This window comes from Bubalus bubalis, chromosome 21, assembly GCF_019923935.1.
Source record: "Bubalus bubalis isolate 160015118507 breed Murrah chromosome 21, NDDB_SH_1, whole genome shotgun sequence".
Classification (NCBI taxonomy): Eukaryota; Metazoa; Chordata; class Mammalia; order Artiodactyla; family Bovidae; genus Bubalus; species Bubalus bubalis.
In genome coordinates, this window is record NC_059177.1 from 43,403,644 (window position 1) to 43,463,605 (window position 59,962).

General features: G+C 36.6%; 1 protein-coding gene across 2 annotated transcripts; it reads left to right on the forward strand.

Moving 5' to 3' along the window:
* The first annotated feature begins 6,842 nt into the window (after positions 1-6,842).
* DENND6A (DENN domain containing 6A) lies at positions 6,843-38,118 on the forward strand. Of its 2 annotated transcripts, none has more exons than XM_045163852.1 (19): positions 6,843-7,201; positions 7,298-7,340; positions 14,399-14,511; positions 16,718-16,798; positions 17,869-17,974; positions 18,627-18,706; positions 19,739-19,801; positions 20,595-20,650; positions 23,246-23,368; positions 23,876-23,971; positions 25,984-26,078; positions 30,597-30,662; positions 30,750-30,814; positions 31,399-31,476; positions 33,347-33,400; positions 33,506-33,615; positions 33,824-33,926; positions 35,283-35,357; positions 35,878-38,118. In XM_045163852.1, the coding sequence occupies exons 1-19, from the start codon at positions 7,103-7,105 to the stop codon at positions 36,007-36,009; spliced, it is 1,638 nt and encodes a 545-aa protein (XP_045019787.1). In that variant the 5' UTR covers positions 6,843-7,102; the 3' UTR covers positions 36,010-38,118. The 2 variants fall into 2 exon arrangements, with proteins under 2 accessions (XP_045019787.1, XP_045019786.1); XM_045163851.1 differs by having other exon boundaries at positions 6,846-7,201; positions 31,387-31,476.
* The last annotated feature ends 21,844 nt before the right edge of the window (positions 38,119-59,962 follow it).

The window sequence follows — 59,962 nt, forward strand, 5'->3', positions numbered from 1 at the left end:
TCTGTCACTGTTTCCATTGTTTCCTCATCTATTTGCCATGGAGTGATGGTACTAGATGCCATGATCTTAGTTTTTTGAATGTTGAGTTTTAGGCCAGCTTTTTCACTTTCCTCTTTCACCTTCATCAAGAGGCTCCTCAGTTCCTCTTTGCTTTCTGCCATAAAGGTGGTGTCATCTGCATATCTGAGGTTATTGATATTTCTCCTGGCAATCTTGATTCCAGCTTGAGCTTCATCCAGCCTGTTATCATATTTAGGCCTTAATAATTATATCAAATAAAACTTAATTTTCTCTTGGGTTATTAACTGACCACCTCTCTCTCCCCTTTTTGTTGTAACATGGGAGATCTTAACATATGTAACAAAACCAGACTGACATTAGTTGATTCTCTCTATCTCCCTTTGATGCCTCCTAGGAATGCCAGTGGCTGGGGGGACAGAGATACCTTTACTTGAGCTATGGAGTGAGAAAACTTCAAGTGAGAGGCATCTCCAGGTACTGGAGCCAATCTACAGTTGGTTAATTCCCATGTAGGTATCAGGAGCTAACTGACCAAACCAATAGTCATTGCCCAAACTTATATTTTCCTGGAGGAGGGCATGGCAACCCACTCCAGTATTCTTGCCTGGAGAATGCCCATGGACAGAGGAGCCTGGTGGACTACAGTCCATGGGGTCACAAAAGAGTCAGACACAACTGAGTGACTAAGCACAAACTTATTATTTAAGCTTTTTTTTAAAAAGCAAAATAAAGTATGTACGTAAAAAACAATTCTAGTAATGGTGGCAATTTGTGCACTTCTAAATACTTGGTGGTGGTTACTTTTCTTTCTTTTGTTTTTTAAATAGGGAGTTGAGGTTTTTAAAGTTAAGTATGAATTTTTCTGATCTTAAGTACAGTGTGGCCATTTATATTTATAGCATATAAATATGCATTGTTTCTTTTACAATATCATATTTGTTCCAAAATAAGACACTGAGTAATTCTAACAGAATACAGTAAAATGAAATTCTAGATACTATTTGACAGTCTAGTACAATCATAATTTTTAAAAGGTGGACTTTTTATTTATTTATTTATATTTTGCCCTTGCTGTGCGGCTTCTGGGATCCTACTTCCCTGATCAGGGGTTGAACCCAGGTCCCCTGAAGTGGAAGGGTGGAGTTCTAATACTGGGCCACCAGGGAATCCCATAAAAGGCAGACTTTGGTAGATTATGCAGTTTTCATATCTTTAAAAAAAGTTACTTATTAATAAATATATATAGCGTATATAAGCCCCTTAAATATATACATCCATACACATATATACATGTTTTATATATATATATTTAAGGTACTGCTATATGTGGGTAAAACATAGCAATATTGCTTTTTATATTATCATGCTAATATTTTGAAACTTAAGAAACCAAAATCCAAAGGAACCATGGTTGATGTCTTCATGTAATACCAAAAAATTTAACTTTGTATATTTGCTTTTCAATTGATGTTTTAATTTGAGGAAATAAAAATTTGAAGGGGAATCACATAAAAGTGATTTTAGAGCCTAAGATTGAGTTGTTACAGACCACTAAACTTGTCAATATGTTTTAGACCAGCAAACTCTAGTGTAATTTACATGTAATGAGATTTTCATAAATATGGCTAAATAGATTATAAGTTTGCCATTTTTCCTTTAAAGGTAACAAGGAAAATGATCTCAAGGTGAAGCAAGGGAGATCTATGTACACTTAAAGAAGACAACATTTTACTAAATACTGAGTTGTCAAATAGAACTAATGTGAGAGTATATCCACTGATTGGAGAAATCTTTCTTTAGTGTCTACTATGCACCAGAAACAGTTCTAGGTGTGAAGAGAGTTGAACAAAACAGACCAGTTTCTTACCTTCATGAGTTGTGGAGACAGAGGTTAAGTCAGCTTGGTCACAACATGGGATACAAAGCAAAACAGAGCAAATATTCAATTGGTGTCATTCTCTATTCCAGGAATAGAATGGGTGTTTTCATGTGACGTATCAGCTCTGTAGATCCACCCCATACCCCTGAATTGAGAAGGAGTGTATGTCACATCCTGGCTGTGGGGGAAGAGGGTTGCGATTGCATGTTAATGAGTGCCACTATGGGTGGGATGAGGAGTGGTGCCTTGTGTACTTTGATATCAGACAGACCTAAGTTCAAGGCCTGGCTCTGGCACCTACTAAATGAAAAAATTTTAGGAGAGTTATGTAACTAATGTGTACTTGTGCCCTTTTCTGTAAAAATGAGAAGAATTGACAGAGTTGTTATGAAAACTGCTGCTGCTGCTGCTAAGTCGCTTCAGTCGTGTCTGACTCTGTGCGACCCCATAGACGTCAGCCCACCAGGCTCCCCTGTCCCTGGGATTCTCCAGGCAAGAACACTGGAGTGGGTTGCCATTTCCTTCTCCAATGCATGAAAGTGAAAGGTGAAAGGGAAGTCGCTCAGTCGTGTCTGACTCTTAGCGACCCCATAGACTGCGGCCTACCAGGCTCCTCCGTCCATGGGATTTTCCAGGCAAGAGTACTGGAGTTGGATGCCATCGTCTCCGGTTATGAAAACTAGAAACTCTAAAAGATGCTCAGAAAAGGTTAATTCTCATCTGTTTATTTTACCTTAGTTTTCTTATATGTAAAATGGTGATACCATTTTACTAGCCTTGTCTATTATTGTGAGAACTAAATAAATGAAATAAATATGTAAAACCACTTTAATATGGTTTATCATGTGCTATCTTTCTCTCTCTTTCTGTAGTCGCTAAGTTATGTCTGACTCTTGCAACCCTATGGACTGTAGCCTGTTAGGCTTCTCTGTCCATGGGATTCTTCAGGCAAGAATACTGGAGTGGGTTGCCATTTCCTTCTCCAGGGGATCTTCCCAACCCAAGAATCGAACCTGGGTCTCCTATATTGCAGGCAGATTCTTTACTGGCTGAGCTATGACAGAAGCCCCATTATGTGCTATTACTATATGTTATTTCTAGAAATGTAAGATTTTCAGACTCTTGGACAACTGCGGAATAGAAGAACTCGTGGATTCTTCCAGAATTGAGAAGCCATGGATCTCCACATTAGCAAGCCAGTATTAAAACAGTTCAGCTACATTTTGTGTGATTTTTTTCACCTTTTGATTATCAGCCGCTAGCTAACCTGCTCCTCAGAGTACCCCTCTCTTCTTCACATTCCAGAGAATCTGTACTGGCCCAACTTGGGCACTGGTATTTGGGCAGAATTTTCATACCCAGCCACATCTGGGCAGTTGATTGATTGATGTATAGAGTGGGTGCCCTTAGGTCTGGTGTTTGCCAGTGCTTGTTGTAGCCTCATCTTGCTTCCTTTGTGGGGGCTCTGAGGCAGGAGTTTCCCTCAGAAGGTGGCTGTGGTCACTGCAGGCACTAAATGGAGCTGTCTAGGAAAGTGTTCTGATTATTTAAAGGGATTGGAGAAATTGGGATAGGCTTTATGGCAGGAAGATGGCCTCTGATATTTCTTAAACTGCAGGTAATTATTTTTTTCCTTTTTGTTTTACATTTAATAAGTAATGATTTGTATTTCTTGGAATCAATTGAAAATTATTTTATTTTATTTTTTTTTTTTTAATTTTATTTTATTTTTAAACTTTACAATATTGTATTGGTTTTGCCAAATATTCAAATGAATCCACCACGGGTATACATGTGCTCCCCATCCTGAACCCTCCTCCCTCCTCCCTCCCCATACCATCCCTCTGAGTCGTCCCAGTGCACCAGCCCCAAGCATCCAGTATCGTGCATCGAACCTGGACTGGTGACTCGTTTCATACATGATATTATACATGTTTCAATGTCATTCTCCCAGATCTTCCCACCCTCTCCCTCTCCCACAGAGTCCATAAGACTGTTCTATACATCAGTGTCTCTTTTGCTGTCTCGTATACAGGGTTATTGTTACCATCTTTCTAAATTCCATATATATGCATTAGTATACTGTATTGGTGTTTTTCTTTCTGGCTTACTTCACTCTGTATAATAGGCTCCAGTTTCGTCCACCTCATTAGAACTGATTCACATGTATTCTTTTTAATGGCTGAGTAATACTCCATTGTGTATATGTACCATAGCTTTCTTATCTATTCATCTGCTGATGGACATCTAGGTTGCTTCCATGTCCTGGCTATTATAAACAGTGCTGCGATGAACAATGGGGTACACGTGTCTCTTTCCCTTCTGGTTTCCTCAGTGTGTATGCCCAGCAGTGGGATTGCTGGATCATAAGGCAGTTCTATTTCCAGTTTTTTAAGGAATCTCCACACTGTTCTCCATAGTGGCTGTACTAGTTTGCATTCCCACCAACAGTGTATGAGGGTTCCCTTTTCTCCACACCCTCTCCAGCATTTATTGCTTGTAGACTCTTGGATCGCAGCCATTCTGACTGGCATGAAATGGTACCTCATTGTGGTTTTGATTTGCATTTCTCTGATAATGAGTGATGTTGAGCATCTTTCATGTGTTTGTTAGCCATCTGTATGTCTTCTTTGGAGAAATGTCTATTTAGTTCTTTGGCCCATTTTTTGATTGGGTCATTTATTTTTCTGGAATTGAGCTGTAGGAGTTGCTTGTATATTTTTGAGATTAGTTGTTTGTCAGTTGCTTCATTTGCTGTTATTTTCTCCCATTCTGAAGGCTGTCTTTTCACCTTGCTAATAGTTTCCTTTGTTGTGCAGAAGCTTTTAAGTTTAATTAGGTCCCATTTGTTTATTTTTGCTTTTATTTCCAATATTCTGGGCGGTGGGTCATAGAGGATCCTGCTGTGATGTATGTTGGAGAGTGTTTTGCCTATGTTCTCCTCTAGGAGTTTTATAGTTTCTGGTCTTATGTTTAGATTTTTAATCCATTTTGAGTTTATTTTTGTGTATGGTGTTAGAAAGTGTTCACAGGATATAAAATCAACACACAGAAATCCCTTGCATTCCTATACACTAATAATGAGAAAACAGAAAGAGAAATTAAGGAAACAATTCCATTCACCATTGCAACGGAAAGAATAAAATACTTAGGAATATATCTACCTAAAGAAACTAAAGACCTATATATAGAAAACTATAAAACACTGGTGAAAGAAATCAAAGAGGACACTAATAGATGGAGAAATATACCATGTTCATGGATTGGAAGAATCAATATAGTGAAAATGAGTATACTACCCAAAGCAATTTATAGATTCAATGCAATCCCTATCAAGCTACCAACGATATTCTTCACAGAGCTAGAACAAATAATTTCACAATTTGTATGGAAATACAAAAAACCTCGAATAGCCAAAGCTATCTTGAGAAAGAAGAATGGAACTGGAGGAATCAACCTACCTGACTTCAGGCTCTACTACAAAGCCACAGTCATCAAGACAGTATGGTACTGGCACAAAGACAGAAATATAGATCAATGGAACAAAATAGAAAGCCCAGAGATAAATCCACACTCACATGGACACCTTATCTTTGACAAAGGAGGCAAGAATATACAATGGATTAAAGACAATCTCTTTAACAAGTGGTGCTGGGAAAACTGGTCAACCACTTGTAAAAGAATGAAAATTATTTCTTGAAGTAGCTACCAGCTGGTAGATCAAGATCTCTTTAGATTTTAGGCTACAAAAAAAAAGACTTCATAAACTTTGAATTGCTGGCAATTCAATTGGTAAATTTTTTAAAACTTTTTACTGGAGTTTAGCTGACTTATAATGCTACGCTAGTTTAAGGTATACAGTAAAGTGAATCATATATCCACTCTTTTTTACATTTTTTTCTCATATAGGCCATTACAGAGAGCTGAGTAGAGTTTCCTATGCTGTTCCTTATTGAAAGTGAAAGTGAAGTGAAAGTTGCTCAGTTGTGTCCGACTCTTTGTGACCCCATGGACTATTCAATCCATGGAATTCTCCAGGCCAGAATACTGGAGTGGGTAGCCTTTCCCTTCTCCAGGGGATCTTCCCAACCCAGGGATGAAACCCAGGTCTCCTTCATTGCAAGCGGATTCTTTACCAGCTGAGCCACAAGGGAAGCCCAAGAATACTGGAGTAGGTAGCCTATCACTTCTCCAGAGGATCTTACTAACCCAGGAATCAAACCAAGGTCTCCTGCGTTGCAGGTGGATTCTTTACCAACTAAGCTATCAGGGTAATGATCAGGTAGATATGAAAAAGATGGAACAATTTTATATATATATTTATCAAAAATGCTGGAGTGGGTAGCTGTTCCCTTCCCCAGGGAATCTTCCCAACCCAAGTATTGAACCCAGATCTCTTACACTGTGGGCAGATTCTTGACCATCTGAGCTGCCAGGGAAGCCCATAGTCCTTATTAGTTAAATCTGTTTTACATGCAGTAGTGTGTATGTATCAGTCCCAATATCCCAGTTCATCCCTGCCCCCTGCCATTCCTGGTAAACATACATTTGTGTTCTTTATCTATGACTCTGCTTCTCTTTTGTAATATAAGTTCATTTGTACCTTTCTTTTTTACATTCCACATATAAGCAATGCCATTTGATATCTGCCTTTCTCAGTCTGACTTATTTAGTATGACAATCTCTAGATCTATCTGTTTTGCTGCAAAGGGCATTTTTTTAATGGCTGAGTAATATTCCTTTGTGTATACACACCACTTCTTTATCCATTCCTCTGTTAATGGACAGTTAAATTGCTTCCGTGTCCTGGCTATTATAAATAGTGCATTTGGATGCATGTATCTTTTCAAATTATGGTTTTCTCTGGGTGTATGCCCAGGAGTGGGATTGCTGGGTCATACGGTATTTCTATTTTTAATTTTTTAATGAATCTTCATGCTGTTCTCCATAGTGGCTGTTTGAATTTACATTCCCATCATCAGTGTAGAAGGGTTCCCTTTTCTCCACAGGTAAATTATTCTTGATAACTCAAAATTTCACCTACGTTTTAGAGATAACTTTGGTTTAAAACTTATTTTTTTTTTTGCCAAATGTAAACCCTACTCAATTCTCCCAGCTTCTCCCGTGTTTCATTGTTTTCACTGTGAACTGTTTCATAAAACGATTTGATAATAGCTGACTAGTATTTAGAAGTCCCTACTAATGTTTGTAATATATACTTCATATATTTGTCTAACAAAATTTACTCTCTTTTTCTTCCAGGTAATCTATCCTCAGCATTCCAGACTTACTGATAAAGAAGTAAGTGAATACATTGCTCTAGGTTGTTTACTGTTGTATTTCTGTTTTTATTGGTGTGTATGTGTCAGCATATATAGTTTTTGTTTTCTTTTTCAGAAAACCAATATTTGCTATTTGTCTTTTCCAGATTCAAATTCAGGTAACTATTTTTCATGTGGTGTTTCTGTTGAATTTTTATATTGAGAATACTGATTTTGTTCTTAATATGTGAAAATTAATTAAAATAGCATAGTAGAATGCAAAGTCATTTTCAGCCTAATGGATTAGTGATTTTGATACCTAGTTTATCATGTCTAGTCACATCTTATGTTGGTGTTAGTTGTTCAACTTTTAAAGTAACTATTGTCTTGTAATGAGGTAAAATAGCATGGAGCAATAAACTGTTGAAATAATAAGCCTGAAAATCAGCAACATTGTTATGTTTGAGGATTTATAGGAAGTAGTTTCTTTTAGTTCCAAGAACTCTGTAAAAGTAGGGATTTAAAAAATATCAGGGTGAACATGGTTATAAAGCCTGGCTATCAGTTATTTGCAAAAGTTTATATATAGTATATATATATAGTTATATATATTAGTATATATAAAGCATTCGGAATAGTGCTTGACTATAAGTATTTTATAAGTGTTTGCTATTATTAAACTTGATTTTGCTGGTCTCTTTCAAACTCTCTCTTTGTGTGACCCTAATTGTTGAAATTTTTCAGGTTGCCTTTTGTGTTTCACTTCAAAATAGTTTTTCAGGCTTAGAGTGACCAGAACACAACTTCTTAGACCACACAGTTAGAATACTGTGACTCAAAGGCACTTCAGATTCCTTTTCCTTTTGTGGTTACTTCTAATATCCTGTTAATTTAGTTTAGATAATCTGATTTGGGAGACTTGACATTTTAGTTTTTTAAAGCATTTTCTCTTTTCCTTATAAATGTTTCTAGAGATTTTCTCTATACATTTTGAACTCAGCTTTCATGAAATATGTAAGGAAAAAATAATTTAGTAAAAACAAGATGGCTTTGAGAAATCCCAGGAGGACTTTTGTTGTGGCCTGGATTAACAGACTCTTTTTGCATGTTTTGCCTGTTAATGAAAGGATGTTAAAGCGCACACATGTAGTTCTGATTTAGTGAGTGTTGGATTGGACTTCCATGACTCAAGGTCAGCTGAGTTGTATGGATTACAGGATAAACAGACTTTATGTGATTGGAATCCCAGTGGATTACACTGCACACTCTTCTCTTTCAGATCATGGCTGGTTTTCATGGCTCTCTTTCACCTCTCTACATGCGCATCAAAACTAAGAAGTTAATTGGATAGTCTTTTCTAGTTTTGTAGTCTCTATATGAGTCATTTTCTTATTGGAACGTAAACTCAAGTGTAAATCTGTGAAAATGAGAATTTGTTCAGGGAATTCTCTGGCGGTCCAGTGGTTAGGACTCCATGGGGCCAAAAAGAAGAATGTGTTCAGTATTTTAGGCATTTGAATGACCCACGTATGTTTTGTAATGCCTTTTTTATAGGCTGCACATCAAATGAAGTGTGCTTCTTTTTATTCAAAATATGGTTGGTGCTTAAAAGTAAAATCGACCTTGCCATCTTAACAGATGAATATTAATCTAGACAACAAGAGACTCTGCATTTTGTATATATTTGAGATCGCTATTCTCAATTGTGATTGTCCAAATAGTTTGTTTCACTTGTGCGTTCATTAAATGGAAATTGAAATCAGTACCATGCCAACTTTGGAATGGATTTGATTTTTCCCAAGATAGCTAGCTGTATTGTTGCAGAAGGTGGAGTAGAGCAATCTCTAGGGGAGAATCATAATCTAGCTTTAGTTTCCATGGTGCACACTTTAAAAAAAAGCAAAACAGCATTTAGAGTCTATGTTAAGTTATACAGATAAAGAAGAATTGGGGATTCTCAGTGGGAGGATTTGGCAGTCCACTTCCTTCCCCCACTACCAACACACACACCTAAGATACTGTGACTTTAGAAAAAAGTTTTGTTTTTTTTGTTTTTAGATTTCAGTCTTTTGTTCCATTTGAATGGCTTTTATCTTTAGGAACCTATGTTTAAAGGATGGTTTCTCTCTGATAAATATTTGTCAGCTATTTTTCTCATTATTTACTATAATATCATTTGGATATATGCATTCCTGATCCTTAGGCTGTGATGGATAGCCACGGACTATAATCACCATGTTCTAAACCTGACCAGAGGGAAAACTCAGCATTAGTAGAGAGTTTCAAGTAAAGATGAATCCAAGGGAAAGAGTAATCCTTATTGTGGATGGATTAGATGTACAGATAGTATTTGTCTCAACAGATTTTTTTTTTCCTCTGTAAACAGCTGGGATGTCATCATGTATTTTACACTTCTCAGTAGTGAAAACAGTGCTCCTCACATTCTCACACTCATCTGTGTTGAAGGACAGTTTGGATTTTTAAAAAATTTCCAATCTTTTGTGGACCAGTGCTTTTACAGAATGCTATGTACATGAACTTTTAGAACCATGAAAAGGGGAAAAACCAAATGAAAGTCTGGATTTGTCATGGGAATATCAAATTGCTGTAAGGGTTTCTAAATGTGTACTCTCAATTTGAGTTTTTATTTTGTCATGTATTGTAACAAGAGTCAGTCTGTGGACTACACTTTGAGAAGCTCTGCTCTAAACTCCTGTTTCTCAGCATGTCCAACTCTCATCACAGGGAGAGTAACTACATAGAGTTGGAGGCCAGGAATGGAGCTCATGCTTAAAGTCTCATGTTTTCTTTTATTAGTCTTACTCTGATCTGCTCTATAGCTGTTTTCTGCTGAAATAAAAATACTCTGAAGTTGTCTCTTCCCTTTAGAAAAAAATATGTAAGTTTTTTTCCCTCAAATCTCAAGTAATATTTTTGGTATGGGAAAGTGTCTTCTGTTTACCTGTAGCTTTGCAGGCTTGGTTTCATTGGCAGATGTAGAAGATAAAATCATCTGTGCCCTTGATCAATAGGAGGAGAGCTGTTTGTGGCATACCGCATGGCGTTTGTATGGGAGTTGCTGAAATTGACAGGACTGGCCCAGAAACCAGTGAGTTCAGCAACTCTTCAGTCAGAGGGGTACTTTTTAGAAGCATTTTTTGTTTTTTGAGAGGAGAAGAGAAACTTTTGATTTGCTTCAGTTGGCAGTGAAGTACCATAAAAAAAAGATTTATGAGATACAGTTCACTCTTATAAAATGTACAATTCAGTGATTTTTAGTACAGTCACAGAGTTGTGCAACTGTTATTACCTCAGTCAGTTTTAGAAAATATTTATCACCCGCTTCATGCTCCATTGTCCTTCTCTTCCCTTCCCCTCACCCAGCCCCAGGCAACCACCTGTCTGCTTTCTGTCTCAATGGATTTACCTGTTCTGGATATTTCACATTAGTGGAAGTGGTGTTTTGAGGTCCATTTTAACTTGAAAGAACCAGTATGATATAATAATGCTCAAGAGTATCAGCTCCAGATTCAGACTTCTCAGGTTCTTCTTACTCTACCATTTAGCAGATTTATTTCTTCGGATGATTATGTAATTTTTCTGTGCCTCGGATTCCTCCTCACAAACAGGACTAACAGTGGGAACTTACCTGAGAAACGTGAAGACCAGATGAGTTAATGTATCCAAAATGTTCCTGACAGTGCCTACCACAGAGGGAGCACTCATTGAAATGGGCACTCAATTCATGTATTGAGCTGGGGGTGGGTGGAACCACTTCTGAAGCAGACAAAATAACGACAAAGTTTTGACCTGGAATTCTGTTTGATTTCGCTCCTAACAACTTAGTTGTTTGGGAAAGGATGTTGGAGGAAGACTACAGGAACTTTCTTGGTGTAAAGAATGTCGGATTATTCATTCTGTTTTCGAGGCTAGTAAAGATTATGTTAGATTAATTAAAGTAGAATTTTCCTCAGGCTTTGGGGGTTTGCTGAGCAAATCTGCCATTTCCTTATTACCTGCTACTTTATCAAGGAAAGGGTTTTTGTTGTTCTTAATCAAGAAGCCATGTAAAGGTATATTTTCTTTGGAGAGCTGCCATTTAATCTTAAAATTTGTATAAATTCTTTATTCCTTGATTTTAATAAAGAAAAATAATTTCCGTTTACTTTTTCCCATTTTTTGTTAATAATCAGAAAGCTGTGGCACACATTGCACGACTTTTAGGTCTTTTTGGATCTTTATAGATCTTCCGTTTTCTTAGTATATTGGGTAAGATGCTTGGAATTCAGTAGAATCCTAGGTTGGTTGTAGAACTTTATTTTAGAATTATTGAACATAACTGCCAAAAGTGACTTTTGAGATCATGTTAGGATGCCTCTTACTTTTGTTGACAAGTCACTTAGGCTAAGTAACCTGTAGAAGGCTAGTTATTGATGGACCTGGGACTAGTTCCCATTGATCGTGACTCCTTTTTTCTCAGATTGTAACTTTTCCTTCATGTTCACAGTCATACTTAACCATCATTCATGTGTAATCATATTTCTTATGTAAGGGTTCACTCTATTATTAAAAATAGGCAAACTGGATGGGTCATACTAACAAGGTAGATTTATTTTTGATGAGGTTGTAGGGTATCAGGATTGCCCCACCCTCCACAGGTATCGTTTTCTTAAAGGCAAATATAAACAACCTGGTTGCCCATCCGTAATGCCTCTTTTCCTGCCCCATTAATAGTGAAGTTAAGATAGAGAGCAAAGGTCTACCCAGGTAAGAGGTTGATATTCCTTTAGTAACCTTTTGTGTGTGAAGGGACAGACTTCTGAAATATGAAATGGGAACCATTTACCTCAGTTCACAAAGACATTGGCTAAAGCCTTTGTGGCTAAAGCCTTTGTGACCTGGTGATCTAGCTTCCTGACCAGTTCTGTACAACTTGCAGGTAGAGCTGGTCACTGGAAAATTCTTACAGCATGCCCATGATTTGGAATGGAGCTGGGTGGGTAGGGATGAAGGCCTGTGGGAACTTAATTACTTTCTTTCCATAAAGCTCAGCATCCCTTCAGAACCTATACTTCTCTTTCTTAAAATCCATTGCATTTTCTCTGCTGTATCTTGCTAAGTGTCTCAGAGAAAATAGTGTGTACTTCTCAGTGGATCTTTCTGTCTTCTAAAGAGAAAAACTGAACCATCTGTGTATAAATCCGTTGGACTAAAACAATGCTAGGAGTATTTTCCATTATTTCTGGTCTCATGTGTTTTCCTTATTTTAAACCGTTAGCTGTAACAAGTAAAAAAAACTGAATTGACTCACTCTCCAGTCCTCTTTGTTTCTTCCCTTCTCCACCAAAGAAATACTAGTTTCTGTAATTGCATGTAGGTATATAAACTGAGTTGCTTTTTAAAAAACTTAAACGTAATATCAAGCTGGGCTTCCCTGATAGCTCAGCTGGTAAAGAATCTGCCTGCAATGCAGAGACCCTGGTTCGATTCCTAGGTTGGCAAGATCTGCTGGAGAAGGGATAGGCTACCCACTCCAGTATTCTTGAGCTTTCCTTGTAGCTCAGCTGGTAAAGAATCAGACTGCAATGCAGGAAACATGGGTTCGATCCCTGGGTTGGGAAGATCCCCTGGAGAAGGAAAGGCTAGTCACTCCAGTATTCTGGTCTGGAGAATTGCATGGACTTTATAGTCCATGGGGTTGCAATGAGTCGGACATGACTGAGCAGCTTTCACTTTCCCTTCTTTTTTGAGAACTTCATGTGCTAAAGAAATAGAAGTACTTCTGTGTGTAATACTAATATACTAATAATAGAAGTACTGCTGTGTGTAATAATAGTAAAAAACTCTTGAGCACATTCTGTATTTAATCTTATTAGTTCTAAATACAGTAACTAGGAAGAATCTGAGTGACAAACTGCTTATTGTGTCTTTTACTTTGTAGAGCATTTACAGTTTTTGTAATTATTGCCTGACAAAGTAATGTTTTAAGAGGTTTGCTAAAATGATTAAAGTTTTAAACCTTTATTTATAATTGAAATGATTAAAATGGGAAGTCTATTACTTGAGCTCTTCCTGAGTCTGCTATATCTTTTTTTTTTTAATTCTCATTGTGAAATATAAAACTCACACAAGATCAAGAAATCGAACTTTGCCAGTGCCACAAAAGTTGTCTCATGTCCCTTCCCAAACACTATTTCCTTCCCCCTCTCCTAAGGTAACCACTATCCTTGATTCTTTTTTCTTTTTATTAAAACATTGTAATGTAATTTTAATAATTTATACTCCATTTACAGTTATTGTAAAATATTGACTGTATTCCCTTTAATGTACAATAATCATTATAGCCTCTCTCACATCCAGTAGTTTATACCCCCCACCTTCCCACTCCCTCTATTCCCCCCACCCCTCACTGGTAACCAACCTTTAGTTCTCTGTATCTGCAAGTCTGCTTTATTTTGTTAGTTTTGTTTACAGTTTTTTTTATTTTTTTCCCTTCTACATAGAAATGATATCATACAGTGTATGTCTTTCTCTATCTGACTTATTTCACTTATCAGAAAGCCCTCGAAGTCCATCCATGTTGCTGCAAATGGAAAAAGCTCATTCTTTTATTCTGGCTAATATTCTATTGTGTATATGTGTGTGTGTGTGTTACATCATCTTTATCTGTTCATCTGTTGATGGACACTTAGATTGCTTCCATACCTTGGCAATTGTAAATAATGCTGCTGTGAACACTGGGATGCATGTAGCTTTGCAAATCACTATACTGATTCTTACAGTATTAAGTTTCTTGCTTTTCCTTACAGTTTTATCATCCAACTGTACATTCCTAAACACTATAGTTTGCCTGCTTTAAAAAAAAAAACTATATAAATGGATTTGAACAATTTGCGTTCTTTTGTATTTAGTTTCTTTTGCCCATTATTATGTTTGTGAATCAACATTACACGCACACAGTTTTCAAAAAGTTTTAATTACATGGAGAAAACGGAATAGGAAAAACAGTAGAGGGATATAAGATGTTTGTTTTACTAATGACTTTGCCTCTAACTAGAAAAGATGGCTTTGAGCAAGTCACCGAATCTGTCAGGGTCTCCTCCTTTTTCTTCTCTAAAACATGATAAAATGGGTTTCAATAATTGATAGGACCTCTTTAGCTCTAAAATATAGTGAAACTGGATAACTAATGTTATACTGTGCTGTCCTTAATTTCTTTCATTTTTGTTTTCATTAGGTTGTCTTGGAGATACCCAGTTTTGTTTTAGATTTCGACAGTCTTCTGGGAGGAGGGTGTCACTGCATTGTCTCCTGGATCAATTTGACAAAGATTTACCAGTTTACTTAAAGGTTGGAAAAGTAGTAATAGAATAATGTCCATGTGAGAGGAAACTTTAGGACCGAGTTACCTCTTATAGCATTCAGAAAAACTGTGCTTTTGTTTACTTACCATGTTATACTGCTGGATTTCCCAAGTGAGTCTGATTCATTAGGATTTAATATGTGAGTGAAAGAGACTTTTTAAAGTTATTATTCTTAAAACATATTATAATGCCATTGTGAATAATAGAAATTAGAATGTTGAGGTAATTTTCTTTCTTGTTAATAGCTCTTTGTTAAATGTGGAAGCAGGGTGAATATCACCCAGAGTTAAAGATTCCCTATGGTAATCCCTACCGGCTTTACAGTACAATTACTGTTGTCTCTTTGATTTTTAAATGAGCTTTGGTTTACAGTTTTGTCTGCTAAAAACAATGCTATAATTCAAATGGTTCCAGAATTTCTGTTTGGTACAGTAGTTCACACTAACTGCATGAAGAATCATTCTATCTGGATGTCCTACTAGCACAGCCAGTAAGAACTTGACATCTTTTCCCTCAAATAAGTATTTACAGCTTACCTTCCGTGATCTACCAATGACCCTAATCTTCCAGTAAGCAAAGCCTTTAAAAAAAGTCTTTAAAGTCCTTTAAAATGTCTCTTATAACCATCTCATCCTTTCCATGACCTTGGCTATCACTACTAACATATTCTTTCAGCTGCTAATAGCTTGTTTATGTTCTTGGCATTGTATCAATAAGCATATATTATCTTACTAATGAGATTTCTAGATGGCTCAGAGGTAAAGAATCCACCTGCCAATGCAGGAGATGTACGTTTGATCCTCAGGTCAGGAACATCTCCTAGGTGAGGAAATGGCAACCCACTCCAGTATTTTTGCTGGGACAATCCCATGTACCAAGGAGCAGGGGTTGCTGCAGTCCGTGGGGTCACAGAGTCAGAAGCGACTAAGCACACACATCTTATTAATCCTCCCTATATTGTTCTGAGAGAGTTCCTTTTGCAAACTTGAGGGCTACTGAGGATTACAAAATTCGCCCAAAGACACCCATCTCCTGTCTTTCTCAGTGCAATATATTTTATACAGTGTTCCTAGCTAAAGTGTACATAATATATTACATAAAACAAATCTAAAACGATTACCTATTGCTTAATGAATAAAGAGCTAATGATAGTACTGTTTCCTGGTTCTCACTTTTTAGGCCTTCCAAGATAAAACTTTACCTTTTGAATTTCTAGCTTAATCTTCTTTCTATACATGTGTCATATTTTAGCTAAATTGAACTATAGCTTTTCCCTGAGGTAGCTTGTATTTTTTTGTCTCTGCATGGTTTTGCTCAAACTCTTGACCCTCTAAACCTGAAATGTCTTTGTTTAAGTCATATCTATTCTTCAGTACCTAATTCAAAAACATCTGCCTCTGTGAAATCTTTACTGATCACCATAGACAGGTAATCTCTTCCCCCGTGGCAGAGGGGAAAAAATACTACTTTGTGCTTTTTTCATGGTACCTGCCCTCCTTTTACATAATAGTCATTTTTGTACTTTTCTTCTCTCTCTTAGTTTGTGATCTTCTTAAGGAACTATGTCTTACGCATCATTTTATCTTCTCTAACACAATGCGTTATTCAAAGTAGGTGGTCAATAAATATTTGTTTAAAGAATAACAAGGAACTGGGCCAGAGTTTATTCCATTAGGATGTAAAAATTTTGCAAGTTTTTTTGGAATGTAATTGCCTTTCAAATTGTATGTTGATAAACATTCCAGTGTTTCATTATTATTGGGTGAAAAATATAACAGTATATGTAGGACTCAGATTAACATTTAACTCCTTTTAATTTCTCTCTTGAAATTTTGTATTAGAATACCTCAAAAATTGTAGGCAGATTTTTAAAACATTAAGTGTACCATTGGGGAAAACAGAATTTGATTATTTTCAATTTCCGTTAACTACCACAGATATAAATAAAGAATAAAAACACTAAGTTATAGAAGGTTAGCTTTGTACATTAAGCTATAATTATTTCATCTTTGGGCAAGTTAGCAGGTTTCTATCTGGCAGTTATTATCATGATTGTTGTTTACATTGGTGGAAAAGTATAACTAGCTTTTTGTGTATACTTCATATCTCAGTTTGAGTTTATAAAGGAACTTACCATTAATAGTAAAGAGTTGATATATATGTACGTTTTTAATTTGTCACTTCTTTCATAGAAAGATCCTGCCTATTTTTATGGATATGTGTATTTTCGACAAGTTCGGGATAAAACTCTAAAAAGAGGCTATTTTCAGAAGGTAATTTTCATATACATTAGTGGAAACATTTTTACATCATGGTTAGAAGAATAGAAATTATTAGAATGAACAGTCTTTAAAGTTTCATATTTCATCTTTAAACCATACTGGAATTTATATTTTATCTTTTTTTTTTTTTTTTTAGATTGTAGACATCTGCCCTTAAATTTTTAACTGCTATTGAATTTTGCCTTTCTGCTATCTATGTGCTAGATTCCTGGCAGTAAGTTACAGTTACTGTATGAAACTTTCAAAACTCAGAACAATCTGTTTAATTTTCACATTTTAGAGTAAGGGAAAGAATGAACAGATTGTGATATAGTTACAATGAATAGAAGTCTGCAGTATGTTTTTTTGAAGAGCCACTAAATATGCTTGACCAACCTCTTAGGCATTACTGCTCCCACTCTAAATGTATAATTTTTTTGTTTCTAAATATATATATATAAGTTAGTTCCAGTTTGATCCCAGCTGACAGGGAGGGACACACTGGTCCCCACTGTGACTAGAACACACCCTGGCCGTGTATTGATGGAAAGGGGAAAAGTCGTTTTCAAGAAAAACAGATTTTTTTAAAAATCAGCATAATCTATATCTGAAGTGATCACAGACTATAAAGTGACAATTTTTAAGAATGTGGCTAAAGCCACTGAACCCTAAAATATAACAGCCATAGGTTTTAGTTTGAAAAAGCATCATCATTTGCATTTTCTTTATTAGGAAGAGTTTATCTGGCTAATTCCTAATATTGCTTTGCTGACAAAAATAGTAGCTAGGCTTTGAAATTATCCACGATACTTATTTGTTTATAGGAAATTCTTTTTCCTGGAGAGCAGGAAAATCTGTGACTATGTCTTTATGCTCTTAAAATGTAGTAATAAGGTTAAACTTCAGTGTTCTGCCATTCTAGTTTTATATTCCTTTTAACTATCTACTGTCAAAGCCTTTTCATTTTCAAATCCACACTTTTTGCTGAATTTGGCTTGTTAGTAATTGATATATAAGAAATGACAAACTTAAATTATAGTCATAAGGAAATTAAACACTGTTGTTTTTTTTTTCCCTTGCAGTCCTTGGTTTTAATCAGCAAGCTTCCTTATATTCATTTTTTTCACACTGTGCTCAAGCAGATAGCACCAGAATATTTTGAGAAGAATGAACCTTATTTGGAAGCAGGTAAGTTAAACATTGTATGAGTTATGTTCCTCTATAAAGGAGTTTTAAAATTTTTACTGGAAATAAGTGAAAAAAGATCAGTTAAGAATTTTGAGGGCTATCTGATGGAGAGATATCAAACTACGCTTCTGGCATATTTACCTACAAACAACACAGAACCTATCTTTTATTATCTCCTTTTGAAATACAGATGATGCTTATTTTTTGGATAATAATGAACAAATATTGAGTTGCCAGTTCTGATACTTAGAGTACTATTAAACAGAAATCCTATGTCACTTGATACAGAAAGAAGACTTCTGCTAGGTTGTGTGCTTTTGTAACTGATTTTAGTAGTAATAAATAAGAAAACTTCTTTTATTTTTTTTTTATTTATTTATTTTTTTAAATTTTATTTTATTTTTAAACGAAAACTTCTGTTAAAACCTATTCATTTCAAAGCATGTGTTAGCCAGTTTGTATCCTAGAACATTGGTGTGTATCTTGTGAAATAAAAGTTATTTCAGTTCTTTTGCCATTTATCTTCCATCCTTCCAAGTGTATTTTTTCTGCCATATAGAAAGCAAAAAGTGGAGTTCTAATTTCTAATGTTCCATTGTTAATATTTTAGTATTTCCATTTATACTAAAGATATATTTTACTATATTTTCAGCTTGTAATGATGTTGATCGATGGCCTGCACCAGTGCCAGGGAAAACATTATACCTGCCTATTATGGGGGTAGTAATGAAGGTAATGATAGCTTGTATTTCATTTGTCTCTTTTTTTAAAGAGCTGTAGGAAGTTCATGCACGCATTTTGCTTTTTAACTCCCTAATAACGTTCAGTCGCGTTGCTGCTTTCACTTCTTTGTCATTGGTGTAAGGAATTACAGAGGTACCACAAAACTATTTGTCACACAACTCCACAGGGCACCAGTCCTGTGTTCATCCTGTAGAGTGTGAGGATGGTGGTGTTATTCTTAAATAATACTTGTGAATGTGAATGCCACCTCCTAGAATTGTACAGCTTCATGGTCCACCAGGGATGGATGGTATTGCAGAGCACGTGTAGAATTGAGTATGAGTTAGTAAACTTTAAAAGAAATTAGGAAAGCCATTGATTCTCAGTCTTATGAAATCTTTTTAATAGCGTCTGGGTATTGTTCTCTATTAAGCTGTGTGGTTTTTGTTTTTAATATAATGAGTCAACATTTTGTTCTCAGGGTTTGTGTAAATTTGCTCTAAGTGCTTTTGCCATTCATTTTCAAGTTGGGCTTATTTTTGGCGATGTTCTCTCTTCAGATGTCCTCGTTTCTGTTCTGTTTTTCTCCCCCTCCTAAATAATCAAAAGTTGCTCTGGGTTAAGAGTTCTCATGGTTCCCTGTGAGATATATCCCGTAGTTTGGCAAGCCTGAGAGGGTGTGTTTGGGTGTGTGTATATTAATGAAGCAAAGACTGGAACAATAAGCAGGAACGGTATGTAGTTGATGTCCTTTTCTGGTTTTCAGCACGTTTGCTTCTCAGCGGGTTAGTGATTTCTCTGTGTGTGGGAATGTGGAAACCTCGATTCACTTACCTTCTGCTGTGACTGAAAATAAATACAACTTCTATTTAGAATCTTACAAAAGTGTTTTGCTTTCACGGCTTTTTAGGCATTGCTGAGTATACCTTTCAGCTTCAGGATAGACTGAGTGCTTCTGATCCTCCTTGTAGTGTCACTCACAAATTACTGTATTAAAAAAGGTCATTCTTTTGTAACCAGAGTTATTTTCTTCTCTTTCAGGTCCGGATTCCCACATGTCATGACAAGCCTGGCACAACTCAAATAGTGCAGTTAACTCAGCAGGTAGTATGGTGCTGTGGTAGAATAATCCAGCATATATAGTCTCTAGCAGAAAATTTCAACTAGCAAATTTAGAATTTCTTAGATTTATGTTACATTTCTGAATATCACTGAAATATCCCATTAACTAATTTTTAATGAATTGATAATAAACTTCCTAATGTTGCTCCATTTTTGTTGTTGTTGTTCTTTCTCTGGTAGACACTGGAGAACTCAGAATTTATACTGTAATTGTGAGGAAAAGGAAAAAGCTATCTTTTGAAAAAGATTAAACAAGGTTTGATTCTAACAAAACCTCTGATCTTAGAAGAATGGTCAACAGACTTCTGTTTGGGGAAACTTAATCCAAAGGATTCTGCAGTTATGATCGCCTTTCATTTTCCCCACAGTTACATTTGTTTGTGGGTGGGGATGAATTTTTCATTTGAAATTATTTAACTGGTGTATTAGCACTCCCTTGTTCTTTGAATTAAATAAAAATGGAGAGCAATAGGAAGACTAATTTTGCCTGTTGTATATCTCAACTAGTATTATGGAAGTATTTCATACAGTTGAGAATTAATCTGACATCTGACTACTGGATTAATGCTTTATCTGTGGAATCTGTGTCATCCTTGACCTTCTGCTGTGTTAGGGGAGACTGATAACACCCATTCTCTTTGTGGCTGCTTCTGGAGGAAGAGAATCCTAAAAGACAGAGAAGGCAACATGGCTTACTGATCATGAATTAGATTTTAAAAACCAGTTTCTGTACATTTCAATGACATCTTGTCTATTTGTCTTTTTTATCTCCTAGGGAGATGCTCATATATCTGTTATTTTACCTACTGTTCATGAAGTGGATCTTTTCAGGTAAAGAATAAAAAATTTTGTTAACTTCCTTGTCTCATTTGCTTTATGATATTGTTATTAATTTCTTTAGAAAATGAATGTTCCTATATCAAATGTGGGAAAAATTGGAAAAAAACAGTCATTATGTTTCACATGTTGTAAATCAATGATTCATTCCTGACTGCACATCATTTTCTTTGACTCCTAAGGAAATTTGTGTATGGAAAGAGTATTACATGGTAGAAACAAATTTTTTTTTGTTTGGTTGGGTGTGAGAACAGTAAATGATATTTTTTTTCCAGGGATGCCTTTTTTGGGGGACTTGCAGGTAGATTGGGAGCATAAAGCGTGATTCTCCAGAATGGGAATATGAAAGTGGTGCTAAAGAAAGTAGCATTTTAGACATTTAGCTCTGTCATTTCCCTACAAAGCCCTCATTGTAGTAATTAACACTGCAGTTAACTTACTGTGTACCACTGGTGTCTATTAAAGGTTTCCTGTCTTGAATATTTAATACTTATCTCCCTCTCAATAAAAACTACTTTGTATAACAGATATTACTAGTACAACACAGAGCTTTCATAGACTGCTTCATCTTGTAACTGTACTTCCTATCTGTTTGTGCCCTTACTAATAACATATTGAGGGCAGGAGGAGAAGGGGACGACAGAGGATGAGGTGGTTGGATGGCATCACCAACTCGATGGACATGGGTTTGGATGGACTCCGGGAGTTGGTGATGGACAGGGAGGCCTGGTGTGCTGCAGTTTATGGGGTCGCAAAGAGTTGGACACAACTGAGCGACTGAACTGAATAACATATTACTATACTTCAGAGAAAAACTAGTTTGCAACTTTGATGCCTTAAGGGCATCCTGCGATTAAAGTTAGTTGGTCAGATGTTTTTCATATAGGTCTTTTCCATTTTTCCTTTGCTTATTTTAAAATTTTATATATAAATTATTGTTTAAAAATTATATATATAATTATATACATTATATATTTAAAAATTATAAATTATATATATTCTACTTTTCTGTAAGCTCATGATTATTTCAAAATTTTATGTATTTACTTATATAAAATTTATGCATCTATATAAAATTTGGAAATAATCACAGATTTACAGGAAAGTGGTCAGTACAGTACAGAAGACTTTTTTTTCCTAGAACCAATTTATAGTCAGTTGGAGACCTGATGCCCCGATCATCCCTTAATACTTTAGTGTCTATTTTCTACAAATAAGGACTCAGTGCAGCCATAAACATTGGAAAATTAATAATGATAATACCATCTACTACTGAGATCACATTCAAATGTCGCCATTTGTCACAATAATATCTCGTTCAGAGTTGTCTGTTGCATTCAGTTGTCATGTGTTTTCAGTGTCTCTTAGTCTGGAACATTTCCTCAGTCTTCCTTTCATGCCCTGACATTCTTGTGGATTACAGGACAGTTATTTTACAGGAAATCCCTCAGCTTAGGTTTGTCTGGGGTTTACCTGTGATTAGATTCAGGCTCTCTGTCTTTGGTCGGGAGATAACCAAAACTTGCCTTCTTACTGATAATGCTCACTTTGATCATTTCATTAGTTTGGTGTTCCCCAGCCTTCTCCATCGATAAGTTATTCTTTTCCCTTTTGTATTGTTTTTATTTTTGTGGTTTTTTTTTTTTTTGCTCTTCCTTCACGTATCTTTTCTTGCCTTTGAGTAGTTAAAATTAACTTTCCCTAACTTCCAGCTCACAAATTTGTTTCATATTTTTATACTTAAGAGTTACTTGTGTGTTTTTTTTTTCTTTCTTTTTCTTTCTTGTGTGTATATGTTTTCAACTAGGTAGATCAGTTGTGATTTTTATAAATAGATAAATAGTTTTCCTCTAATCTACTAGGAAAAATTTTGACCTGGCTAGGAGGAGATGTAACTTAGGCTAGGTAATGTACCAGAGTTTTGTTCCTGTATGCTTCTGTCTAATTCCAGGGCTACTATAAAAATATGCAGCATTTCTGTAGGGAGAGGATCTTCCTAGGAAATCATTCTGTTGTTTGGCATGAGAACCCCACTCCATTGTGATTTCTTTTCATCCATCCTTTAATGATGAAAGCATTAACATTGAAATTAAGTACATCTAGTAAATATCCTTTAGAAAATTAATTTTTTCTTGTTTCCTTCAACATACTTAAGAAATTCAAATGTAACAAAGCAGTATTGATAAACTAGATGTACCGTCAGTTCAGTTCGTACCGTATGGTATAGTAATTTAATAATTATCTTGTATGCTTTTATTGTTAGCCATTCTGTGTGTCAGTATATTACATTAATATTGTAAATATTTACATTAAATTTTGTAAAATTAAATAAAATTTACATTAAATTTTACATTTAATTTACATTTAATTTTGTAAAAATTGGAATAAAATCACTATATATTTTATGTGGATAAAAGGAACTTATATCTCTATGCATCACCATATTCTGTGTAAATGGATTTGTATATCAGTTCAAGGTATATATAGCTATAAGAATTGTATCAATATGAAGTTTTTAGAATCACTATATAGGAACTTAAACCTTGAGTGGATAAGTAAGACTGTCTCTTCTGTGTAAACACCTTCCAGGTGTTTCTGCCCAGTTTTCCTTCATAGTCAGATGCTTTGGGAGCTGGTGCTGTTGGGAGAGCCCCTTGTGGTCATGGCACCGTCACCATCAGAGTCTTCAGAGACTGTATTGGCACTTGTGAAGTGAGTATATTTGGTTCCTGGTGGTAATAGTTACAACACTTTACCATCTGTGATTGTTTGCACACTCATTGCATCGATCTACACAATAACCCTGTGAGAAGGTAGTCCTCATTATAGCACCGTTTATTGATGAGAAAATTAATTCAGGCTCCATTAGGGCTGGAACCATGTTTTGTTTTTTTTCTGAATAATAGGCATGCTCATACACTCAGATAAAGTTGGCACCTGATAGATATCAGTAGTGCGAACAGTCAGTGTCTAGTAAAAGGCATGTAGTTAATGAATGACAGAGTCAGAGTTTCACTCAAACTTCTCTTAAATCCAGTGTGTTTTCTGTATTTTAGCCACTCGGTAATTACATATCGCCATTGTCCTGAAACAGTCTTACCATTTATTGAAACAGATAATGATCTCAGTGGGATAAATTCTGTGTATAGAGGTTTTATAGTTACTGTGTAGGGCCTTTAATTTCTGTCCTTTGTTTTACATGTGTTTCTTGCTCCACAGCTGTATTTCTCCATTAAAGTACTTCAGTGATTTCCGACCTTATTTCACTATTCATGATAGTGAATTCAAAGAATATACTACCCGTACTCAAGCCCCGTGAGTAAACAAAATAACTTTTATTGACTAAATATTAACCTTTATAACCAAAGCATTTAGAATTATTTTTGGTAATAATTTAAAAGTTTAAAATTTGAACTTATTGCAAGATTGATTTTGTAAAGGTACTTTTGAGGAGCAGCTGGTAATAATTTCACATTTCAAGAGTCAGTATCTTATTTTCTGTAAATGATCTGCTTTACTGGTGGAAGCCATAATTGTTATTAATGGCTAGCTACCCAACTGTAGTTTTAGTTGTATCTTTGTTCTTTACTTCACGACCTCTTACAGTATCAGTTATCTTTTCTTGCTCTGTAACTTCCTTTTCCTTCCCCTTCCTCATTGAATCACCATACAAACATATAAAAATTCTTCTCAGTCTATAAAAGGGGAAAAAAAATATCTTGCCTTTCCCTCTTAGCTCTTGCTTTATTGCTCACCTTTTTTTCATAGCCTAGTTTCTAGAATAACAATAAAAATTTCCATTTACTATCTCCACTTCTTGGTTTCCTAGCTCAATTCATTGCAAGTTGATTTCTTCATCTCTGCTGAAGTTGTTTTTGCTGAAGTTAAGAAGACCCTTCTCACTGCCTTGAACCTGTGGATACATTATTGCCCTGTTTTTTCCTGCCTTCCCTTTTCTCATGGCATTGAATCCATTGACCTTGAAAACACTTTAATCTTTGATGCCATCTCACCTGACTCTCTGGTGGTGCACTCAGTCTTCTCTGCAGACTTCTCTTCCTCTGCCAACCCCTTAAATGCTGGTGTTCTCCAGTATTGTGTTCTGGGTTCTGATTTCAGACCGATAATTCTTTCTGAACAGTCTTATCTGTACCCACGGTCTCTGTTAACACCTACATAATGATGACTGAAGTTTGTCTTCCTAGTTCAAATCTTTGCAAGGTCTCGACCTCTATCCAAGTTTTTGTTTTTGTTGTTTTTTACTCTGTTGCCACCTGGATGTCTTAATGGCACCCAAAACTAAACATGATCAAACTGATTTCTTTTTTGTCTCCTCATTTTTTCCCCTAGTTCCATGCCTCTTCCTATTTTCAGGAATGGTAATTCTTTTTACTTAGTTATCAAAAACCTGAATTGTCATAAATTTCTCCTTTTTAATATGCTCCACATAAAGTTTACCCAAATTCTGCCAGTTCAACATCCTAAAATATCTCTCATAAATTTGTTATCTTTTTCCAAAGCTCTTTTCCTAGCCTTACTATTTCTAGTCTGTTTCATATCTGCTGTTTCTTTTCCCCAAACTTCTTCCCCTTTTTATAGAGCATCTTCCAAATCCCCCACCCAAGTGATCTTTCTAGTAAGTACATTTTTATTTATGTAACATTCTTCTACTTGGTTCTCTAGTAGCTTCTGTTTGCCTGTAAGATAACATCTAAATTTCCTAGCATGTAAAGTTGGTACTTGGTGATCTGGCTAGCATCTGCCCATCTGCTTTCATTTCAGACTGTTCACGCTTCCAGCTTTGTGCTTTAAGAGTGCTGAACTATATGTAGTTTTACAAGTAGACCATGATCTCACTTCATGTCTTTGCACATACTATTCATTCTCATGTATCACTTTTTTTTTATACCCTTGACAAAAAATTCCTGTCATAACTTATATACTATTATATATCAATTATACTTCAAAACAAAACTCCTATTCATCTTTCATATCTCTGTACACATGTCATTGTTTCAGTGAATCTGTCCTTTAGTTCGCTGGCAGACATAGTTTCTCCTTTGTAATTCTTGTACATTTTATATCACCTTCACTATATTCTAATTTCTGATATTATAATTGGGTATGTATACCCTTTTTCCTGTGTGGTTTAAGAAAGACCGTGTCTTTTCATCTTTATATACCTCATGCCAAAAATAGTGCCTGGCATGTAGTTGGTACGTAGTACCAGTGAAGGAAAAGATTATCTATTGTTCACTCAAAATAAATTGTAAACTGATGGGACATGTGTTTTTTGGTGACTTTGGTTTTGTTCTGTTTTTATGTAGGCCCTCAGTCATATTAGGAGTAACCAACCCTTTTTTTGCAAAAACACTCCAGCACTGGCCACACATTATTCGAATAGGAGACCTTAAACCTGCAGGTAAAGTTCTTGGTGTTCTTGTTTTAGTGTGTAGTGTGGATGAGCAGGTTTGTTTCTTCCTGTTTGTTTTCATTGCTTGGTTACTTTTTAGTTATGTTGGTGGTAAACTTCTTTGAGGCAACTGGAATAAAGCCTTTGAAGGAGAGCATGACTTCCAGTTAAAATATACAGGTTCTTAAATGTGTAAGCCATCATGTCCTCCTACCAAAAATGCACCTACAGTGTTATATGAATTAATTATAACAAACTGAAACCTCAAAAATTTGAGCTACTTTTTATATATATATTAATATAAGCCCAATTAAACAAGATTTTCCCAACACTGCTTGAATAAAACCTTAAAGAAAGTTCAAGTTACTCAGTTTAACACAAAATTCTCAACTATGAATTGAAAACACGAATTAAACATTTTTCTGGTACTGATACTGATTAAAGAAGTGGCCACAGGCTGTGCTTTCACTGAAAAAAAAAAAGACATGTAGTACCTTTCTGTGGGCTTCGCTTATAGCTCCATCAATAAAGAATCTGCCTGCAATGCAGGAGACCGGGATTTGATTCCTGGGTCGGGAAGATCCCCTGGTGAAGCCAATGGCAACCCACTCCAGCATTCTTGCCTGGAGAATCCCATGGACAGAGGAGCCTGGCGGGCTACAGTCCACGGGGTAGCAAGAGTCGGACACGACTGAGCAGCTAAACCACCACCACCTTTCCATGGTGCCTTTCCATTCATGTTTAATGAATGTTTATTAAATGAGTAAATAAATTCTAACCATTGGCAATTTTGTTAACCTAAATAACAGTTTAGTGGTACCTCTGACATTTTCTCACTGGACATTCTTGAATTTTCTATGCAAATAATTGAGATGTGAACTGTCCAAAATATTCTTTTAATGATTTTATGATATGTTACTTATAAAGACTTTTCTTTTGGTATTCATGGGTATTATATTTAATACATTATTTATTTATTTTATAAAATATCCTTCCTGGAATATAAATAAATCTGATAGACATATTAGAGTCAGGAAATAACATTTTAAATCCTGTTATTTACAAATATTAGACTCAATCTTAGACTGAAATCCTTAGAAGCCTTAAGAAATAGGGGAAAGGGCAAAGGACTTTACCTTGACAGTCAGTTCTGTGTGAGCTTTAAACCTTGGATTCTTTGTCTGCTGGGAGAATTAAACACAGTACTTAATTCATGGCACTCTGGAAATGTCAGTGTCATGATCCTTTGACATTTCATTAGTGTTCTGCCTGATAATTCAGAGCACAGCAGTGACCAGAGTCTTATCTATGAGAAGATATATAAAGTTGGTTTTTATCATAATTTAATCTTGATATTTACTTTATTATTTTAGTCCTATTAATCTATACCATTTGATTAATTGTAACATAGTAGACTACTGTTTTGGAGAAGGCAATGGCACTCCAGTACTCTTGCCTGGAAAATCCCATGGATGGAGGAGCCTGGTGGGCTGCAGTCCATGGGGTCTCAGAGAGCTGGACACGACTGAGCGACTTCACTTTCACTTTACACTTTCATGCATTGGAGAAGGAAATGGCAGTCCACTCCAGTGTTCTTGCCTGGAGAATCCCAGGGACGGGGGAGCCTGGTGGGCTGCTGTCTATGGGGTCACACAGAGTCGGACACGACTGAAGTGACTTAGCAGCAGTAGCAGACTACTGTTTATTGTCCTTTTTCAATGAGAAAAGGCTATCTGTTGGGGATGTAAGTATTATTATTAGAAGCTTTTGAAAAGATCATTGGTAAAGTGGCATGAACTGATGAGCCTGCTTAACTTTTTAAGAAAATGCCAAACTGTTTTCTGCGGTGGCCCACCATTTTACATTCTTAACCAACAGTGTATGAGGGTTTCTGTCTCTTCATGTCACATCCCTGCCAACATTTGATATTATCTCTTCTGTTTTTTCTTTCTAGTGGGTTTGAAATGATGGCTTTAATTTGCTTTTTCCTAGTGACTACTGATGTTGAGTATCTTTCCATCTACTTATTAGTCATCTGTATATCTTATTTGTGAAATGTTGATTTAAATCTTTTGTCCATTTAAAAATTAGGTTCTTTGTCTTCTTTAGTTGTAAGAGGTCTTTATGTATTTTGGACACAGGTTTTTCTCAGATACATGATTTGCAGATGTTTTCTCACAGTATTTGACTTCTTGTTTTGTTTTCTCAAAGATGTCTTTGGAAGTGCAAAAGTACTTAATTTTGATGAAGTCTAGTTTATCAGTTTTCTTTATTTCTTTTATGAATTGACCTTTGATGTTTATCTAAGGACTTATCTAAGAACTTGTGCCTAGCCTAAAATCACAAAGATTTTCTTCTATGTTTTCTTCTAAAAATGGTATTGTTAGCGCTTGTATTTAGGAACCACTCCAAGTTAATTTTTGTGTATGATGTGGGGTTCAGGGTATAACATCATCTTTTTTTTGCACATTGATATCAAGTTGTCTTAGCATCATTTGTTGAAAAGACTGTTCTTTATCCATTGAATTGCATTGATACCTCTTTTTGAAAATTGATTGGCCATAAACATAAGGTTTATTTCTGGGATCCTGTTTCTGTTTCATTGATCTTATTTTTATACCAGTATGTCTTGATTACTGTAATTTTATAGTAAGTTTTGACATCAGGAGATATAAATCTTCCACCTTTCCTATTCTTTCTCAAAATAGTTTTGTCTCTTCTGGGTCTATTTTGGCTATTTACATTTCCATATACATTTTAGGATAACCTTGTCAATTTCTGCACATTGGGCAGAAAACAAAAAAGGTAACTGGAATTTTGATAGGAATATATTTGGTTACAATGGGGAATATGTAATCAACTTGAGGGAGAAGTGCCATCTTAAAGATACTGAGTTTTTCAGTCCAGAAACTTAGACTGTCTCTCTGTTGTTTAGATATTCTCTAATTTTTCTCAGCAACATTTTGTAGTTTTCAATATACAGGTGTAATTATGATGTTAGGTGTAGGTTTTTCATAGATGTCCTTCATCAAGTTGAGGAAGTGCCCTTCTGTTCCTACTCTGTTGAGAATGAGTATAATGAATTGGTGTTAAATGTTAAATGCTTTTCTATATCTGTGGAGATCATCATGTGGTTTTTGTCCTTTTAATAAAGTATATTGAATTAATTGATTTTTTTAATGTGAAACTAACCTTACGTTCCTTAAATAAATCCCATTTGGTATATAGTCCTTTATTATTATTATTATTATTATTATTGATACAAAGAAAAGTAAATACATTTTCCTGTTCTGTGGGTTGTCTTTTCACTCTCTTGATAGTATCCTTTGATGCACAAAACCTTTTAAACTGTGATGAAGTCCAGCTTGTCAATATTTTCCTTCATTGTCTTTGGTTTTGATATCACATTCATGAAAATTCCATTTATCTTTTAATTTATGAGTATTGGGTATATTTCTTGGGATATTTTTCCTTTCTGCCCATTGATCTTGAGACCAAGACCACTGCAAATTTCTCCATAAGTTATAAAGCTTAACAGGTCTGCTTGGAATCCTGACTTTGAAAATTCAAGACTATCTAAGTGGATCAGTAAAACTGCAGAAAAAGTATGTTCTGTCCAGTTAGCTGGGAGGGCATAGTGAAACTGAGATTTTGCTCTCCTGGGCCCAGAAGCTTGTAGGTTTATCAGAAATGTGTGTGTGTGTGTGTGTATAGTTTTAATCCTGCAGAAAAATCATTCCTCCTGTTATAAAGGGATTACTCCTTATGGATTGTACCTAGTGTTAATTCACCCAAATCCTATTAAATGAAGAAACATAATGCTAGGATAATGGTACTTAACAGGAATTCCTCAAAGAGAAAGTAATTCTACTACTGAATATTGGATCAAATTATAAACTGAATTTCTAACTAGAAATTGGGTTTGAGGATTTCATGAAAGGTAAAACATTTCACCTCAATGTAGAAGAGTCCACTTGTGGCTCAGGTTTGTGGTTGTGCCTTCCACTGTTGCCACCTGGCGGCAGTGTTTCTACACTGCAAAAGCAGAATTGGGGGCCGTACCAGGAAAAAAAAAACAAAACTTTGAATACTACAACTGCATATTAATTTAGGAGTTGCTTTCAATTCTGTTTACTCTTAAATGGTATTATATTTGACATCATATTCAAAATGCTATTTTAGTCATGTTCCATATACTTAGCACAAAAGATTTTAAAGCTTGAGTGATGAAAAGGGAAATTTTAAAGTAATGATCAGTATTAATGAAATCAAATATCCATTTTATATAATTTACACAGATTGCTTCTGTAATGTTGTTATAACCCAGTGTTGCTTTTATCCAGTTTCAAAGTACTAGGAATAAACTCTTACATATCAATCGATGTTAACAAGAACACCTTAGCTGCAACATCCCTGACTAATAAGTGTTAAATAACAGCCAGTGGATTATATCAGTCTTAGAACATTCCAGTTTTGTGATATGCGAAATTCAAATAACTACAAGAATCTTTATGATGTTTCCTTCAGGTGAAATACCTAAGCAGGTTAAAGTGAAAAAACTGAAGAACCTAAAGACTCTGGATTCTAAACCTGGTATTGACTTTTACTAATTTTTAAATATATACTATATGGGTAAATGGGTCCTACTGCTTACCTTCTTTTCTTTTCTTTACTTCTTAGGAGTTTATACTTCTTATAAGCCATATCTAAATAGAGACGAAGATATCATAAAACAATTACAGAAGGTGATTACTTGCTCATGTATTAATTTAAATGTTCTTACTCAGGTATGCAATATCCAGTAAGGCAATATGTGCTTTATGTGCAATCACGTGAAAAGAGGTCTCTCTTCTGAATGAATGCCTCATAAAAATCAGGAGACTAATGTAGCACCAATTATGGGCTAGAAATATGGGGGCTTCAGCTACCAACTAGTGCCAGTCTTCCTGAAAACTTAGGAATTATAGTGAAAAAGTTATGGACTGTACTATGAGGTAGCTTAGTACCTCATAACTGGGGTAGTTAGCATTTTTTTGGAAAATACATAGTATTAATACAGCAGGTATGAAATAAAGATAGTCATTGTGAGCTAATATTTTAAAGGATGGAATGAATATCTTATATTCTGTTCTAAGGATTTTTTAATAGGATATTGCATAGTGAGTTTCACATTAAATTACTTCAAGATGAAGTTCTAGGTTTTTTTCATATCAAATAAAAGTCCATAAATTTTTATATCAGCTAAGCTTCTATAATCATTCATTATTTTCTATTCTCTGACACTAGAGTCTAGGTTCTCATTTTTCCCTCTCTTAAGGGTGTTCAACAGAAGCGTCCTTCTGAAGCTCAAAGTGTTATCCTCCGACGCTATTTTTTGGAACTGACACAAAGTTTCATCATTCCATTAGTAAGTTAGCATATGTATTTGCTTAATTTAATGACTTGTTGAAGAGCACATGATGTTTTTTCCATCCACCAAAACCTTATCTTAAATTGTTTTGGTTGCTTATGTGTGTAGTGGTTAAAATAGAATTCTTTGCAAGACACCCAGACTCTTGGTTCTGGTAATTAATTGTGTAATTTTGGTGAGTCACTTCCTCTCCTTGACTCTCAATTTCTTGATGTGTAAAATGTGACTAATTATACTTTTGCTAAATACTTCTCAGGGTTGTGAATCTTAAAAGATAATCATTATGAAATGTTATATAATTATTGCATTTTGCAGATTAAAATGTTCTACTGGAACTTCTTTCTCTGATATTATTTTCTTGAGCATAATTTGATATATCTGTTAGCATGTAGTTCTATAATATAGTTCCTTATGTGTCCTGTTCATTATCTTTTCCTCAGTCTGTCATATAGTAGCACTCATTCAATAAATATTTATGAAATAAATGACTAGGTGATATGGTTATTCAGTGAAATTCAATGGAGCATCATGTTAAATTACTAAAAGATGCCTCACAGTATAAAGTAATAACATGATGTGGTCCTGATCCGGAGACTGCATCAGAGAGAGACTCATATAGTTGCTAATGTAATCTATCTAAGAATATTGTAGAAGGGAAACCTGGAAATCTTTGCTATTATACTTTGGGAAGAAATGTTCTCTCTTGGTCTACAGATGTCAGGTTATATTTTTCTATTTCAATCTGCTTATTTAGGCAAGTGAACTTGACTGTAATGCTTAATTAAGAGCATGGGCTAAAATCAAGTAGACCTGAATTCAAGTTCAATTTGTATGAACTTGGGCAGGTTATTTAGCCTTTCAATGCTCAGTTTCCCAGTAATACCTACCATAAGGGATGGTTGCAAATATTAAGAGAGATCATGCATGTAAAATGCTGAGTAAACTTCCTGGCACACAGTTACTTGATAAGGTTAATTATTATCATTAAAAATAGATATTTCTGGGACTTCCCTGGGGGTCCACTGTAGTATAAGCCTTCACCTTCCAGTGCAGGGGGTACAGGTTCAGTCCCTGATCCGGCAGCTAATACCCCACATGCCTCTTGGCCAAAAAGCTAAAACATAAAATAGAAGCAATATTGTAACAAGTTCAATTAAGACTTAAAAAAAAAAGATAATAATAAGTAGTTCCTTGGATTATCTTAGATTTAGTTAAATTTTTATTAAAAGTCTGACTTCTCAAATGAGTCTAAAGTTAGTGTATCTATTGAGAGGAGTGATGGTGTTGTTGATCTCCATTGAAAGAGCATATGATAAAAAACTAGGAAGCGTCCACTTTTTTTTTTTTCCTTCGGTCTTCCCTGGTGGTCCAGTGGTTAAAAATCCACCTTGCAATGCAGAGGACACTGGGTTCAATTTCTGGTCTGGGAAGATCCTACATGCTGCAGGGCTGCTAAGCCCATGCTCTGGAGCCTGAGAACCACAACTGCTGAAGCCCATGTGCTCTAGAGCTTGTGCTCTGCAACAAGAGAAACCACCACAATGAAGAGCCTGCACATCACAGCTGGAGAAAGTCCACAAACAGCAACGAAGCCAAAATTAAATAAAATGTTAAAAATACTCATTTGTTTATTTGGCAGGGTCTTAGTTGCATTCAGGATCTTTAGTTGCAGTGTGTGGGATCTAGTTCCCTGATTAGGTTAGGGATTGAACCCGGGTCCCCTGCACTGGGAGTACAGAGTCTTAGCCACTGGACCACCATGGAAGTCCCATGCCCACTTTTTTTAAGCAGGTCAGTTTAAACATTTTTTAAAACATCTCTGGGCAAGAAAAGCTAACCTTGACTAACTTTTTTTCCTTGGAATTAGGAAAGATATGTGGCGAGCTTGATGCCTTTGCAGAAAAGCATTTCTCCATGGAAGGTATAACTATATTCCATTAAATTCTATATCAGTTCTCTAACTACAATTAACTTCTGTGACTATATCCATTTTTAATTTTTAAATTCAGTATGTCCTGTTTTCTAGAGTCCACCCCAATTAAGACAGTTTCTTCCAGAAGAATTTATGAAAACACTTGAGAAAACAGGACCTCAGCTGACCTCTAGAATAAAAGGCGACTGGATTGGACTTTACCGGTTAGTCCCCTTTTTTTTTTTTTTTTTTCTATTTCATCCATCTCTAGAGCTTTATTTAAAAATGAAACAAAAAACTGGACTTAAGTATATTCTTTAAAAAAGAATTCATTGTTTCATATAGTTTTCCTAGCTATAGGTAGAAAAGGTATTGAGGAAAGGAAGTTAAGTCATATCAAACTTTGGTTTTTTTTTTAATTTATTTTTATAGGCATTTTCTAAAATCTCCAAATTTTGATGGTTGGTTCAAGACCCGGAGGAAGGAAATGACCCAGAAACTGGAGGCACTCCATCTAGAAGCTCTTTGTGAAGAGGTTAGAAAACAGCGTGTTTGTGTGATGATTAACAGCTATTGAAGATAACTCCATAGGGACTGGAATGTTCTATTTTTATCCACTACTTTATAAATAGTAATAGCTAACTGTTCTAGATCATGTGTGATGTGCCGGGACTGTGCAGATGCTCTAAGTGGATAAAGTCTTTTACTCTTCACAGTTCACTGAAGTTGGTATGTTATGATCTGCTTTAGGGTACATTTGAGGATTACAAATTAAGTGATTTGCTTCAGATCACATCACTGCTAAGTAGTGAAACCAGCAGTGTGCTCGAGCCCACTTGCACTGGCTCACAAGAGCTACTTGTGTGCATCTCTTCCTAGTTCCGTATTCAGGGATCTCAGAATGGTAGCTTGAAATCAGCTACAGAGGAACACTTACACCACAGAAACTGGCAAAGCTACAACCTAAGAGACTTTTCCTGGAGAACCGGTTGTTAAATAGCATACCACTGGAAGAAGTTAGGATTCAAATCCAAGCAGTCTAACTTGATATCTTTTCCACCATGCCTTATTCACCTTTCCCAGTTATTATTAATACATTTTCCCTGTATTTGGACTTTTCCACATTCTATAAATTGTCAGAAGACTATTTTAAGTTAAGCTACTTTTAAAAATATAAAGGATAGGGACTTCCCAGATGGTCCAGTAGTTAAAAATTCGCCTTGCAGTGCAGGAGACATGGGTTTGATTCCTGGTCATGGAACTAAGATCCCACATGCTGCAGAGCAACTGAGCCTATGCTCCACAAGTGCCCTGCAATAAAAGATCCTACAGACAAATAAAATAAATTTTTGTTAAATATACAAAGGATAGTCTCAAAGTGTGTTTAGCTTGAGGTAGGTTAACCTCAGTTTTAACTTTCTAATCATAAACTCCCAGTGACTTTCAGAAAAAGAATACCATGAAGATAACCACAGATAAGCCCAGGAAGAGATTATTTGAAGATACGAAGTTTATATCCAGGAATATATTCACAATTATCTTGATGTTAGTTCATGTTCCTTATAAATTACTCACTACTTACGGGTGGGGGTTAGTATTGTATCTTAAGTTCCAAATTTGTTTTTCTTGATTGATCTAAAAGGAGCACTTCAGAAAGGAATTTCTTACATTACATTTCTTACATAATATTTACTTCCAGTCATTCTGGCTAACATCAAAAAGTATCTGATTCTCACTGTCTCATGTACAGAATTATTCTTAAACTGTAACGCTGTGTCTGGGTTAAAACCCTCTTCTTGTCCTTCCTTTCCAGTAGTTTTGCCTATTAAAAGAGCATGATTTCAATATTATTTTGAGTATTTATTCATTTGGGATTTGTTTATTCTTCTAGGACTTACTTCTCTGGACCCAGAAACACACAGAAGTAGAAACAGTGGACCTTGTATTGAAGCTAAAAAATAAGCTGGTATGTAGCCAAAACGGCCAAAGATCCGTGAGGTTATTTTGCTCTCATTTGAGGTGGTAGTCTGTGATGTATCACAGAAGTAAATTTTTAAATGAGAGGACCTATGATTGGTTGGTTGATGGTCACTGGACTGAAAATACTTGTCACTCAAGCAGATCATAATGAAGCTATATATATATATATATATATATATATATATATATATATATTTAGTTATTTACATGGAATCTAATGAGCTTTACAGAAAACATTCTGACATATTTAATACCACATGGTCTGTGCTGGTATTATCTATGTTAGTATTACATAGAAGTTTTTTTTTTTTAACTCAACAATTGTACTGTTAATGTGTCATGTTCTTTGCTTTTTTTAAGAATAGCTTCAGTTCATTCTGGTCTCAGTCTGAAGTTTTCAAATCTTTGACCATTAATCAAATCTTTGACTGTTTATTTAGAGAATATACTGTGTTAATCCAGACACAAAAGATAACTTAAATGCTTCCCAAATGTTCCTTATATAGTTACAGGCTGACCGAGAGCATTTACCTGTGAAACCTGACACTATGGAAAAGTTACGGACACACATAGATGCAATTATCTTAGCATTGCCAGAGGACCTGCAAGGCATATTGCTCAAAACAAGCATGACATGATATTTGCCAAGATTTTCCAGCCAAAAGGATTGTACACCATGAAGCATACTGACATTTCAACCAGATGCCCAAGCTGTCTCGGAGTGGAAAATAGCGGTGAATGCTCGCTACAGGGTTGAAAGACTATACTGTATAAACAGACATTTTTAGTGCATTATTTTTAAAAACAGATACCTGTGGTGGTTCCACTTTAATACTGAAACACCGAAAGGCATTTCTATATTTTTAATCATGTTCTAAAGTGCTCTTATAAGAGACCTGTGGGGCCATCAGTTTAAGTGATTCCAAACTGCAGTGCTGGCATTGCAGGTATTTTTTAAATTGGTGCTTCTTTGCCCAATCATGTTAAAACTCAGGGGGATATAAAAATAACATTCACACTGGCTGTCTTCTTAAGAAGAAGGAAAAGACTGAACTGTCAGACTGTAGTTAGAGGTGATTAATGCTTTTGTAGTGCCTTCCGTGGTCCTACATGTTTCACAGAAGCCCAGCTGCTAGTCTTGAAGCTTTTTCTTAACTTTATTATAATATGTAGTTTTTTATAAGGCATTTTTTGAGTAATCATTGCTTAAAAATATATTTTTTGCCTCCTATTGTGTTTATTATTAGTGGCATTGGTGTTTTTTTAAACTGTCAGATAGGTTTCATTTCATTATTTTCTATACCATTTTCAAATTTAATCTTAGTTTCACTGAAGAGAAGAAGGCATCTAATATTAATTATGGAAAAGTTTATTTCTCTTACCCTTTACTAATTGAGCCTGAGTTAATTGGCTTGGATGTCTTTCAAAGACATTCTAATTACAAACCTCATAATCAGCTATTTTTATAAACTGAACTGTTCCTTTTTTAAAGGCATTTTTATACCTTTTGTGTGATAGTCATTTGAGTGATTCTAAGATTGATTTTTAGCATTATTTGGTAGGGTTTCCCCGCCCCCCCAAATTAATATTTCTCAGATTACCTTCCCTGCTGTTGACATGGGAACTTTTGCCTGAATCACTGTTGTATCTAAGCTAGTTTTGTTGTTGTTTTTGTTTGCTTCTGTTTTGTTTACAGTGTACTACCTTGCCAAAAATAGATGATTGTGGTTTGGTAGAATAAGGTTCTTTCCGTTGGTGTTTGAACAGGAGTGTCCTGAAGAAGCCACTATTTAAAATAGGCATCCATGACATAGCACATATGTGAATTACCCTTTACATATCCAAATTTGGTTGTAGGTTGTAGAAGAAATGGCTTCAGGAGCTATCTCTTAGTCTCTATTAATATAACTCTTAAGGGCAGTCCCAGCCTAAGAATGGGTCCTTGGTGTATGTAACTGTGGTCTTCTATCCAAATGTGCCGTTTTCTCATGGATGTAGGTCTCTTGAAGCATACCTCAAAGTCATGGAAAGAATACTGCATTTGAAAGAAGTCATTTGCCTTGGATCACATGAGTTATTTTGTGAAGCAACAGTTGTCCTCATGGAAAAGGGGCAGCAACTTTTATATACTAAAGTATTTAATATCTTCCTGGGAAACCTTATTTAGATATAAATGGTCATCTTATTATTTTTCAAAAAGGCGTATTTTAATAATCCTACAATTTATATGCAGTTTGTGACCAGAGTTTGAAAGTGGTTAGTGTCATATCAAGGATCTTTTAAATTATACCACTACAGGATGTATCATTTCAAGTTTATTTTGCACAGCTAAAGAGTAGCAAAGGATGCCAGTGAGCATAATAATTGTATCTACATATTTACTATACTTAACAGAAAACCTAACACATACTGAAAACCATATCTTACTTACTGGGTTTATCTATTAATTTCAAATTATGTACTTGTAAAAATAACTTAAAACTGCATTGGGAACCTGACAAAGACTGAGTGATAACTTAATTTTTTGTGTGATTTTTAAAGTTGTCTTTTTTTTTTTTTCTGAAGAGACCTTGTTAAGATCTAGAACCTGCCATTTAATGTTTATCTTCACCTCACCAGCGTCGGAAGGAATCACTGCTTTCGGGGTGTTGTGTAATGCCTGTTGCCTTCTGCTTTCAGTGAAAGGGGTTTTGAGAAGGCATTTATGGTCATTACTGAAAACCTAATTAAAGGCCTTGGATTTTAAAGCCGTTGGATATTTTGTATTATTTTTGAGTAAGATTGGAGTGCTTGAAAAAAATGCAGGGTAAATGGAACTTTTGCATTATGGGATTCCTTTTACTTTCTAACTTATTTTTCTGAATTCAAATGAAAACCTTTTTCTGCTTACTTTATTATGAACAGGTGAATGCTCCATTTTATTAACAGATCACAGAATTAAGTGATTTCATATCTTTCCTACTAGTGTATTGATTTTTGTGAAGTGTTCTGATAAAAAAAAATTTTAGCTTAATAATCTAGGTATTGTTAGATTCTCCATTTGCTGCCTTTTCTTTTTTAACCTTACATCTCAAATTTCATTTCTTCCTCTTTTTTGCAAGTAGCTAGTAGATAATACTATTCTTTGGATTTTATTTTTTAATAAAATATATTAGATGTTCCTCCTTCTTGAAGTTACTAGGTAACATCCTTCAAAGTAGACTAAAATATGTTGGTATATTTAAAAGAAATGCCCGTTGAAATGTGTCCTTTTTTTCTCATTTGCTCATAACTTACCTCACTTGTTTTTATACACCTGAATTTTACTTTCTTCAAGCATAACTTTAGGGGAAAAAATTTAACTTTCTAATATTAGTCATTTAAAAACAGATAGTTCAAGAAGAAAAACCATGTTAATTCATAGTAATGACTAAATTATCACAAATAATTTAGCTCTTCACATATGCCACCTACAACTTGGTTGAATTATGGTATTTATTATAATATCAATAGAAATTAGCATTTGTTAATAGAGCTCCAAGAATTTTTTTTCCAATTATTCTTTTTGTTTGTTTGAAATAGAGTTTGACACAAGATACAGAATCATGATTCCTAAAATTTATCCTGCATCTAACTAGTTTTTAGTAAGATGAGCTTAAGGTTGATGGTTGACTAAATGAAATAAGTTTATGACTTTTATTTTGCAGTTATAATACTGCCTGTCTAATGAGGCACAAATAAGAAAAAAAAAAGATGGCAGTAGAATTCTGCTATGTCCTAGTCTTTCGTGTTATTTCTGGACTTTTGAACACCAGCCTTTCTCTTACCCATTAGTTGAATACCATGCTGCTATGCCGTTCTTCAAATAAGATTAATGTTGTCTAATTATCTTAGATCTCATTCCATTTTGCTAATGTCATCACTAGGCTTGGGTTCTTTTGTGTATTTTTTTAAATTACTTTTTATTGGAGTGTAGTTGATTTACAGTATTGTGTTAGTTTCTGCTGTACAGCAAAGTGTATTAGTTATACATATATACATATCCACTCTTTTACAGATTGCTTTCCTATATAGGGCATTACAGAATATTGAGTAGCGTTCCCTGTGCTGTACAGTAGGTTCTTATTGGTTATCTGTTTTATATATAGTATTGTGTATATTCAATCCCAGTCTCCCAATTCATCCCTCCCCTCCCCTTTCTCCTTTAGTAACCACAAGTTTGTTTCTTATATCTGTGACTCTATTTCTGTTTTGTAAATAAGTTCATTTGTACCATCTTTTTTTAGATTCCACATGTAAGTGATACCATATGATATTTGTCTTTCTCTAACTTCACTCAGTATGACAGTTTCTAGGTCCATCCATGTTGCTGCAAATGGCATTATATCATTCGTTTTTATGGCTGAGTAATATTCCAGTAATCTTTGAAAGAAGGTATGTCCCACATCTTCTTTATGCATTCATCCATCAGTGGACATTTAGGTTGCTTCCATATCCTGGCTATTTTAAATAGTGCTGTAATGACTCTTGGGGTCCATGTATCTTTCAGAATTATAGTTCTCTCTGGGTATATGCCCAGGCATTGTATTGCAGGATCATATGGTAGCTGTATTTCTAGTGTAAGAAAGCTCCATACTGTTCTCCATAGTGGTTGTACCAATTTACATTCTACCAACCGTGTAAGAGAGTTCCCTTTTCTCCACACCCTCTTCAGAATTTATTGTTTGTAGACTTTTTGATGATAGCCATTCTGACCAGTGTGAAGTGATAGCTCATTGTAATTTTGATTTGCATTTCTCTAATAATTAGTGATGTTGAACATCTTTTCATGTGCTTTTTGGGCCATCTCTATGTCTTTGGACAAATGTCTACTTAGGTCATCTACCGATTTTTTGATTCGGTTGTTTGCTTTTTTGATAGTGAGCTGTGTGAGCCGTTTGTGTATTTTGGAGATTAATCCCTTGTCAGTTGCTTCTTTGCAAATATTTTCTCCCATTCTGTGGGTTGTCTTTTCATTTTGTTTATGATTTCCTTTGCTGTACAAAAGCTCTTAAATTTAATTAAGTCTCATTTATTTATTTTTTTAATCTTCATTACTGTAGGAGGTGGATTAAAAAAAATCTTGCTGTGATTTACATCAGATATTTTCCTCTAAGAGTTTAAAGTATCTGGTCTTATATCTTTAATCCATTATGAGTTTATTTTTGTGTGTGATGTTAGAGAATGTTCTAATTTCATTCTTTCACATGTAACTGTCTGGTTTCCCCAGCACCACTTACTGAAGAAGACTGTCTTTTCTTCATTGTATGTTCTTGTCTTAGTCATCATACCATTTCTGCTTAGCCATTAGAAAGCTAAACTTCATGAGTCCCTTATCTTTTTTACTGTTTCTTATATTTTTCCATATCCACCAGGATGAATACTTTGTAGTATAAATTGCTTCTATATTGAGATGCTTTTGAAAAATAGTAACTTTATATTCTGGAGTTACCATATTTCTATTAAGTGAGTGAAGGAAGCTATTGAAATGATTGATTTTTTTGGTATTAGTTTTTATTGGAGTATGGTGCTTTACAATGTTGTCAGTTTCTACTGTACAGCATAGTGAATCAGCTGTACATATACAAACATCCTCTTTTTTGGGTTTCCTTCCCATTTAGGTCACAGCATAGTATTAAGTAGAGTTTCCTGTGCTATATGGTAGATTCTCATTAGTTACCTATGAAATGATTGATTTTGATTGAACGAAATGGGTAAATATTTTACAGCCAAAGGCTCTGGTGATAGAACCCAGAAAAAAATTTTTTAAACAGCTTTATTGAGGTATAATTGATGTACAGTAAACTAAACACAGTGTACAATTTGATGTTTTGACATTTGAATACACCCATAGAACCATCAGCACAATGATGATGGGAACATATCTGTTCACCCCCACCTCAGATTTCCTTATGCTTCTTTGCACTCCATCCTGTCTCCCTTCCCAAACAATCACTGATCTGTGCTCTGTCACTGTAGATTGGTGTGTGTTTTCTAGCGTTTTACACATGGTCTATACCTCTTTTTTTGATCTGGCTTTTTTTTTTCCCTAACATCTTAAGATACTATTTATTTGTCTCCCCTCTGTTAAACCCTGAATCAGCCCCTTTCCCCAGGCTCACTGGGGATGTGTAGGAAAAGGATTATACAGGTCAGATTAGACATGGGAGAAAGAGAGGACTCCTTAGCATGTCCAAGAAGATGGAAAAGACTGTCACCAGGAAAAAGAAGTCCCATGGCCTCCCAGAATAGCATAGAAGAAGAGCTATTGCATCAGGGAAGAGTTCCTGGAATAACCAATGATGAGGCTCCCAAACAAAGTCCTAATCCCAGCCACCCCAACTGTGGCAGCCCCAGCCCCAGTAAATTTGCCTGCTGTGTGAATGTCCCTGAACTGGCACTTCTTTGGAAGTTATGCCTAGGGATAAGTAAGGTCAAGGGCCCCGAGGCTGCCAAGCTGCTGAGGCTCTGATCTATCAGCATCTTCAGCTGTTTCATCACTACTGCAGACAGTGATCCACTCACAGGCCCTCCTGACAAGGGAGGGGAGTGAGCGGCTGTGGCAGGAAAAGTGGCTCGCAGTGCGCAGAGTGATCTCACTTCCCTCTCTCATCATAATTGAGATTCACTCATATTACATGTTTCAATCGGTGATTGTTTTGTTTTTATTGTTAAGTAGTATTCCATTTTATGACTGTAATACAAAATTCTTATCCACTCAGCTATTGGTGGACATTTGGGTCCTTTCTAGTTTTTATCTCTGACAAGTTAAACTCCTGTGAACACTCAAAGACAAGTCTTTGTATGGACATATATATCCTTTTCTCTTGGGTAAATACCTTGGAAGCTGAATCAATCGTGGGTGCATGTTTAACTTTTCAAGAAATTGCCAAACTGTTTTCTAGAGTGGTTGTACTAATTTGTTTCCACCAATTGTATATAAGAGTTCCAGTTTTTGCACATCCTACTCAACACCTGGTATGCCCAGCACTTTTAGATTTAGCAATTCTAATGACTTATACTGTTGTTTTATTGGGATTGTAAGTTTCATTTCCCTAAAGACCTGTGCTGTTGAACATCTTTCCATGTGCTTTCCATTAGTCATCTATATCTGTTCTTCGATAAAGTATCTGTTAAGAATCTTTGCTCTTTTTGAAGACTGAGTTGTTTAATTTCTAGTGGTTGAATTTTGAGTTCTCTCAAAATTCTTGATAGAAGTTACTTTTCATATATGTGGCCTATAAAATTTTTCTACAGCTTTTGACTTTTTTTTCATTTTCACAACAGTGTCTTTTGAAGAAGCAGAAATTTATGAATTTCTACACAAATTCCTGCTGGAATTTTGATAGGGATTGTATTAAATCTCTGGGTAAATTCTTAATGTCCTCTGATCTATGGACAAAATACATGTCTCCATTTATTTGTGTCTTCTCTAATTTCTTAGCAATGTTTTGTTGTTTTCAAGGTACAAATCTTTCACATCTCCTGTCAGACTTAACCATAAGCCTGTTGTATTTTTGATATTGTTGTAAATGATGTCATTTTATAAAATTCAATTTTTAACCTTTCCCTAAAAAGTCCCAGCTCAGAATTCTAACATATACTTGTATATTGATGTTATATCTCACAACCTTACTAAACTCATTAATTCTAGTAGCTTTATTTTGGCATGGTCCATCATATTCTTTCTTCAAATTTTTATTTATTTTTGGTTGTGCTGGGTCTTCATTGCTGCACAGGCTTTTCTCTGGTTGCTGCTAGTGGGAGCTGCTATCTAGGTGTGGTGTGTGGGCTTGCTGCGGTGGTTTCTCGTTGCAGAGCGTGGGCTCTGGGATGCGTGGGCTCGGTAGTTGCAGCTACCAGGCTTTAGAGCACCGGCCCAATAGCTGTGGCACATGGGCTTAGTTGCTCTGAGGCATGTGGTATCTTCCCGGATCAGGGATCAAACCCGTATCTCCAGCATTAGCAGGTGGATTCTTTATCATTGAACCACCATGGAAGCCCTCCATCATATTCTTAACATAGGAGATCATGCTGTCTGTGAATAAAGAATGTTTTACTTCCCCTTTCCCATCTGAATGGCTTCTGTTTAGTATTCTTGCCTGACACACTGACTGGAACCTCCAGTAGAATGTTGAGTAATGTTTATGAGACTAGACATCTTTCTTATTCCTAATCTCAAAAGAAAGCATTCAGACTTTTATTATTAGGTGTGATATTAGCTGTAGGTTTTTTGTAGATGTCCTTTATGAAGTTGATGAAGTCTTCTGTTCCTAGTTTGCTGAATTTTTATCAGGAATGGACTTTATATTTTGTTAAATGTTTTTTCTGAACTATCAAGGTGATCATATCATTTCACTTGGGTTTTGTCTTCAGTTTGTGAATATGATTTATATGTTAACACAGAATGACTTTTGAATGTTAAACCAACTGTATTTCTGGGATTCAGCCCCAATTGGCCTTGATATGTTATCCTCTTAATACAGTTTTGGATTTGATTTGCTAAATTTTTCTTTAAAGTTTTTGCATCTGTGTTCATGATGGGTATTGGATTATAGTCTTCTTGTAATGTCTGTCTGGTTTTGGTATCATGCCTTAGAATGAGTTGAGTTTGTGTCAAGATGGTATCATTTCTTCATTAAAGGATGGTTTGTGAGAGGGTGTTTACAGTTTAAATTTTTAAAAAATAGATACAAAGCTATTAACATTATCTATTTCTTGAGTATGCACTGGTTTTCTGTGTCTTTCAAGAGCTGCGTCCTTTTCATCTAAGTGGTGGTATTTATGGGTGTAAAATTGTTCATAGTATTTCCTTGTTAGTCTTTTAATATCTGTAGAAACTGTAATGATGTAAACTTTCTCATTCCTGATATTGGAGGCTTATTAATTTTATTCATCTTCTTTAAAAGTCGATTTTGGTTATATTGATTTTCTCTGTTTTTCTGTTTTCCATTTCATTGATTCTTACTTTTGTCTTTCCTTTCTTCTTCTCACTTTGGTTTTAATTTGCTCTTCTTTTTTTCAGTTTCTCAAAGTAGAAGCTGAGGTCACTGATCTGAGACCTTTTCTCTAACATAGGTTTTTAGTGCTATACATTTTCCCCTAAGTACTGCTTTAATGGCATCCCATAAATTCTGGTTATGTTCTGTATTTATGTTCATTCAGTTCAAAATACCTTATAATTTCCTTTAGGACTTCCATGGGTTATTTAGAAGCATTATTATAGTTCCTTTTTTAAAGAACTATTTATTTGGCTGTGCCAGGTCTTAGTTCTAGCACACAGAATCTTTTTTAGTTGTGACGTGTAAGTTCTTAGATGCGTCGTGTGGGATTTAGTTCCATTACCAGGGATGATGGAACCTGGGCCCCCTGCATTCGGAGTATGGAGTCTCAGCAACTGGACCATCAGGGAAGGCCTATTTGTGTTATTTCCTTCATTTACATATTTATAAATCTTTTGAAAATCTCTTTCTTCTTCGTTTCAGATGTCATTTAATGTGGTCTGAGAATATACTTGGTATGATATGAAAATTTAAGGTTTGTTTTATGGCCCAGAATACAGTTTATCTTTGTAAATGTTCCAGGTACACTTGAGAACAATGTGTATGTTGCTGTTCTTGGGTGGAGTGTTATATAAATGTCAGTTAGGTCAAGTTTGTTGATAGTGTAGTTCATGTTGTTGATTTTCTGCCTTCTTGTTCTGTCAATTATTAAGAGAAGGCTATAGAAAGATCTTGATCATAATTGTTAGATTTGTGTATACTCTGCTCACATGTCTAGTCTGATATTAATAGAATTCCAGGTTTCCTATGACTAATGTTAGCATGATATATCTTTTCCATACTTTTAACCTACCTGTGTTTTTATATTTAAAATACTTTTGTAGGTAAATATAGCTCTTGGTTTTTTTTTTTCCTGGCCATGTTGCACACCTTGTGGAATCTTAGTTACCTGACCAGGGATTAAACCTGGGGCAACTGTAGTGAAAGCACCAGGTCCTAAACCCTGGACTGCCAGAGAATTCCCTAGTTCTTGCTGTTTCATCCAATTTCACAAATTTTATTTTTTTAGTTGGTATAATTATAGCATTTATAATTATCAATTATTGCTATGGTTACATTTGAATCTATTATCTTGCTATTTGTTTTCTATTTGTCTTATCTGCTCTTGTTCTCCTTTTTTTCTTCTTTTGAATTACAGAGAAGGCAATGGCACCCCACTCCAGTACTTTTGCCTGGAAAGTCCCGTGGACGGAGGAGCCTGGTGGGCTGCAGTCCATGGGGTCGCTAGAGTCGGACACGACTGAGCGACTTCACTTTCACTTTTCACTTTCATGCATTGGAGAAGGAAATGGCTTTTGAATTAATGGACTACTTATTACCTCATTTTATCTTTTTTGTGGGATTATTAGATATAACTCTTTTTATTTTTATTTCAGTGTAGTTGCTTTAAGATTTATACTATTGGGGCTTCCCTGGTGGTCCAGTGGTCAAGAATGTGCCTGCCAATGCAGAGGTAATGGGTTTAATCTGTGGTCAGGGAAGATCCCACCTGTCTTGAAGCAACTAACCCCATGTGCCATAACTAATGAGCCTGTGCTTTAGAGCCCACGAGTCACAACTCCTGAGCCTGCAAGCTGCAACTGCTGAAGCCCGTGAGTCCTATAGCCCATGCTCTGCAACAAGAGAAGCCTCCACAACGAGAAGCTCCCACAACACAATGAAAAGGGGTCTGTACTCGCAGCAACTAGAGAAACCCTGAGCGCAGCAACAAAGATCCTGCAAAGCCAAAAAAAAATGTTTACAGTATGCATTTGTAACTTATGAGTCTCCCCTCAAGTGATATTACGCTACGTCACATATAGGATAAGACTATTGTAATAGTATACTTCTGTTTGGCTCTTTCCAGCCTTTGTGATATTACTCTTCATGAATTTTATTTTTGTACATGTTACAAATATCCCAATGCCTTATTGTTATTTTTTTTTAAATAGTTCTTTTTTTTTTTAAGTGTTAATAGTAAGACAAAACGTTCTTATGTATATGCTGTTACACTTAACCTTTTCTGGTGCTCTTTATGCCTTGTGTAGATATTTATGGTATATATTTGTGTAGGCCTTTTTTTGTAGATATTTATGGTATCATTTTCCTTTTGCCTGAAGAACTTTCTTTAACATTCCTTGTAGTGCAGATTTATATCTGAAAATATATTTATTTTACCATCTTTTGTAATGATTTTTTTTTTTTTTTGCTCGATACAGATTTCTAGGTTGTCCTTTTTTCCCTTCCATTATTTTAAAATGTTTCTCTACTGTCTTCCTGCTTGCATTATCTCCAGTGAGAAATATGTCATCTTTTAAATTTTTTTAATTAATTAAAAAATTTTGTCTGCACCGTGTAGAATGTGGGATCTTAGTTCCCTGACCAGAAATCAAATCCCCACTCTCTACATTGGAAGCTCAGTCTTTTTCATTTATTTATTTATTTGGCTGCATCGGGTCTTCGTTGCTTTGTGTGGGCTTTCTCTTGTTGTGGTAAGTGTGGGCTACTCTTTATTGCTGTGCACAGGCTTCTCATTGTGTTGGCTTTTCTTGTGGAGCACAGGCTCTAGGCACTCAGGCTTCAGTAGTTGCAGCTCACAAGCTCAGTAGCATAATTATTCCATAGCATATATAATCTTCTCAGACCAGGTATTGAACCCATGTCCCTGCATTGGCAGGCAGCTTCTTATCTACTGTACCACTAGAGAAGTCCTGGAAGCTCAGAGTCTTAATCAGTGGACTGCCAAGGATGTCCTGAGAAATATATCATCTTTATCTTTGTTTCTATGTAGTTAATAAGTCTTTTTCCTTGGCTGCTTTTGCTTTGATGTAGTTTTATTCAGACTTCTTATGCAGGATCAATGGAACTTCCTGAATATGTGGTTTTATTTGTTGTTGTTCAGTCACTAAGCTGTGTCGGACTATTTTCAATCCCATGAACTGTAGTACGTCAGGCTTCTCTTTCCTTCACTGTCTGCTAGAGTTTGCTCAAATTCATGTCCATTGAGCAGTGATGCCATTCAATTGTCTCATCCTCTGTCGCCCCCTTTTCTTGCGCTCAGTCTTTCCCAGCATCAGAGTCTTTTTCCAGAGAGTTGGCTCTTCACATCAGGTGTCCAAAGTATTGGAGCGTCAGCTTCAGCATCAGTCCTTCCAGTGAATATTTAGGGTTGATTTCCTTTAGCATTGACTGGTTGGATCTCCTTGCTGTCCAAGGGATTCTCAAGTCTTTTCCAGCACTACAAGTCAAAAACATCAATTCTTTGGTGCTCAGTCTTCTCTGTTGTCCAGCTATCATATCTGTGCATGACTACTGGAAAAAGCATAGCTTTGACTAGACAGACCTTTGTCAGCAAAGTGATGTCTCTGCTTTTTAATATGCTGTCTAGGTTTGTCATAGCTTTCCCTCCAAGGAGCAAGTGTCTTTTAATTTCTTGGCTGCAGTCACTATCCACAGTGATTTTGGAGCACAATAAAATAAAATCTGTTACTGTTACTGTTTCCATTTTCCCCCCATCTGTTTGTTGAATGGTTTGCCTTGGAAGCAAACTGAGATCATTCTGTTGTTTTGAGATTGCATCCAAGTACTGCATTTCGGACTCTTGTTGACTCTGAGGGCTACTCCATTTCTTCTAAGGGACTCTTGCCCACAGTACTAGATATAATGGTCATCTGAATTAAATTTGCCCATTTCTGTCCATTTTAGTTCATTGATTGCTATGAACTAAGATGTTGATGTTCACTTTTGCCATCTCCTGCTTGACCACATCCAATTTATCTTGATCCATGGACCTAACATTCCAGGTTCCTATGCAGTATTATTCTTTACAGCATTGGACTTTACTTTCACCAGTAGACGTATCCACAACCAAGAGTCATTTCTACTTTGGACCAGCCTCTTCCTTCTTTCTGGAGCTATTTCTCCACTCTTCCCTAGTAGCCTACTGGACACCTACCGACCTGGGGGGCTCATCTTATGGTGTCATCTTTTTGCCTTTTCATATTGTTCATGGGATTCTCGAGGCAAGAATACTGAAGTGGTTTGCCATTTCCTTCTCCAGTGGACCACATATTGTCAGAACTCTCCACCATGATCTGTCCATCTTGGGTGGCCCTACATAGCATGGCTCATGTGGTTTTATAGTTGTAATCAAATGTGGAAAACTTTTGGCCACTATTTCTTCAAGTATTTTTTCTGTCCCTTCCCATCTTTCAGGAACTTCAGTTATTCATGTATTAGTCTGTTTGAGGTTATCATAGTTCACTGATGCTTATGTTTTGTTTTACTCTTCTTTCTCTGTGTTTCATTTTGGATACTTTCATATTTCTATGCCTTTAAGTTAGTTTTCTCTTTTATATTGTCTGGCATCCGGGCCCATCACTTCATGGTAAATAGATGGGGAAACAGTGGAAACAGTGGCTGACTTTATTTTTCTGGGCTCCAAAATCATTGCAGATGCTGACTGCAGCCATGAAATTAAAAGACGCTTACTCCTTGGAAGGAAAGTTATGACCAACCTCGACAGCATATTAAAAAGCAGAGACATTACTTTGTCAACAAAGGTCTGTCTAGTCAAGGCTATGGTTTTTCCAGTGGTCATGTATGGATGTGAGAGTTGAGCACAGAAGAATTGATGCTTTTGAACTGTGGTGTTGGAGAAGACTCTTGAGAGTCCCTTGGACTGCAAGGAGATCCAACCAGTCCATTCTAAAGGAGATCAGTCCTGGGTGTTCATTGGAAGGACTGATGCTGAGGCTGAAACTCCAATACTTTGGCCACCTGATGCAAAGAGCTGACTCATTTGAAAAGACCCTGATGCTGGTAAAGATTGAGGGCAGGAGGAGAAGGGGACGACAGAGGATGAGATGGTTGGATGGCATCACGACTCAATGGACATGGGTTTGGGTGGACTCTGGGAGTTGGTGATGGACAGGGAGGCCTGGCGTGCTTCAGTTCAAGGGGTTGCAAAGAGTCAGACACGACTGAGCGACTGAACTGAACTGAAAACCTGCTGTTAACTCTATCTAGTATATTTTTCATCTCGGATGTTGTAGTTTTGATTTCTGGAAGCTTGATTTATGTCTTTCTTTTGTCTTCTGTTTCTGTACTTAAGATAACATCTCTGTTAGTTGAGTTCATTCTGATGAACTGCCTCATTATTATGGGTCATGTTTCTCTGCTTTTTTGTATGCTGAATAATCTTAGGTTAGATGCCAGAATTTTACTTTGTTGGATGTCGATATTTTTGTGTTCTTATGAATTTTTTGAGCTTTGCTCTAGGATGCAGTTAAGCTTCCCAGGTGGCTCAGTAGTGAAAAATCCATCTATCAATGCAGGAGATACAGGAGACGCAGATTCGATCCCTGGGTCGGGAAGATCCTCGAGTAGGAAATACCAATTCACCCCAGTATTCTTGCCTGGAAAACCCCAGGGACAGAGCCTGGTGGGCTATGGTCCATGGTATCAGAGTCAGATTCAACTGAGTACACATGCAGTTAAGCTATTTGGAAACAATTGGTCCTTTCAGGTCTTTTATGACTTGTTAGGTAGGTTTGAAGTAGTGTTCAGTATAGAACTAATTCTTCTTCACTACTGAGAGACCTTGAGTGCTCTACTCACCATCCCATGAATTGTGTGTGTGTTTTTTAATCTGGCTGATGGGAACAGGGAGTGTTTTCTTAAATCATTTGATGAGTCACCTCTTTGGCTTTGGGTATTTGGCTTATATGCATATGAGTTCTTTGGGGAGCCCTCTGCAGATCTCTTTGTGTACAAGGTTTTTTTCTGTGCTCTTTCCTCTCTGCCTTAAAGTTTGGTTTCCTCAGACTTTTAGCTTCAGGAGTTTACCAGCCTACTCCTCTGTTCCCCTTTCTGTGCTGTGTGTGGCCCGGAAACACTCAACAAGGCAGTAAACTGGGGCAGTCTCAGATTCAGACTTTGTTTTCTGTCTTTCAGGAATTATTTTCCTTTCGTTGTTCGGTGTCCAGTATCTTGAAAATCCTTGTTTCATAAATGTTGTCTTTTTTGTTTTAGGTGAGAGAGTAAATCTGGTCTTTGTTACTTGATCTTGATTACAAGTGAGAGTTCCAACAGTCTGGTTTTAACCGTCCTTCCGGTGAATCCTGATGCATGTTAACATTTAAGAACCATGCATATATTTGAATTTAATGTTAGATAATTAATTCACTATCAACCATCATTTACCATGAAGATAGAATTACATGAGTCAGTAAATCTAATATTTGGAAGAAAAATCTTTTTGAGTAAATTAATTTCTGTTTTGTAGCATGTAATTGCAATACATTTGGAATATTTATACAATCAGGATAGACGGAGCTGAAGGTTTTGTGAAATAAAAAATGATCTTCATGATATTATGGTACATAGCAGTCTTAGACATTCAGCTTTCATGTCTTTGTGCTGTGCTGTGCTTGGTCACTTCAGTTGTTTCCAGCTCTTTGCAACCCTATGGACTGTAGCTCGCCAGGCTCCTCTGTCCATGGGATTCTGCAGGCAAGAATACTGGAATGGTTTGCCATGCCCTCCTCCAGGGGATCTTCCCGAACCAGGGATCAAACCCGCATCAAACCCACATCTCTTGTGTCTCTTGCATTACAGGCAGATTCTTTAGCCACTCAGCCACATGGGAAGTCCCTTCACGTCTTTAACTATTGTTAAACAAAACATCATTCCTGAGAGAAGTTGAAACAACAATTAAGTCCTGGTTTGCTGTAGTGGGTAAGGGGAAGCAGATGACTCCATTTTGTGTTTGCTTCTTTAACAATTACCCCCTTTTGATCATACTCTCAGAATAACTGAGATGTGATTAAAAAAAAAAAAAATTAAGGTGTTAGTGCACCTCTCAGCCACTGCTCTGCATCCATGGGTCATGACATTTTTGCTTAAGCCCTGTGACATTTCACAGGTCATGGTTCATAATGCTTGGACTTTTCCTGGTGGCTCAGATGGTAAAGCGTCTGTCTACAATGTGGGAGACCTGGGTTAGATCCCTGGGTGGGAAGATTGCCTGGAGAAGGAAATGGCAACCCACTCCAGTACTCTTGCCTGGAAAATCCCATGGACGGAGGAGCTTGGTGCAGGCTACTGTCCATGGGGTTGCAGAGAGTCAGGCATGACTGAGCGACTTCACTTTCACTTTTCATAATCCTTAAATTGGTTACTGTCTTTGCTTCTTTTCTGTTGTTGTCATCTCAGGGAGATATTTCACATGGCGGTTAGTAGCTGCAAATATGCATTAAAACTTTTGAGAGGATACAAAGCACCAGTGGGGATTATTATCATTATGGTAAGTAGGACAATTTCCAGTGTTTGGAGTGCACTTTGAAGCTATGGTCTCTAAGACCCAAACCAATCAAAGAAAGACCCCATTCAGAGTAATTTTAAACCAGGTGGCTTGTTTAATGATATGTCACTTAATTTCAACTCCGTTGGAAGTGTTAATTCACGTACAAGAGGTGGTGTTGGCCACAGCGCAAATGCATCCTAACTTGGCAAGAGGATAATTTAGGGCTACTCTATTATTGAGAACAACTTCCACCAGAGTCCAAAGATCTTTACTGGGAAGCTACTGCTTAGCAGTGGATTTCTTGCAGTACTTTCAAAAGTTAAGGAGAGGTTCCTGCTCATAGCCTCATTTGTATTTATTCCTAACCAGGGAAGTAGAGACCTGCCAAAGGAAGCAAATCCTGAATCATAAGTGCCTCCTGTTAGGCCCTTTCAAGAACAGTTAGAGTCATAGTTAGATTACTAAGTGTCACTTCCCAGCTGTGCACCAGCCACCTAGGCCTTCATAGCCCAAGGAGATGATAATCACCCAAAAAATAAATCCTGTCACCAAGGTGGCATTGTAAATAGATTCATCTGCAAGAGTTGTTTCATTTGCCTTTTTAAAGCCAGGAGTCAATTAATTTTCCCCCCCCTAGCCTGAAATAAAAAGGTTTTATAAATTCTAAAGATTACCTTCCTTAGCAATGGCCCAGAAGTTGTGGCTGATGGAATTATCTTTCCAAGTCATTGCCAGGATAAAGGAACGAGAAGAAAGGTTTTGAGTTCAGCTGAAATGGGAAGTCTTGCTCAGTCTGGCATCTTGGATGGAAGCAGTCTACACTGATGTTCACTTGTCATCGATGTCCACTTGTCACCACGATGTCATCCTTGTCAACCTGATTTGGAGGTCTTCAGGGATTGTATAGGACCAGAAGTCAGTTGGAGCCTCCTTTAGCCATATGATATAGATATACAAGGTTCACTGCCTTCTAGTTTTGCAGCAGAGTGGCCGGCCAGAAGCACTTGATAAGTTCGCTTTCAATGGGACTTGAGGGCGGTTTTCTTCTGATGATGTCTCCAGAATTTTTCCGGTCACTGGTTTCCAGACCATGACCAGTAAGGTTTCCCTAAATCGGAAATCAGGGAGCGCTTCTTTAACCTGTTGGTAATAGGCTCCAGAGTCACACAATAGCTGGTCATACTAGTGGGAGACTACAAACAATCAGCAGCAGGTGGTATACCATTAGACATTGGTCTGACCTTGATTATCTCATGTGGAGTGAGTTTGTGTTTCCCAAAGATGGTGTTATGAACAGTCAGCAAGACCATAGGCAATACTATAGGCCAGGGGAGTCCAGTCTATAGCTGTATAACACCTCAAAGACTGTTAGCAAAATCAGAGTCTCCTGTCTATAAAGGAACAAACATAATTTTTCTCTCTATAATTACCCCCATTTTTTACTATAGGTAATTACAGTAAAGCTAAATTTATATTAACCTCAGCCTGATTATTTATACACGTGCAGCAAGAAACAGTGTTTGACCATGTAAGTTTTTTTTTTTTAAGATTGTTTTGCCAGAACCTTGTTAGTAAAATAACAGCTTGCCCAAGCAGTTTCTTGAGGCTCTCTGATTATATAAGACTATGTATATTTCTCTCAAATGTGACATTCCAGTGAAAATCTTGGTAGTTGTGTCCTTTTACAAGGAGAATAGATTATTTTTCTTTTAATTTCCTTTGCTCTTCAAGAAAACAAAACCTGTTATTTTCCCCTCCTCTCTTCCATAGGATTCCATGAATTATAACACAGCCATAAAAGCAGTAGATTTTAGAAAATGTACCTCATAACATTACCCATGTTGACAGGATACAGTCCAGAACGGTAATCAAGGTTTTATGGCCCTATCACTGGCCTCCCTTGTTAATGCCGAAGTAGAATGGCCCTCATCCACGTGTGCCACAATCTTGACAGACACTGTTGCTCCTGCCTTTGCAGTGAGGGCATTTCCCTGATACTCAAGTTCAGTCCTTTTAGTGTGAGCCTCAATTTTTTGGGCAGATAGAATCATGCCAGGACATAATCAGACTTTCCAGGAGTTTCATTCAATTTCTGGAATACTTCAGTAGATGGGGAAACAATGGAAACAGTGAGAGACTTTATTTTTTGGGGCTCCAAAATCACTGCAGATGGTGACTACAACCATGAAATTAAAACGTTTGCTCCTTGGAAGAAAATTTATGACCAACCTAGACAGCATATTAAAAAACAGAGACATCAGTTTGCCAACAAAGGTCCATCTAGTCAAAGCTATGGTTTTCCCAGTAGTCATGTATGGATGTGAGAGTTGGACTATAAAGAAAGCTGAGCACTGAAGAATTGATGCTTTTGAAGTGTGGTTTTAGAGAAGACTCTTGAGAGTTCCTTGGACTGCAAGGAGATCCAACCAGTCCATCCTAAAGGAAATCAGTCCTGAATATTCATTAGAAGGACAGATGCTGAAGCTGAAATTCCAATACTTTGGCCACTTGATGGGAAAAACTGACTCATTGGAAAAGACACTGATGCTGGGTAAGATTGAAGGCAGGAGGAGAAGGGGACAACAGGGTGAGATGGTTGGATGGCATCACTGACTCGATGGACATGAGTTTGAGCAAGCTCCAGGAGTTCGTGACAGACATGGAAGCTTGGTGTGCTGCAGTCCATGGGGTCACAAAGATTCGGACACGACTGAGCGACTGAACTATAACATATCTATATAGATATAACATAAAGAAGGCTTAATGTTACTTACTTAACTATGTAATTTAACATTTCATGTAAGCCCGAATTAGTATAATATCTCCCTTTCTATGAGGTGAGAGAATAAATTATAGGAGCTTTTTCAGGGGCTCCCTGAGAAATCTCAAATTAATGAGATTAAAAGGAGTTTATATAGCATTTGATTTGGAGAAGCTGTCAGGTTAACAAAAGTTTGGACACGACTAACTAGAACCACAGATCATTGTGAAACAATACTTAATTATCTATTTGGCCAAAGTAATAATAAAACATCCTTTTATCAGATGAAAGGAAATCAAGTTTTAGTTTTATGTAAGTATACTACTAATATTGAGCATAATTTAAAAACCTGTATAGTTCAGTTTTAGCCAATTAGTTTATACAAGGGAAGATTCTCCCTTACTCTCTTCTGAAATAATCAAAAGTTCTAATTTAGACAAAATTACTCTCATTTCCTTCAACAAAGATGCATCTTTATTCCTCAAACTTCTCCTTAAACAAAAATACATCATAATGTCCTTACATATAGAGCTGAACTCTTCTAGTTGTCTTAATTACATGCATTAATTATAATTTTTAACCCTTGAAAACTTAAATTTCTAGAATCCCTTGCTGCTTTTTCTTTAGTTTTTCTGTAGTAGGAAGCCAAAAGTAGATGAACCTGTATTTTGTAATTAAAGTATCAGTATTTTACTCCTTTTGGAAATGATCCAGATATTCAGTAAACCTCTATTATTTAACCTATAAAATCCTTAAAGTTTCTAGTTACCAAAGAGATTTGGGAAAATATTTTAAGGACACCTAAAATATAATTCGGACAAGGCAATGGCACCCCACTCCAGTACTCTTGCCTGGAAAATTGCATGGACGGAGGAGCCTGGTGGGCTGCAGTCCATGGGGTCGATAAGAGTCAGACACAATTGAGCAACTTCACTTTCACTTTTCACTTTCATACGCTGGAGAAGGAAATGGCAACGCACTCCAGTGTTCTTGCCTGGAGAATCCCAGGGACAGGGAAGCCTGGTGGGCTGCCATCTATGGGGTCACACAGAGTCGGACACGACTGAAGCGACTTAGCAGCAGCAGCAGCAAAATATTATTACTGATAAAGACTTCACCTAAAACCTTTTAATCTTAACATCTATTACTTGCTCCCAACAGTCTTCAATTACTTTCCTGTTGACAAAATTTTTAACAGCTACAACATGAACCTACCTGATCAGTTAATCCAGGTAAAATAAAAAATTTTATACTTGATGGTGCTAACTCTACAAACATGCCTGTTTTAATTACACCAGTGAATTTAAACTAGCTTTTATTTATCTTAGATTTACACAAACCTAGAAAGAACCTGGGGTTAGTTTTTATTAATAGATTTCTGAGTTTTAGATTATACAATCTTTATTTTAGCTATATGTAAATTATATGTTATTATTGGAAGGACTGATGCTGAAGCTGAAACTCCAGTACTTTGGCCACTTCATGCAAAGAGTTGACTCATTGGAAAAGACCCTGATGCTGGGAGGGATTGGGGGCAGGAGGAGAAGGGAACAACAGAGAATGAGATGGCTGGATGGCATCACCGACTCAATGGACATGAGTTTGAGTGAACTCCGAGAGATGGTGATGGACAGGGAGGGCGGACATGCTGTGATTCATGGGGTCGCAAAGAGTCGGACATGACTGAGCGACTGAACTGAAATGAACTGATACATAGGTATATATACATACATATATACACACTTATTTTTAAGCCAATCAAATAGTCAAATAGAGCACTTTACAAATTAATTTTAATAATACCATCCAGACATAGAGAATGGTCACACATTTATGGCATGTATAAACATAAATGCCCATGGTCACAGAGACCTCATAGTTACTAGTATTTGTGTAAAAGTCACTTACAAGTTTTTGTAAAATGACCTTTCTCCCTTTTGATGAGAATTACCTTCCTGACATTTGCATCATGAAGTATGGTTTTTAGGTCCTAGAAAAAAATGGGACCTAAAATCTGTATCACAAAGACAAAGTATCTAAAGTATCCTACAAGATGGAGTTTGGGCCTATCTGTAGGACAATTCTGTTTTCAATGTCACAATGTCTGCTGCTGCTAAGTCACTTCAGTCGTGTCTGACTCTGCGACCCCATAGACGGCAGCCCACCAGGCTCCCCCGTCCCTGGGATTCTCCAGGCAAGAACACTGGAGTCATTTCCTTCTCCAATGCAGGAAAGTGAAAAGTGAAAGTGAAGTTGCTCAATCGTGTGCGACTCTTAGCAACCCCATGGACTGCAGCCTACCAGGCTCCTCCATCCATGGGATTTTCCAGGCAAGAGTACTGGAGTGGGGTGCCATTGCCTTCTCCGGTCACAATGTCTACAAGCATTTTAAGATGAATTAGGGGTGGTTTTAGGATTAGCAGGAAGGACTGACACACCCATTCACCTATAGTTGGAATGGCTTTTTCCCTTTATGTACAGTTACCTTAGAAGAGAAGGCCAAATAAAATGCCTAGCAGGCCCCGAACATCAGCTTCTCCCATTTGGCCAAATTTTTAATCCTAAAGTTATCAAGTCCTTTCAAGTATATTGTCAGCCTTCATCTAGGACAAATATTTCTGGTGGTATTGAATAACCTCATCAATTTTAATTTTGTTTCCCCTCAGCTGTTTGAGAAAATACATACCAGTTTGCCAGAAGTTCTTTAATAAGAGTTTCATCTTATTAAAGTTCTTTAATAAGAGTTCATCAACCAGAACTCTTTAATAAGAGTTCTGAAAGGGACCCATATGGGGCCATTTAAATTGATCCTGAAGAATTTACATAGGGCTTTTGAGGACAGTTTTTCCCAGTGTTCTGGTTGATTACAATAGAAAATTTTGGGGCCAGTGTTTTGATGACGAAGCCCTACGAGGTTATAATGGGTGTGGCCTAGGTGTTGTTTTTAGATACCTTTGGTGTTTAATTTTGCACTAGCCTTTTGCAACAAATATTTCAATGAGGCTATTTTGGAATTTCTAAATCTTTTGGAGTCTTCTTCATACTAATTAAAATAGGTATTCCATTCTGTTTATTTGATATGGGAATGCATACTTTTCAGTGTTTTATCTCTTTTTTTTTTTTGTAGTGAAGCAAGTAAAGTGTTTATTAAGAGGAAAAAGAATATATGTGTTGGTAGGCACAGGGGCCGACTCAGGGGGAGAGAGAGAGTCGCTGAGTCGCTCTGTGTACTTTTAAAATGATTTTATGTATTTGGAACATTCCTCATAATGGTCATTGCGATTATAGGTTATTTTTAGTAAAATTTTGGTAAATATCTGCACCTTCCAGGAGCATAGTTCTTAAACATAGAATACCCAAATGTCCTGGAAGGTGGGTCACTCAACTCTTTGGCTGTCAATTCAGTTCAGTCATTCAGTTGTGTCCAACTCCTTGTGACCCCATGAACCACAGCACACCAGGCCTCCCTGTCCATCACCAACTCCCGGAGTCCACCCAAACCCATGTCCATTGAGTCGGTGATGCCATCCAAGCATCTCATCCTCTGTCGTCCCCTTCTCCTCCTGCCCTCAATCTTTCCCAGCATCAGGGTCTTTTCTTTGGCTATAAAGGAGCACATTTCATTTAGCCCAGTGTTTGGGTTTTTCACAGCCCAGCTAATCAGCTTCTGAGTACTTCCAAGACTCCCACTGGCAACCAGCCTTTTTGTAACAGCTATTTGAGGCCTTCCACTGGACCAAATCCAACTCTGGCCAGTAACCAGCAAAAATTCCCTTGGAAGTCTCGACTGGGGAAAGCAACGGACAAACAGACCTCAAGGAATGGGGGCTATGAATTGATTCCAAATAACTGGAAAACTCAGCTGCCACCAGAAGTCCCCAGTGTTGAGTTGGGGGAAGGATCTATGGGCTGGGGTTTTCCTGGGGAAATTTGGTCTGAAAGGTGACAGGCTTGGTTGGCCTAGGGCAGAAGCCTCTACCAACTTGACCTGTTCTGTAAAGGAAAGCTAATGAGATCTGGAGTTGGAACGCAAAAAACAGAGTGCAGCTCAATGGAGAGGAACTGACTGATGTCACTGGAAAGGGCAAGAAAGACCACGAACTCAGAGTTGGAGAGCTGCACTTCTGTTTCTTACTGTCTTTGGAAGTTCACTTTGGATCCAGCCTTGCCACCATCTGTTAAAAAAACTAAAATTCAACTGAGTTTTGTAAAAGATCTAATTGACTATTCCATGACTTGAGTCTGGCAGCATCCCAACTGGTAAACAGAAGGACAGTCTGAAGGGCTGTACAAAATGGAAGATTTTTATAGGCAGAAGGAGGGTGAGACAAGAAGGTGTTAGCAAAAGAAAAGAAAGGGTAATTTTAGGCCACCTTCTTTTGGGGAAGAAAAGGACTGGCAGGGGTCTTTATCATGCAGATTACCTCACTATTGTTGATGAGTAAATTTTAGATTGGTTTTTTTAAAGGTCACATTTCTGGGAGGGGTTGAAATTGCAATTCAGTCTTAAGTTTGCTGTAGTGGAATGTGGGGTCTGCAAGTACACAAATGATTCCATTTTGACCTTTTTGCTTCTTCTTTGGGCTTCCCTGATGGCTCAGGCGGTAAAGAATTTGTCTGCGATGCTGGAGATCAGAGTTTCATCCATGGGTCAGGAAAATCCCCCGCAGAAGAGAACAACTAACCCCTCTAGTATTCCTGCCTGGAGAATTCCATAGACAGAGAAGCTTGCAAAGAGTGAAACAGGACTGAGTGAAACTTTTATAAATGTTAGATGGTGAATACAAATTTTAGTAGAATTAGTGGTCTTGTTGTAGGAAGGGGGACCCTTTCAAGGGCCTTAGAGGGGCCTTTATTGGGCCCTGAAGGGGTCTCCCTTCCTGAAAGAGTCTCAAGATACAGTCCTGCCATAAAATCACTCAGCTTTAAAGTTTCTAGAAAACCAGAGTACTAGTTCTTCAGGAAGTCAGGAATGTGACTGCAATAAATACTTCAAAGGAAGCTAGTCAAGTTCTTGGCGTTCCCTGTTTTTAAAGTTTCAATGAACTTGACTTATCTATACAATGGGTATCACCTTGAAGAAGCAGGGGCTTCCCTTGGCTCAGATGGTAAAGAGTCTGCAATGCGGGAGACCTGGGTTTGACCCTTGCTTAGAAAGATTTTCTGGAGAAGAGAACGGCAACTCACTCCAGTATTCTTGCCTGGAGAATCCCCATGGATGGGGTTGCAAAGAATAAGACACGACTGAGCGACTGCACTTCCTTTTAAGAAGCAAATAAAGCAGGAGAATTGTTTTAAATTGGAGAAGTAGGCGAATGTTGACTAAAGTCAGGTGGACTTTATATTCTTCCAAGTCAGCAGTGTCTACCAAAATTAAAAAAAAAAAACACTGACTCCTAGGTAAGATGAGGGTATAGATTCAAATAAACAGAGCCTCCCACCACATATAAATGGAATAAATTAAA

What these genes read in the sequence shown, in the direction of transcription:
- DENND6A (XM_045163851.1), top strand. Translation starts at nt 7,103, where the DNA reads ATGTTTGTAATATATACTTCATATATTTGTCTAACAAAATTTACTCTC. An exon ending in ATTTACCAGTTTACTTAAAG is followed by an intron (nt 14,512 to 16,717) that starts GTTGGAAAAGTA and finishes CTTCTTTCATAG; the next exon opens with AAAGATCCTGCCTATTTTTA. An exon ending in TAGAAGCTCTTTGTGAAGAG is followed by an intron (nt 33,927 to 35,282) that starts GTTAGAAAACAG and finishes TTATTCTTCTAG; the next exon opens with GACTTACTTCTCTGGACCCA.